Below are 72089 nucleotides of genomic sequence, written 5' to 3' on the forward strand. Positions count from 1 at the left end.
GTGATTTGTCTGTCCTCCCATGTAGGCTAGCCAGGTGCTAACTTATGATAAGCAACCTCCTGGCAATTTTGGCCACTGCCTGCCAACAGCTGGTCACTTGGTGGAATCAGTCCAGCCAAATGGAGAGACTGCGATCACCACCCGCATATGAAGATGTCACTTCTGGTGTGACCCAGAAGCACTGACACTGCACCATGCCAACGCTCTAGCACTAAGTTTTTGGAGGAGTGATAGAGCGTCATGCCGGCACGTCTGGGTCACACTGGAAGTGATGTCATCACAAGGCGGCAACCATCGCACCCCACACGGTAGGGTTGCCAACTGCCAGGTAGTGCTAAATAATTCATTAATCTTCGCGATTGTTTGGAGACTGCCATGCAGCTATAGAAGCGAAGGCTGAAGAAGCCATTATTGGTGAAAGCGTCTATTACCTGGAAGATGTTTCCGTTGTTCGTGCCAGCATGGTCCTCGTTTGAAAATTCCATAGCTGGACTGGTCCTTTGTGGGTCCTGGCAGATCTCTAGCTCAGAAGGATCTAAGACTGGTGATCCTCTCCCTCCCGCGGACAGGAACAGCCTCTGTTCAAGGCAGATGTGAGTTTGTTTTGCCGAGAAAATGAACCTTTTTTCCCCCCTTGCAGAAGAGTCGTTAGCTATGGAGCTGCTAGGACAGCCCAAGAAACTGTGTTAACCCTTTCCCGCCCAGGCCATGGAGAAACGTATTCCCTCAGTACTACAAGAGGGCTGGGGGTGGAAGTGGCGACAATGAAGGGGGTTAAAGGGGGCAGGACCAGAATGCGCACGTGGGGGGGGGGGAGTTCTCAGCCAGTGTGTCCTCATTTCATCTCTGCAGGCGGAGGTAGTGGGAGCTGGCTGTAGAATCCGGCCCCGACCATGCAGAGCAGGAGCAACTCCGGCTGCCTGCTTGGGGCTTGGTCGGCTAATTTTTAAGTTGATAATTTTGTATGACCCGCGAATTATGTTATAAATATACCAATGGCCCTTAGTGGAAAAAAGGTTCCCCACCCCTGTCTTACAAGAACTCTTAGTCATACGGAAAGTCTTTTGGACTCATTGGGAAACTGGGACATAGATTTTTTGTACATAATGTTTTGCTTATTGTTGTTTGTGATTGCTTCCCGGTTAGATGACGGTTCACTTGTAGATATTTTGCACTGTCTTTGCTGTTATTTTGTTCTCTCCTTACAATACATGTCTTCATATATAAGCCTAGTGCTGATTTTTTCCAAACTGCCAGGTAGTGGTAGGAGATCTCCTGCTAATTCAGCTGATCTCCAGCCGATAAGAGAACAGATCACCTGGAGAAAAATGGCCGCTTTGGCAATTGAACTCTATGGCATTGAAGTCCCTCCCCTCCCCAAACCCCGCCCTCCTCAGGCCCCGCCCCCAAAATCTTGCACCGGTGGCGAAGAGGGATCTGGCAACCCTACTGCACAGTGAGTACCTGGCTCCCCCCATCTCCTGTCGGTTGTCAGGCCAGGGCAACCCTCTTGAGTCCTATGGCAGCCGTTTTATGGTGCCACCCCCTACCGTTTCCTCTGAATTCCAGAAATGCCCACAGGCTCATCAGGTCTGGAAAAAACCGTTCCAGTTAATGGTTGCTTCACTTTACATACCGGTGTTTTCACAGGGCGGGAGGTACATTCCAGCTTTTGAGTGTTCCTCTACATAAACATCTCTACTAAACAGAGAAATAGCACAGAAGGAAGAAAAGTTTAACCCCCCCTCATGGTTTTCTTGCTGATTTAGTTTTGTATTTGCAGATAGTTTTGTTAACAAATAGAATATTTCAAAATGTGACCTTCAATTATCCTCCCCCAGCTGTTTGAAGTTGTGTGCCAAGTTCTTCTGCTCTCTTTAAGGTTGTCAACTCTGGGTGGGGAAATTCCTGGAGATTTGTGGTGAAGCCTAAGGAGGGTGAGTTTTAGGGAGGAACCTAAGTGGGGTATAATGCTATAGGGTCCACCCTTCAAAACAACCATCTTCTCTAAGTGAATGGAGCGCTCTAGTCTGGAGATCAATTATCATTCTGGAAGCTCTCCAGGCACCATCTGGAGGTTGGCAACCCCTTTCCTGTATGTATATATGGTTTCCTAATGTGACATCTAGTCCTTCAACAGCTTCCGTAACATCCACAAACACACTAGGTACCCTTCTGAGTAGACAATGCTACACACTTGGTTATGTCTAGAAATGATTTACATCCTGCACTGCATTAAAAGAGCATAGAGCTCAGAGAGGTGGCAATACATTACCTGCACCAGAAAAGAGATAGGAGGTGGTTGTGTGAAAGGGTATGCCAACGTCCCCCAGCATGGGCGGTGACTAAAGAGCCCCACCCAAGAAGTTTTTGTTTGTTTATTGTTTTATGACTGTGGTTAGGGTTGCCATCCTCCAGGTGGAAGCTGGAAATCTCCTGCTATTACAACTGATCTCCAGCCGATAGAGATCAGTTCCCCTGGAGAAAATGGCCATTTTTGCCATTGGACTCTATGGCATTGAAGTCCCTCTCCTCTCCAAACCCCACCCTCCTCAGGCTCCCCCCCCCAAAAAAAAACAATCTCCAGGTATTTCCCAACCCAGAGATGGCAACCCTAACTATGATTGATATCTGAAAGTTACATCCCTGGGAAAGGAAACTGTTCAGAGAAAGACCTTGGCTCGGAATGTACTAAAATGAATAACAGGCCAGCCCATTAGAAACAATGGGAGAGGCCGCACAGCCCATTGAAGATAATGGGAGCCTGGATTGCCAATTGATTTGCATGGGCTCCATTGAAACACATTGCAGCACAAAAAGAGTGGCAAAGAAAATGTGGAGAGGGTTTTCCAGTAAGGAATGACACAGCCCCCCCAGTGGAATGACACAGGCCCCGGGGCTAGCACAAGTGCTCTGGGACTGGATTGGCAGCCCCTGGGGTGGAATGAGAGCCGCGGGGCCAGGGCCCCCCTGGATTTACGTATAAGCTAAACAAGCTATAGCTTAGGGCCCCACTCTCTTGGGGTCCCCCAAAAAATTTAAAGGAAAAAAAACCTGGATGTACATTGTTTCTAAAGGAACGTTTGTTTTTGCCAAATGCCAATGTGTTTGCATTATTAAGTTTGTGATGAATAAAAAACTCTCTAGTTAACTTCTGTGTTCCAGAGTGTAAGAGCCTTGCCATGGTCATGCTTGTTTCTGTTCACGTGTATCCAATGTGTTCGGCATCTCTAAAGTGTTGAAGCGGTCAGGAGCCATGCTGTTCAGACAGGCTCTTGACATGACTTAGGCCCATTCCTGTTCCTCTGTTATTCTTTGGATTTTGATTTCCTCCTTTCCCTCCCCCCGTCCTGACCTTGAGTCTCTAGCAGGCAACTACTGTATTTTGGTTAGCTCACTCCCTGCTTCCTACCAGGCGCTGTTATCTCGTAGTTCCCAGGCCGCTTAGCTGTGCACCTGGGATGACTCCATGCTTAAAGTCATGCTTTGTAGTTGGGCTTGCCATTAGCAGCTTTGAAACTGTGGATTGCTCATGCTGTATCCTGTGGCTCCTGAATAAACGTTTACCTGCTTTTGACCTGCCTGTCTGAGCGAGTGACTTTTTGGGATCGCCGAGGTCGGCTGGAGAACCTCACATGGCAAGGCTCTTACACAGAGGACAGTAGGAATTATTTCCAATTTAGGCCTCTGTTCTTTAATACCGGTTTTCCACCTTTACGGTAGCCAGAGTTAGCGCTTAATAATTATTTCACTATTAATATATTTCTTAATTGTATTTCAGTTGAACAATTACTTTGATAAAATGCGTATTTTGTGACGCGCAAATGGCTTTCGATACCTATTAGGTCCACAAGTGGCCATGTAGCGTCTATTCAACAATTGGTTGCCATATAGTTGCCAATTGGTTGCCACATGGCATATATGCAACAATTGGTTGCCATATAGTTGCCAATTGGTTGCCACATGGCATATATGCAACAAATGGTTGCCATATAGTTGCCAATGTGTTGCCACATGGGATATATGCATCAATTGGTTGCCATATAGTTGCCAATGTGTTGCCACGTGGCATATATGCAACAATTGGTTGCCATATAGTTGCCAATGTGTTGCCACGTGGCATATATGCAACAATTGGTTGCCATATAGTTGCCAATGTGTTGCCACGTGGCATATATGCAACAATTGGTTGCCATATAGTTGCCAATGTGTTGCCACGTGGCATATATGCAACAATTGGTTGCCATATAGTTGCCAATGTGTTGCCACGTGGGATATATGCAACAGTTGGTTGCCATATAGTTGCCAATGTGTTGCCACGTGGGATATATGCATCAATTGGTTGCCATATAGTTGCCAATGTGTTGCCACATGGGTTATATGCATCAATTGGTTGCCATATAGTTGCCAATGTGTTGCCACATGGGTTATATGTATCAATTGGTTGCCATATAGTTGCCAATGTGTTGCCACGTGGCCTATATGCAACAATTGGTTGTCGACACAGGACAGCCGGACCGATCAAAGGCCCCATTGCTTTCAATCGCTTAGGGGCCTCGTGGCCCCTCAACCCGGCCCTGCCCGGGAGGGAGCAGAGGCGGTTTTAGAGGCGGCTTCCAGCAGGCCGGTGGAGGGCGGAGAGGGCCCACCTACCGACCCACCCACCCCCAGGCCAGGCGGGGAGGGCGGCGCTGCGCTGCGCCGGCCGCCCCTGGAGTGGAGCCGGCGCGCCACGACGCGCACGGGGCGGAGCGGCAGGCGGGGCGCGGGGAGGCTTCGGCGGGGCGCGCGGCGGGCCCAGGCCCGGCTGGTTCTGCCGGCCTCCCAGCGGATGGGGCGGCGAGCGGAGCCGGCGACAGTAAGTGGCTTCTATCCGCAGGGGCCCCCTTCGGCGGGCAGCGCGCCCTTGGCCGGCGCGGGATCCGCCCCCCCCCCTCTCTCCTTTGTTGCTGCGCTTTGCTCGCTCGGTTCCGGCTTCCTCCTCCCCTCCCCGATCCGCGGCCATTGATTCAGGGAAGGTTTTGCATTGGGTATGCCACTCTGTGTGTGTGTGTGTTAAGTGCCGTCAAGTCGCTTCCGACTCATGGCGACCCTATGAATGAAAGTCCTCCAAAATGTCCTATCTTGGACAGCCTTGCTCAGGTCTTGCAAATTGAAGGCTGCGGCCTCCTTTATTGAGTCCATCCAGCTCTTGTTGGGTCTTCCTCTTTTCCTGCTGCCCTCAACTTTTCCTAGCATGACTGTCTTTTCCAGTGACTCTTGTCGTCTCATGACCTGACCAAAATACGACAGCCTCAGTTTAGTCATTTTAGCTTCTAGGGTCAGTTGAGGCTTGATTTGATCTAGAACCCACTGATTTGTTTTTTTGGCCGTCCACGGAATCCGTAACCCTCTCCTTCAACACCACATTTCAAAGGAATCTATTTTCTTCCTATCAGCTTTCTTCACTGTCCAGCTTTCACACCCATACGTAGTAATAGGGAATACGATGGCATGAATTAATCTAGTCTTGGTGGCCAGTGACACATCCTTACACTTCAAAATCTTTTCTAGCGCCTTCATGGCTGCCCTTCCCAGTTTCAATCTCCTTCTGATTTCTTGGCTGCAGTCTCCCTTTTGGTTGATGGTGGAGCCAAGGAATAGAAAGTCTTGAACAATTTCAATTTCCACTCTGTGGATGCCCATTTCCCCCATCCGAATTCTCAGACCTCTGCACGGCGGCTTATTGTTGAGTTTTGAGACTATGGATGGGGGGAAAGTGCATCTAAAGGGTGGCCAATCCAATGCAAAACCTTCCATGAATCAATGGTGTAACGCAAAGCGCTAAGAGTAATTCATGGAAGGTTTTGCATTGGATTTGTCACTCTCTAGATGCCCATTTCCCCCATCCGAATTCTCAGAACTCTGCACGGCGGCTTATTGTTGAGTTTTGAGACTATGGATGGGGGGAAAGTGCATCTAAAGAGTGGCAAATCCAATGCACAACCTTCCATGAATAAATGGTGCATTGAGTCTGCTGGAAGCCTTCTTTAAAACCGCTTCTGCTCCCTCCCCGGCAGGGCCGGGTTGAGGTGCGATGAGGCCCCTAAGCGATTGAAAGCAATGGGGCCCTTGATCGGTCCGGCTGTCCTTTGTCAACAACCAATTGTTGAATGTATGCTATATGGCAACAAATTGGCAACAATATGGCAACAAATTGTTGAATACATGCTATGTGGCAACTTATGGGAAGGTTTTGCATTGGGTTTGTCACTCTATGGATGCACATTTTCCCCATCCGAATTCTCAGACCTCTGCAGGGCCGCTTATTGTTGAGTTTTGAGAATATGGATGGGGGGAAAGTGCATCTAAAGAGTGGCAAATCCAATGCAAAACCTTCCATGAATCAATGGCCACACAGTCTCCCTGTTCCATTCTCCAGTCTTGACCCCAATCGTCGAAGCCAAGGTTCGGTCTTAGCCCCAGAGCATGAGCAGAGCGCATGTCCGTGCCGCAGGGCAGCCAATCTCAGCCGGGGCTTCTCTGGGTTAAGGAGCTCAGCGTCGCTGCTTCTCTGGCTGGCTTTTCGGGATATTTATGTCCTGGGTTTGTAGGAGCAGCTCCAGCTTGGGAATTCTTCCTTCCTCGTGCTCCTTTTTTTTTTTTTTTAATGGCCTGCTTTAATTTAGAGAAGTCCAGCTGCCTCCTGAATTGACACGTTCGCAGCTGAAACTATAGGCCATTTATTGATGGAAGGTTTTGCCTTGGAGTTGCCACTCTAGATGCACTTTTTCCCCATTCGTATTCTCAAAACTCAACAAGAAGCCCCCATGCAGAGTTTTGAGAATTCGGATGGGGGAAATGGGCATCTAGAGAGTGGCAAATCCAAGGCAAAACCTTCCATGAATAAATGGCCTATAGTTCCCCGTTCCTGTTGAAAATAAGAGCAGTGTCTGCGCTTCTGACCCGTGGGAGGCCCAAGGAAGGAGTCTTTCGTGCCTTCTCTTTCAAGCAAACATTAGCATAAAGCAAGCGTCCACTTTTCCCCCAAGTGCTTCGGACTTTGATCTTTTTTAAAAAAAAGTTGTATAATTTGAAAAACTTGCACGTCTTTCTGAGCTATCGCTTAGCCCAGTAAAAACTATTTTCTGGTCACTGGATTGGCAGAGGTGTGCTCCTCAACCACCACACAGGAAACAACGTGCAAACTTTGCTTAGGCTGCCCAGATGAGACAGAGAATCTTTCTTCCTCTATTCTACAACTGACTGCTGTGCTGGGTGCCAGGACTTGGAAGCAGCTTAAAAACATAATTGCATTCAGATGTTAGCTTCATATGTGACGTAGCAGCTATGCCATATTTTCTTCATATGAGATGTAGTAGCTACCCCATATTTTCTTGCAATCGGAGCCAGCGTGATGTAATGGTTTGGAGCGGTGGAGTGTGATCTGGAGAGCTGGGTTTGATTCCCCACTCTTCCACAGGAGCGGCAGAGGCTAATCTGGTGAACTGGATTTGTTTCCCCACTCCTACACACGAAGCCAGCCGGGTGACCTTGGGCAAGTCACACTCTCTCAGCCCCACCTACCTCACCTGTTGTGGGGAAGGGAAGGAGATTGTAAGCCAGTTTGATTCTTCCTTTCGTGGTAGAGAAAGTTGGCATATAAAAACCAACTCTTCTTCTTATCTATAGCAAAACATTTCCCCCTGCATTCTTTGGTAAAACAAAAATCAATCAAAATACTGTAAAACAATGGTTCAATCTTCTAACATTATTCCAATAAAACCATGTAAATATTTTTGGATTGTTTACAGAAAAGTCTGTTTAATATTTTTGCAAACCTTTCTGAAAATATGTGCAGGCTTTCTGAGGACTCTGTAGTTAACTTCTGTGTTCCAGAGGACAGTAGGAATTATTTTCAATGTAGGCCTCTGTTCTTTAATACTGGTTTTCCACCTTTACAGTAGCCAAATTTAATACCTTGGCATGTTCAACAAGGAAGCAGCTGGTTAAGTCTTTTTGTTAATTATGTCTGTACTATTGAAATCAGCTTATTATGTAGCTTTGGAATGTTATTATATGTAGATGTGCTAATGATTTTGCCTCTGTGTCTATCGTGGCTGATCTATGATCATAATAAATAAAGACTGATGGTTGAATGATTGATAATACTAGTTTTCGTGGAGTGTTTGATACTATCACCTCATCTTGGAACAACAAATTGATGGGTTAAACTTTTAATAGTAACAATAAGAAGCATACATAGAGCTTAGTATAGTATAGCATATTTTAACTGATAACAAGCACATGATCTAATAATCTTTACATGATTTTAATAATCTTTACAATGGCCTTATAAGGTAGGACAGTATTATCATTTTCATAGTGCAGATGGGGGAAGAGGTGCTAAAGGGTTGTCTGAGGCCTCCAGCAACCAAAGTGAAATTAAAATTTTAAAAAGTCTGGCCCACAGCTCACTCTCTCTTCTCTTAACTGCAAAATTGCACTGAAAAGTTTCAATCCTTACAAGAATTCCAGAGTGATAACTGTGTTAGTCCACTGCAGCAAAAATAAAAGGAGCCTGGAGGAGCCTTAAAGACATAACAGGATTTTATTGTAGTATAAATTTTTGTGGATCAGTCCACAAAAATCAGTCTCTGGCAGTGATTGTGATGGTGTTTCCAGAGTTCTCCAGTAGCAAAGAGTTTGTAAGAGAGTATCCTGAGAACTGCAAAGTACATGGTTCTGAGGTCTGTAGGTTTCACATATGTCTTTTGAATTTCTCCCAAAAGTGTCTGTTGATTCGGAGGATGACGAAAATGACTACCACAAGAGTGTTAATTCCTTATACAAGACAGCAGATACCGCGGTCCAAGAAGAGGATCCACTCCTTGAGGAGCCAGCGCAAAAGAGACCCGCTTTGTACAGGCCTAAAGACCACTTCAATGGCACCTATATTATCTTCTTCCTTCTGGGGACTGGCTCTCTGTTGCCTATGAACTTCATCATGACTGCGAAGCATTACTGGATGTATAAACTTCAAAACTGCTCAGAAGAGCTGTCTCCAGCAGAGCAGAGACCCTCAGATATCCGTGTAAGTGTAACACGTTCATGTTTTGGCATCGCCGTGCGAATAACACTCCCCTTCCCATTAATATGTGGATCTGCTGTTGTATTTATTATAATTAGAGAGGAGCTTGAGCTAAACTTCACATGCAGTGTTGATGCTGAGTATTCGATGTTTACCAAATAGCAATAGTAACACCCATACTTGTCATCGTACACGACTGTAATGTCATTACAGTCACACTATAATCCTGTCTCTGGAGACAGCTCTTCTGAGCAATATAATCCAGAAGGAGATTGAGACAGAAGGGCAGCCATGAAGGAGCTAGAAAAGATTTTGAAGTGTAAGGATGTGTCACTGGCCACCAAGATTAGATTAATTCATGCCATCGTATTCCCTATTACTATGTATGGGTGTGAAAGCTGGACAGTGAAGAAAGCTGATAGGAAGAAAATAGATTCCTTTGAAATGTGGTGTTGGAGGAGAGTGTTACGGATTCCGTGGACGGCCGAAAAAACAAATCAGTGGGTTATAGATCAAATCAAGCCTGAACTGACCCTAGAAGCTAAAATGACTAAACTGAGGCTGTCAAAATTTGGTCACATCATGAGACGACAAGAGTCACTGGAAAAGACAGTCATGCTAGGAAAAGTTGAGGGCAGTAGGAAAAGAGGACGACCCAAGAAGAGATGGATTGGCTCAATAAAGGAAGCTACAGCCCTCAATTTGCAAGACCTGAGCAAGGCTGTCAAAGATAGGACATTTTGGAGGACTTTCATTCATAGGGTCGCCATGAGTCGGAAGCGACTTGACGGCACTTAACGCACACACATAATCCTATGCTTTTTCCTCACTTCCATTTTTCAAATGTTGTCATGTTTTGCCAGGATTTTTCTACAATATGTTTTCAGCCTAAAAGCAGGGGTACACATTTTACTTGCCACGGAAAAACAGTTCTTCTTCCACAGTGTTTGCAAGTACTTAGCAGCATTAGATGCCAACATTGACAGGTAACGTTCACATGAAGCTGCTTTATAATGAGTCAAACCATTGGTCTGTCGAGGTCAGTATTGTCTACTCTGACTGGCAGCAGCTTTCACATCACCTAGTACTTGATCCTTTTAACTGGAGATGCTAGAGATTGAACCTGGGACCTTCTGCATACAAAAGCCATGGCCCCTCTCCCAGTCCTAACCCTTCCTGGGGTGGGGGGGCAGCTTCTTCAGTAATTTTTTCAAGCACATTGCATAAAGAAAAACTCTTGTCAGCTTCCTTTTTCCTTGCTAAAATAGTTACAGAGAAGGATCTTGAGTGCATCAACAAAGTTTACCTTGTACTAGTCCAGAATTTTTCTTAAAGCCTCTGTATCCAGACAACTCAAGCAGACACAAAGTTTGTCTGAACTAGTAGAAGCAGGCAGGAAATACCCTGTGTGTCTGGTTGCTCAAGAATCCTAAAAATATAATGCTGGCATTTGGGAATTTGAAATAAAAAATGTTCAGACCAGTGTCAAGATGCTGCCTTTAAAATGATGCTGTCGTCTAGATGTGTTTATGGTGACCTGCCAAGTTTGGGAATCCTAATTCATACCAGTATAAAGAATAGGAGCCAAAAGTCACATGTATGAAATAAAGAAGGGTCGAGGCAAAAGTGGCTTTGCTGTATGTAATTCACAATGGGTAGCCGTGTTAGTCTGTTTGCAGTAGTCAAAAAGGGCAAGAGTCCAGTAGCACCTTAAAGACTAACAAAAATATTTTCTGGTAGGGTATGAGCTTTCGTGAGCCACAGCATCTGAAGAAGTGAGCTGTGGCTCACGAAAGCTCATACCCTAGCAGAAAATATTTTTGTTAGTCTTTAAGGTGCTACTGGACTCTTGCCCTTTTTGCTGTATGTGTCAGCAGCGAGCACAGAGCTTTTGAAATGGCATTCTGCCTGCTTCTAGTGCTGTTAATCTCAGAGGCATATGGGGGCTACTGTTGCCATGCCATGTCAAATAAAAGCTCCACACCAATCGTGACATTGCAGCTTGAGTCTGGGATATGTCATGAAGAGTATTCAACCAATAGTTGTTACAGACCCTGAACTCAGCTCAGAACCTACAGCTAAGCAGTCACATAGGTCTCCTGTGCCATGTTCTACAAATGTAGAAATTGTCGTTCGTGTATGCAGCCTTGAAGATAAACTTACGATAAGGCTCCCCTCACAGGGCTTGGCCTCTCTCCCCAGCCAGGAGTAGCAGGCAGGGATAGCTGTGGCATCACATGAGCAAGAGAGGGGTGGCGTTTGCTGTGGTCTGTGAGAGGGGGGAATGAATAGTCTGGACTTCAGAACTGTCAGACAGGTTTCTGATTCTAGTGCTGAACCATACTCCCAGCTTCTATTAAAAAACCCCTAAAACCATCAACTTTAACCTGGGAGGGAAAGCTAACTAGCTGCGTTTGGGGGACTCGAGGTACGTTTTCAGTATATTCTTCCAAAATGAACAGGTTGCCTGGCCCCCTGCTTTCTTCCTCCTATCCTGCTTTCTTCCGGTGCTCTCAGAATTTAGTGTTTCTAGCAGTTGCCGCTGGACTGGGCCCGGCAGAATGGGCGCTGCAGCTGTCTAGGAAAACCAATTTTCACAAGTGCTATCAAACTGAAACAGAGGCTTACCAGCCTAGCTATCAGATTGCGAAGCACTATAGGGAGGATTAATACAAAGTTCAGACAGGGTAGACTGTAGGCTGAATAATAATGACTTTGTGTTGGAACACCGTATCCAGAAGGGTAAAAAAACCAAAAAAAAACCTCCGCCTCCAGGAGGGGGGGTCCGCAGAGGAGGTAAATTTAGGTCTTTCATTGCAAAAGGACAAAAGTGTATTTTTTTTTGTTTGCTTTCTGATTTAAGGTCCCATCTGACTTATGTCCCATCACTGAAGGAAGGGTGTCGTCTTATCACGTTCCAGTCTGTGTTTGTTAGAAGTGTGAGTCTCTTGCTGTTTCTTCCTCAGAAACCAGCAGAGAGAGCCGCCTGTTCCTTCCGCCAAATTCTCTGCCTGCTCAGGAGGGGGCCAGTGGCACCCTAAATTGAATTGGCAGCTCTTAATCGAACAGAGTCAAAAATGTGCAAAGCACCAGCGGTTACAAGGCATTTATCTAACCACTTGTAGTTACTCCAAAGATTTACAAAATAGTAGTAATAACAAAGGTTCAGTTAAATTGCAGAACGTGTATTACAGTATGCAAATAATGAGCAAATGCAAAAAGCAAAAGTGTTGATAATATAACATAAAACCACAACAGTGACAGGTTTGCCGGCCAGTATCCCGTTTTGATATCCTTCTTCGGACTGTAACCTTGAAATTCAACAACAAACAGAAGTATAATTAGTACAGATATCACAAAATAATTACACTTAACTTATTTACAACAGGTTACATGGGACTTACTGTAGCTATCATCAGAAATGAAGTAATTATCCTTTATGACACATAAGTCTGTAATGAGTAAAATAAAATACATAACAATTAGTAAAGACAGGCACATAAAGATAAAATGGAAGGATATCGAAACGGGATACTAACCGGCAAATCTGTCACTGTTATGGTTTTATGTTATCAACACTTCTGCTTTTTGCGTTTGCTCATTATTTGTATATTGTAATACATGTTTTGCAATTTAATTGAACCTTTGTTGTTACTACAATTTTGTAAAACTTTGGAGTAGCTACAAGTGATTAGATAAATGCCTTGTAACCTCTAGTGCTTTGCACATTTTTTCCTTTGTCTCCTGTCGCAGGTTTCTCTCTCCGCTTCAGCTCTTCATCTAGGTCAGCATTTGAGGATCTCTGGTGTGCACCTTCTTTGGGGCTCTGTGCCACCCTTTTATAAGGCATGTATGCAAAAGGTGGTTGTGAGAGTGGTACCAGCGCCAATGACCGACCAGCTTTTCCAGGCTTGCACCTGTTTGGAATTCTGCAGACTGTTTATGACACTTTATGGCTTTTTCCAAAGCGCTGGCAGGTGTGAACCGGCTGCCTGCTGCAGCAGTGAGCCTCTGGTCTTGGCAGGCGAGATTAGAAAGTTGTCATGTCTCGATTCATGGGCAAGACTTTCTGATGCAAACACAGCAGTGGAGAAAGCCTGTTCTGGGTCCAGCCTCTTGTTTTCTTATTTCCTTACGGTTTCTCCTCCCTCTTCTTCCCCTGAATTCTTAATATTTTTTCTATAAAAGAGTTGATAACGTCTGGGGGTGAGCATAAACATGTCTGTCATGATGGGCAACTACAAAATTTATTATGTATTTCTCCCCCCTTTTGAGTACATGGTTGGATGCTAATGCTGTTTGAAGTGTTAGCTTCTGAAATTCCAGCATGGGTAAAATTAACATACTTGATTTGCAGCTCCACTGAAAATCCTCACTTTCTCTAGACAGCCTAATGCTTTCATAGCCAACTTGCATATTCCAGAAGAGAGAGAGAGTAGCTTGCAGAAACCTGATCCATTTGATTTTCTGATTGTCCTGCTCAAGACTGAGGTACAGGGGTCAGGACGCTGTGTCACGGATGTTGTTCCCAGGAAGGCTGAGGGTGAACTGAGGGCTTCAGTACTGCTGCATGGAGGTGGGGATGCAGGCCCTACCCCTCCAGGAGCAGGCTTAGGGTTGCCAACCTCCAGGTACTATCAATAACAAAGGCACCTATGCTGAAAATGTAGATACTACCAAAGACAACAGCACGAAGGCTCCTAAATTTACAATTTACTATGAAAAATATGTTAAAAATGCAAATGTTCAAATAGTCCAGAAATGGACTAGTTACCCAGAGGCTTAGGGTTGCCAACCTCCAGGTACTAGCTGGAGATCTGCTATTGCAACTGATCTCCGGCCTATAGAGATCAGCTCACCTGGAGAAAATGCCCGCTTTGGCCTTGGACTCTATGGCATTGAAGTCCCTCCCCTCCCCAAATTGCGCCCTCCTCAGGCTCAGCCCCAAAAACGTCCCGCCGGTAATGAAGAGGGACTTGGCAACCCTTAGCAGGCTACCAGCACTTTAGGCATTACCACAACCTATGGATCTTGCACTAATTACCTTTATAACCTAGCTCTACCATCCTAGGGAAGAGCCTTCATGCTGGCCAGATTAAATGCCTTTCCGTCGGCAGTGATTTATGGCAGGTTTCTTTGTACACCTCACAATGCCCGTTTATGCATCTGTGACGCTGGAGTCCCCGACTCAGTGCAACATATCCTACCGGACTGCTCATTCCACAGCAGTCCTCGCCATTTAATGCTCAGCCATCTGCCAGATCCTGGGTGCATAAGATCAAAAAGGGATCTGACTCGCTTCCTTTTAGCAGATCAGGACAAGAACCTCACTGCTCTAGTAGCCTCTTTTTTAGCTACAGCCTTCACTGAGAGAACCTTCAAAGATCTTCCGGTTCAAGAGAGCTTAAGTACTTCACAAAACTTCAATTTTAATTGATAAACTATCACTACTAATGAATAATAAGAAAGTTCTTAACCTACAGGCAGGACGGTGCTGCTGCAGTCGTCTTGTTTGTGGCTTCCTAGAGGTGCCTGGTTGGCCACTGTGTGAACAGACTGCTGGACTTGATGGGCCTGGGTCTGATCCAGCAGGGCCTTTCTTACGTTCTTATGTTTGTATTTTAGCCAGTTGTTCGGCGTGTTTTATTATTCCAAGATGCCAATAAAGGTTTTGTATTTGTATTTGTTTAAAGGTGCCTCATCCAGTTATGGCAATGAGCAGTGCAACAGGGCTGAGATCATTCAAGGCTTTGAGAGGGTCTGTTGGGGAAAGATCCGTGGTTCAGCAGCAGGCTCTAGGGTGGAGGGTTCATGGTCCAAGTCTGAATTAGAAGGCAGGGCTGCTTCCCAGGGTAAGCAGGCAGACTCAGAGTCTTGGGGCTCCTTCATCACATCAAAAAAAAAAATAGGCTCCTGGATGTGTCTCAATTGCCTCCGTCTGAGGTGGTGGTAGCTGCCAGTTTGCCTCCTCTGAGTCTTCAGCTTCTTTGCGTGACAAAGAGGAGTCTGTATGCTGGTCGATGATGCTAATATGTTGAGCAAAATAATGGCTGGTGGAGTTCTGCTTGCGTGTGCCTGCGAGGTAGAAGGTCTCACCTTGGGAAATTATGCGTCGTTTGTGTCACGTGCTTCATTACATTTTGAGATAGTTCAGGTCAGTTGAATAACCAGTAGCAACAACAGCAGCGACAAAATTGGAACTGAAAACTCCAGTAACGCCAATAATAAAGCTGTCATAAAAGTTCCACATAAATATGAAATAATCAAGATCCTTTAAAAAGATGTGTTCAGATGTCACATCAAAGTGACGCTAAGTCAGAGTGTGTGGGAATTGGTTTGTTGCCAGGCTCACATTCTCTTCATCCTCTTCCCATTTCCTTGCATGCATGGAGCATGTTGAAGCATTCCTAGTTTAAGGCTACCTCCATTTGTCCAAGAAGTATGACGTCAGGATAATGATTCATGTAAAACCAAGTTTGTATCCCCCTTCCATTCTAAAACAGTGTTTAATCCAGGCTCAAGTTCCCCCTCCCAAATCCAGGATCCTAACTCTAGAGAGCCACATGTATGTCATGCATAACCAGATCTAGCTTAACCCCAAATTTCTTCAATGGTGTGTGTGGCTGGGGTGGGAGGGGGGGATGAGACACAGACACAAATCTGGAAACAAACTGGATTTGTGCACATTCAGGATTTGATGTGATGTCTGACTACAGCTATATACTAGTAATTCTTGTAGGAAACCTGAAATGCCAGTATTGGAAAATGCTGTCAAGTCGCAGCCACTTTATGGTGACCCTGTAGGGTTTAAAGGCAAGAGATGAACAGAGGCGGTTTGCCATTACCTGGTTCAGCATAGGAACCCTGGACTTCATTGGTGGTCTCCCATCCAAGCGCTAACCTGGGCTGACCTGAGATCTGATGAAATCAGGTTATCCAGATTAGGACATTCCCCAAAATACAGACAGAGAATTGCCTAAGGCCATCCACGGAGTTCATGCCTCATCTGAGATCTGAATTCTTGGCTTCCTACTCATGATTTCCTCTTATCTGTTACATCACTGTGCCGATTAACATCACTGTGCCGATTAACATGTTACATCAAAAGAAAGAGCTCCTTTTATTTCTGCAGGCTCTACATCTGATTTAATGACTGAATTGGCCCTTAGATTAGAAAAAATTTCTCTACTGGTGAACCTCATGTAAACAATTCAGCGCAATCATTCATAAGAGAGATATGGCTGGTGGTAGTTTTAAACAACTAATCACCAACTATTTCCTGATTTTACTGGTGGAAATGCCTGTAGTTGAGTTTACCACTGGCTTAAATACCCGTTGAAATTGATCCGTCAGTTGCATGAATGCTCTTGCTTTAGTAATTCAGTGCTATAAAGTCCCATATCTTGATTCATTTTTGAGGCAAGAAAAAGCAGCCTTTTTATACTGCTGCTTAGGATGGAACCCCAGCGTACCCTCAACTGAATTTCAGTGCAAAGTGCATCCCAGTAACATTGATTGGGGACTAACTGCGGCAACGCTTCTCGTACAGAGAGGGAAAAATTACTTGGGTGCTGTATCACTATTAGTGCTCCAACACGCACATAGCATCAGCTCATTCAAACGAATAACGCTGCTTATCCTCTCTGGTCACTCCATCAATCTCTGTGCGATGTAACAGCAACTTGGGGATATTTGTCTTTCATCTTGAAGGGTCCCAAAGCACTGCACAGATTTAACAAGCTGATGTGGGAGTATATGCAGGGATTAATGTACTGAGCGATCACATATAATGGCTCCAGCGTAAGCTGTAACATTTTAGGTGAGAAGCATTTGATCACTAACGGACTGTCTGTGAAACGTTTGGGGGGAAAACCGACACTGGAAGGGTCTGTATTGTGTGTTAAACTTCTTTTTCACTTTTTTGAGCCTTTTTCATGCCAGAGGTATATATTCTGCAGCCCCCTCGTGTATTGAAACTGAAGGTGACTCAACAGCAAACCTTCTCCTTAGTCATACGTCTCTCTCCCATTTCTTATAGAGAGGTATCCTGATGTTCAGAGAAGAAAACAGCCACTCTTGGGTGGGGAGGTGTCTGATTGCAAAAGAGCATCTGGGGCAGAGTAAGAAAACTGTGGATTTAACCTTGTAAACATACTTACCGTATAAAAGGTGTGTCCCCATTTTTTTTTAAATAACCTGCCCACATTTCTTGCTCATCAGCTTAAACAAAGAAAAAACGTCTTTCTGTTTTGCTGTATTTTCTTGCTTGGTTACCTATTTCCTATCCTAGGAATGTCTACTGAGAAGTACGTTTCACTGTGGTTAATGGGGCTTACTCCTGGGTAAGCTCGCATATAGTTGCAACCCCAGAGTGCTCCTTATCACAGCCTGTGCACTTAGCATCTCTTTTTTTAAAAAGTCATCTCTATAGTGGGCAGTGATTACAGTTCAGATGCTTGAAAGCACCCTTTAGAACTCTGCAGTCCATCTACATATGGGAATCTTGTGCCCCAGGCTCATCCCTCCTTGGTAATGAAACAATATGTCCTACGTTTGAGGTGGTCCTAATTGACTTATCTGCAGTTAGAGAAGGCCTTTATGTTTTCATGAATCTCACTGTTGCTGTCACCAGAGATGCTTCTTTTTCTGCTTTTGCCATGTGGTTGAAATTGTGGTAACCTCCAATTGAATTTGGGGCTCATTTCATATTCTATAACCCCATAAGAATGTATTAAATTTTGGTGACTATTTTTCAGTAGGAAAAGGCAGATTTTGACAGCTCAAACCCAACCAGCCATTCTCTCTGCCAGATGTTATAACCCCCCCCCCAAAAAAAAACCCCAGAGTTGAGCAGGTATTTAGTAGGCCGAAATATTCCACATCCTTTGTCCACATCCTAAAGTTGCAATGCTGAAATTCACCCAAGCAGTAATGACCAAATGGTGTCCAAAACATTCTCTGAATTAGTGTTGTGTTCAAGGTGTGGTCCTGCTTGAGATGGTTGTGGGCTCTTTTGTCCTCTAAGTTCTTTGCAAACAAGTTACTGTGGGACATTGAGAATTCATGAAGATGGCTTTGTGGGCCAATCTGAAATGGATTCTCCTGTGCCATCAACACAGCCCTGCTAAACTGTGCTTCACAGATATGATGGTGGTGGGGAAAGTATTGTTCACAGTTACTGCTACGAAGGAGCTCAAATCTGGGCTGCATTAATGCTTTGGTCAGGTTTTCCTCTGCCTGCATTCTAGCTGCTGCCCTGGCAGTTTCACTTCCATAAGTTCCCTATAGTACTAAGGAGCCAGTCAGGCCCTACACAGCAACAGTGAGCAATTTGGGAGTAATCGTGTGCACCACTGCAGCCATTTCTTCTTTCCAATGGGTATTCAGACTTCCAGCAGGAGAGCCAGTTATGCTGGAAGGAAAATCCCCGAGGGCCTATTGGAATCCCATCAGCATTCATGGATGGACCTTGAACACATGGGTTCTTCTGAGTCAGACCACTGGTCTGTCAAGATGAGTATCAGGTCTCCAGGGTCTCTGGTGGAGGTCTTTCACATCACCTACTACCTGACCCTTTTAATTAGAGATGCCGTGGCTTGAACCCAGGATCTTCTCTGAGCAAAGCAGATGCTCTGCCTACCTTTGAAATGTACTTCCCTTTCACTCACCAGTACCTCTCCCCAAAATGTCCTCCTTGCCCCACCCCCTGAATTCACATTATCTCAGCAGACATGCATTTGGGAACACAAGGCTCCCTTTGGTGTGTATGATCTTCCAGGCATATATAGATCCAGGCCCATATAAGATCTTGAATAAATTTGTGGCCTTAGCATGGAGCCACAATAAGAACATAAGAAAAGCCATGCTGGATCAGACCAAGGTCCATCAAGTCCAGTAGTCTATTCATACAGTGACCGACCAAGTGCCTCTAGGAAGCCCACAAGCAAGACGACTGCAGCATTATGCTGCCTGTGTTTCGCAACACCCAATATAATAGGCATGCACCTCTCATCCTGGAGAGAATAGGTATGCATCATGACTAGTATCCATTTTTACTAGTAGCCATGAATAGATAGCCTTCTCCTCCATGAACATGTCCACTCCCCTCTTAAAGGCTTCCAAGTTGGCAGCCATCACCACATCCTGGGGCAGGGAGTTCCACAATTTAACTATGCGTTGTGTGAAGAAATACTTCTTTTATCTGTTTTGAATCTCTCCAGCTTCCCTCCAGCTTCAGCAGATGACCCCACATTCTTGTATTATAAGAGAGGGAGAAAAGCTTCTCCCTGTCCACTCTCTATACCAGGCATACTTTTATAGACCTCTAGCTAGTACCTGGAGGTTGGCAACACTATTGGAAGACGGTCCTGGCAAAGAGTGAAGCCAAGGACCAGGATCCCAGAGGCGGCAAGTGGGCACAAGGAAGGGTGTAGAGCATAGGAAATGGGCAGAGAAAGTGCACCCTGAAAGGAATGTGAGTGGGGAATAAAGGAAGATGGCAGGCCTGGGGAGGCTTTAGCTGCTGGCTAGCTGGTTGCCAGCTGCCTGAAAAACAGGACGGAGTCAGAAATGATGACATGAAGTGGAAGAAAGGCAGAGGCAAGGAGAAAGGAGATCTGGGCAAAATGGTGTGGGGGTTTGTGCATGGATGAAGGGGTGGGAGCCAAAGGGGCATTGCAGCACTAAGCTTAGAACCTAAAACCTGACTTGGAAATTCTACCAGTTGGTGTAGTGGTTAAGAGCGGTGGTTTGGAGAGGTGGAGTCTGATCTGGAGAACCGGCTTTGATTCCCTACTCCTCCACATAAGCGGTGGATTCTAATCTGGTGAACTGAGTTGGTTTCCCCACTCCTCCACATGAAGCCTCGCTGGGTGACCTTGGGCTAGTCACAGCTCTCTTAGAGTTCTCTTGGCCCCATCTACCTCACAGGGTGTCTGTTGTGGGGAGGGGAAGGTGATTTCTAAGCCAGTTTGACTCTTCCTTACATGGTCGAGAAAGTCAGCATATAAAAACCAACTCTACTACTACTACTACTGTCAGTATAGCATTGTGACTTGACTGGCCTTAAGGGCAAAGAGAACAGTGGGTGGTATTTGGGGACGGGACGGGGAGGCTGAATTTCAAATATTAATGTGAACTAAATAGCCAGTTTTTGGCTTCAGGCATCTGGTCTTATGATGTTGTGACTTGCAGGAGGACTTGGGCACTTGAAGACTCTCTGGTTTTGGAGATCTCCAATTGAACGTGGAAAATGCAAAATACATAAGATTTGGGCAGCAGTCCTAAATCTGTTTCCTTGTCCCATTGAAATTGGCAGAACTTGCTTCTCAGTAGGCATGGCTAGGATGTGGCTGTTAGGCTATGAAGACTAATCTCTGCTCTTACCAATGCAGAAAAAAAATGTATTTTAGGTTTTAGTACAGGCTCATTAAAAGCCAATTGCCTTCTCGCCTGCAGCAGATAAGAATTTCCTCCAGGCTGACCAGGCAGACCAAACCTCTTCCTCTTTTTCCTTTTGAACCATGACCAACTGGATATAAACCTACATGAGGAGGTGGGCTTGTAATTCTTGTGATCTTGTTTGCAAGGTTAACAGGCACAAAGTACTTATTCTTCCCTCGCCCCGAAACACGTAAGAGGCTGCTGCATGGGCAAAACAACCTGGGAAGGTAGCTCAACTGGGCTGCTGGTTTTCGTAATGTCCCCAAATGCCTTTTTTGCACGTGTGAGTTTGACTTGTTTGTATGTGGGAGGTTATGGTTGTCATATGCAGAAAGGAAATGAGCAGTGTCATGCGGTCGCAGTGTTACTGCTGAAGTATATGTGGGAACCCCTTTCCCCTCCGGTTTACGTAATCCAGCCAGGCTGCAAGATGTTCTAATTTAAACAAGGACATTGAGGGGGCCGAGGTGGGGTGGGAAGGGAGGGTGGAGGCTAAGGAAATCATTACTTGAGTTTTATTGCTTACGGAAAGTGCCGGCTTGCTAGCCCTGAAACATTAAATGGCCCGTCCGCTGAACATGGACAGCAGCGTCAGCAGTTGCACAACCCCTTACTCTCTCCTCCTGCCCTCTGACATTCGGAGGGAGCGGCTGTGGCTGACACCGGGCCGGCGCACTCAGTCAGAAAGCGGCTGGCCCGGGCCACATCTGTGCACCAAAGTGCCTGGAGCACCAGTTGTGTATGTGTTTGCACACTGGCGGCGTCTCTGATCTCGGCAGGAATCATCACAGATTTAACATGTGTACTGGTGGATCACAGCACGCAAGGCCGTGGAGGCTGAACCATGTCACACGAGTGTCAAAATCCATGGAATGTAACACCGGACGCAGCATCGTAAAGCATCGCTTTTCCTTCCCCCCCCCCCCTATTTTTTTAAGGAATCTTACGGTTGTAACTGTAGGCATGAAGTGTGAGTGAGAATCATCTAGGAAAACTACAAAAATAATTACAGCTAGAGCATGGGGCTTCTGTGCCTCTGAATCTTCTTGTGCTAAGTCTATAAAAAGCAAGATAAATCATAACAAAGAAGAAATCTATGCAAATTTGCTTTATTTGCAAAACTTACATGGGTTTCAGGACTTTTCTTTGTGTAGAATGTTACTTTATATAACTCTTAATATTTTTTACCAGGATTCCTTTCCTACTTTGTATGCAAGTGTCTGTTTGGCGACCTGGGACCATTTCCCCAACCATACAAGGCTGCGAGGATAAAATAGGGAGGGGAGAACTCTGGCCATTGTCCTGGCCTTGAGCTACTTGTAGGAAGGGTGCAATTTTTAAAAAAGAAAAAAGAATCTATAGTATATTTACAGTGCGCTTTCCCGACAATAGACGCCTGCCTTTTCTTGACTCCCTACTCAAAGTTTCCCTTCAGCACCCACACAAGTTGCTGTCTTTAGACCAGGAAATATAGTTTGTTCCTTCTAAGAAACGGTAGAAATCAGAGGTTTTAAATATTTTCCAGCACTTAAACCCAGAAGAAGGGTACGGTCCCATAGCTCTGACACGGGAGTTTTAATAATGCCACCGTCATTACCAGATGCACTCAAGTGAAGTGAAATGAAATGCCAGCCAAAGTGGCCTGATGCGCATACCTGTCCAGCTTTCCAAGTTGATTGCACTGCAAGCAGCCTGGCAGCCTGCTGATGAGGCCTGACCTACTATTTCGGGAAGCTCTGACTTGCACTAATGGTCAGGTAAAGTCACAGGAGTGAGTGAGTGTCAGTGTGTGTGTTAGCCCAACAGCCTGGATAGTTTGGTGCCACGAGTAAGCCATTCTTGGTTATTGTGGACTAGAACTAGGGCTTAATTTGTGCCAAGGCTCAGCTCCACCATATTCTCTCAATGCCACCCTGGATATTTTAATAAAGGGCCCCAGAGCAGGTGCAGAGTGCCTTTCGCTCTCCATTGAGTAACCATGGAGGGTACGCACATGTCAGGTATTAGGGAGGATGACTTCCAAATCAGAGGGTGGCATTTCCAGGCAGATCTGAGCCTTGACATCTCCCTTTCCCCCTCTCTCCCACTGAGAGAGGGGGAAGCATGGTGTAGTGGTTAAGAGCGGTGGTTTGGAGCGGTGGAGTCTGATCTGGAGAACCGGGTTTGATTCCCACTCCTACCCACGAAGCCAGCTGGGTGACCTGGGGCAACTCACATTCTCTCAGCTTCACCTACCTCACAGGGTGTCTGTTGTGGGGAGGGGATTGTAAGCCGGGTTGAGTCTCACTTAAGTGGTAGAGAAAGTCGACATATAAAAACCAACTCCTCCTCTTCTTCTGATTGGAACCAGTCCCTGTAATGCAGAGAGCTCCTGCAGTGTGCTGTTTAATAATACTTCCTTCCATCTGGCGGTTTCTTAAGGTGTAGCACAGTCAGAGATTCTTCCTAATAATAAATGACCAGAAAGAAGCGGCATGAAGGCTGCAGTTCTGTAATCAGGCACGGAGATGTTAAGGGTTTGTCCCCTGAATGAGATGGGACTTGGACCTTATCTGGTATTGGCCAGCACTGAACGTTTGGGAACATCTGCATGTGTTAACCTTGGCTTCCGTGGGTGATTCAGTGCACATACTCTTCCCAAACCACATGGCATGCTTGCCCATCAAACCGTTACCCCCCGCCCCCAGCCAGTGTATTGGGCCAGAGGAATGGCTGGTTGTTATGAGTGATGCAGTCAGCATAGGGGGAGGCCCCTAGAGCTATGCTCGACCCCCTCAGATTCTTTTTTGCCCTCCTGATTTGCACGCTCGAGGTTTGAACCTGGACTTTGCAGTGGTGTGCATAGCCTGATGAAGGCAAGGCCTCGGGATTCACCAAGCCTGGCGCAAGAAGACGGGAAGTGCTAAGTTTAGCAGCTTGGTTAGCTTGAGGTCTGTTGGCTAGGAGCAGCCAAGAAAGAAGAAGGAGCAGCAGGCAAGGTTTTTTGACTAATTGTCTGAATCTGTGGGGACAGACAGTCCCCCTGCCCATCATTTACTGAGTGGCAGCCAATGAGATCTTGGTATTGGCGGTGTTGGGTGGAATGTAGTGGTGTGCAGAGGGAAGGTGTGCGCAGGTGGTCTACGGTGGACCATCAGTTGTTCAGGGTAGCACTGTGCATAGGGTTGCCAACCTCCAGGTAATAGCAGAAGATCTGCTATTACAACTGATCTCCAGCAAATAGAAATCAGTTCCCCTGGAGAAAATGGCCGCCTTGGCATTGGACTCTATGGCTTTGAAGCCCCTCCCCTAACCCCACCCTCCTCAGGCTCTGCCCCCAAAATCTCCCACCAATGGCGAAGAGGGACCTGGCAACCCTAACTGTGCACCTGATGTGGATGCAGGAAGGGAGTGGGGATTGCTGCACATACACTTGTCCCTCTTGCCTGACTTAAATTCCATGTTATGTATACCCTACAAGTCCAAGCAAGCATAGAAAAGTATGTAATATGCGCTGGGTGAAAAATTAAGCTGAGGATCTTGCTTTCATTCTTTTTTTAAAAAAATAAAAAGAGCAAGTTTCTAGTCCACCGTCATCACAAAGTTTGGCTAGGAACACAAAGTGTGTGTTACTTGAGTGAAATCTTGAAAAGTTTTCCAGGATTCAGGGCAGGGCTAATTGGGTCAGCATCTTCTGCCTTTCTCCATCCCTAGCAGAAAAGCAGCTTACGCAAAACAAGCAACAGTTGGGCCGGGCACAGAATTTAGGTTACCAATCTGGATTTTTTTTAGGATAAAAGACTGTAAATGAACCTGCCTATGACCGTAATCACTTCCTTGAAAGCACTAACAGTAAGAAAATTCCAGTTCTGAATTTGTTGGGGCCAAAGAACAACTCTTAAGAAGCCGGTGTTTTCACCGCTGTCGACATCGCCGGTCTCCCATCTTGCTTTTGGGTCCGGTTCCTGCTGGAGTCCACAGGGGGAGCAGAAGTGTCCGCGGGGCCAGCACAGACACAGCCTAGAAGTGGGGCTCGGCTATCTGAAGATGAGCTCACACTTGCAAACTATTCTCGGCTCCAACCTGCTTGCTGCTGCTAATTTCATGCCCTGTGATCCAGGTAACGCTCCGATGCCTCGCTCCGTCACCCAGGGCCTGAACTGCTTTTTTAGCCCAGCAGGAGCCCAGCTGCTTCTGCTGCCGAGCTTCAGCTGAATAAAAAGCTACTTTGCAAAAGCATCTTGGCAGCATCGGACAGGGTTTCTGGCTGAAGCTGATGGGTAATTTTTGCCGTTGGGAAGAAGAAAAAAGAAATATGAAGTGTCCGCTGATGTTACCCCTATATACAGAGATGGCTGTATCATACTAGAGAAGGTGTAGCTCATATGGGGTCATCCCCTCCGTTGTAAACCTGTCATTAATGACTTAGAAGGCTGGTCATGAATGGCTTATTGGTCTGATGCACTAGAAAAAAGGAACGGCCTTTCTTTGGTAAATGTGATTCAGCTCAATTAGCTTGGCACCCTTGGAATTTCCCAGAACCAATTCTGAACATGGAAGCTTACCTCGGTATGACAAGCTGTCTGCCCTCCTATGAGAAACCATGGATGAAATTCTGCACTTCAGTATTCCTGTGCACAAAAAAAAGTTGGGGGGCTTTAAAGAATTGTGGAAGAGGGGGAACTATTTGGAAATCCCCCTCCCTCTCCCTCAAATCTCTTCCTCCTGTACTCTGCAAGTCCCTAGGGATTAGAGCGGATGGACTTCCCCTCCCCTGTTCCCCACCGAGGGTTGCCAGTTCTGGATTGGGAAATTCCTGGAGATTTGGGGATGGAGCCTGGGAAAGGGAAGGGAAGGGACCCTATTAGGGTATAAATGCAGTACAGTCGATTCTTCAAATGCAGTACAGTCTAGTCTTCAAAGCAACAAATTGTTGTCTGGAGATCAGTTGTAATTCCAGATGATCTCCAGGCCCCACCTGGAGGCTGACCAGCCGACCCACACCCCTTTTAACTTTTTCTGGACATTTTATGCCCCAAGAGCATTAGAAACTAATTAATGAGTGTATTCAGTCCTCAGGAGGGTCTTCTGGGGTTAGGATTGAGCCTTCTTTTTTGGTTAATTTGCAGGCAGATTTTTATGCTTACTTGGGTGTCCCTAAGGATGCAGAGACAAATCCCCCCTTGTCTGTGAGTGGCCTATTTTTTGTTACCCAACAAGAGCTGGCCAGTTTACTATTAGATATAGATACATAGGGAAGTTTGAGAAGGTTAGGCAACAGCAAACAGAAGACTGGCACGATTTGCAGGGCTGTAGCATTTCCTGTGAAAAAAACCATGAAAGTCTCTACTGGCTTTCCTGTAGATGTCCATGTAATTAATTTGTGCACACTAAAGCCTGAAAAGGGAAGAGAACAACTCTTTCCTAATTTATTTTTCTGCCCTGGTTGCATCCATGTAACTAAATGAGAGAATCTCTAGGTGTGCCACTCATGTGTATGCAAATAGAATACAAATAGAATAGTAAACATTTTTATTGGTTGGTTTATTTTTTATATGCCAACTTTCTCTACCAGTTAAGGGAGAATCAAAGCGGCTTACAATTACCTTCCCTTCCCCGCCCCACAACAGACACCCTATGAGGTAGGTGGGGCTGAAAGAACTCTAAGAGAGCTGTGACTAACCCAAGGTCATCCAGCTGGCTACCTGTGTAGAAGTGGGGAAACAAATCCAGGTCACCAGATTAGCATCCGCCGCTCATGTGGAGGAGTGGGGAATCAAACCCGGTTCTCCAGATCAGAGTCCACCACTCCAAACCACCGCTCTTAACCACTACACCACGCTGGCTCTCCAACAAAAAAAAAACAACCAACATTTTTATGTGATGTCAGGAGGTATTGCCTACCATTTCAAGCACATTCAGATAAGAAACTTGCTTTTAAAAAATGAAAGCGAGATTCTCAGGAAAGTGACCTCCCCTTAATTCTTCATGTAATTCTGGTATACATACAGCCCAGAGTATAGTATGTCACTATGCAACTGTGGGACTGAGATCTTGCAACAGATAAGTGCCAATTTACAGTACTGCTCTAGAATTTGGAGAATATTTCTGCCCCTTCTGGAATCAGGTACAGTAGTTTCAAGGTTCTGGGGTTCACACTGTTGTGTCTTGGCAATTTGTAAGAATGAAGGGAATTTTTAAAAATCTATCCCTTTTCCTCTTCCTCTCATGTTTTTATTATGTTTGATCCGAACTGAGAAAAGGGCCTTCATGCAATGCACATCCCAGAGGGCTGGGAAGACTAAGGAGGTCTCGAAGCTTATGAAAACAGACACGCTCCTCAACTAACTAAGTGGAGTTCCATGGGTTTAATCACTGTGCAAAGATTCAGTCCTGGAAACTTCAGCGTGCCGTGACACCATGGCTTTCAGCCACTTTGTCTTGGTGTCTCTGATTTGTGAAAGGGAGACTCAGGATAGGGCAGGTGATGTTTTTGCAGCTGATATTTTTTTTCCAAACCATCTTTGACTCTGAGTTTTTTCCCACCTAGGACTTCTTTGAAAGCTACATTTCCGTGGCTTCCACTGTGCCTTCAGTGCTCTGCTTGATTGGGAACTTCCTGCTGGTCAACAAGTAAGTGTAGTTGCATTAGTCACCTCCGTTTTTCCCTTCTTTCTGTGGCTCTGGACATGCCACTTCTCTTCCCCAGGATGCAGTGTTAGCTCAGCGGTGAGCTAGATGTCATGTTAAAAAAACTCTTGATGAGCAAACGGATTTAGCTCGAAAACCCTTTAGAGCACAACTTCTTAAAGTGATTGGGTTCTACTGTCACTTATTGTTTCTCTTAGCTCAAGACAGTATCTGAAATCATTCAGATGATATCTTTTATTGGGACAACTGCATTGGCAGGGGAGAATAGCAAGATTTCAGGCTGCAAAGAACTCTTCCTCTGGCAGGAAGTTTGGGCAGCCCAAATATACCCACAGTCTTGGTGTAGTGCAGGGGTGGGGAACCTTTTTTCCGCCAAGGGCTATTTGGATATTTGTAACATTATTCGCGGGCCATTCGCCACTTCCGCCCCCAGCCCTCTTGTAGTACAGAGGGAATACGTTTCTCCATGGCCCGGGTGGGAAAAAGTTAACACAGATTCTTGGGCGGCCCTAGCAGCTCCATAGCTAACAACTCTTCTGCAAGGGGGGGAAAGGTTCCTTTTCTTGCCAAAACAAACTCACATCTGTCTTGAATAGAGGCTATTCCTGTCTGCGGGAGGGGGCGGATCACCAGCCTTAAATCCTTCTGAGCTAGAGATCTGCCAGGACCCATGAAGGGCCAGACCAAATGACTTCGCGGGCTTTATATGGCCCCCGGGCCTGATGTTCCCCACCCCTGGTGTAGTGGCCAACGGTGCCTTCTGTCAGCTGCATCTCACCTTTCTGAGACCCAGCTCCCCTGGCCAGGCTGATCTGTGCTTTGGAAACCTCGCAGTTGGAGTTGCTGTCGTGTGCTCTATGTTGCAGAGCCCCAAAAGGGGGGAAAATATTGGAAACTGCAGGTGGGTCAGCAGCCCTATTATTGTCAGAGGCACAACGCCAATGGGAACATATCTCACCTAGGCCCTGGCACTTTTAAAGCCCTTCACGGCCTAGGACCCACATATGCAAAGGACCATCTATTCCCGTATACATCCATGCACGAGGTGTGGTCTTCAGGTTCCCAGCTGTTCAACCACTCAAGATGGCATTGACCAAAGCCCACGCTTTTTCATTGTGGCTTCTGCCCTGTGGAACAGTTTCTGGAGGGGCGGAGGGGGGCGCTATCTCTAGAAGTAATTAGGAGGCACTGCAAGGCCATTTTGTTCACTGAGGCTTTTAATGGGATTTAGGCTGCAAGCATTTATTTTGAGGGGAGGGGAGTTACTTGCGGGTTTTATAGTATATTTTCAATTTGAGTTACTAAGTCACCTTGAACCATGGGGAAAGGCAGATACACACATTTCAACAAATAAACTACATAAAATGCAGGAGATCTATAATCTGAGCGCTTAACTTTTAAAAAGAGTTTCAGAGTGGCCACTCTAGAAGGGGGCAGGACTTGCGCTGGGGCCTTTGAAGCCTTAAAAAGAGTGGAAAAGGCCCAGCCAAGGATATACAATTTAAGAAGTTGACTGATGGCCTTCAGGGGCAAAGGTCACAGTGAGTGTATGCCAGAGATCTGTGTATTGAGTGTGAATATCTTAAAACGTGCCTGTATGAATAAAATTGTCCTGTCCGGAGTGCTGTTTTTTTTTTAAAAAAAAAATTTTTAATTAATTTTTGTAACAAAAAACAAAACAAACAAATACAATAATAATAATACAAAAAATTTAAAAAGAAAATATAAAAGAGCATCTATATATACTTATTGGTACATTCATGATTACAAAATTATAAGATCCAAAAAGATACCCCTTCAACCCTCCACCCACCTTAAAAAAGTGACCCATCACCCGACTTCCGAAGAAGTGCCTTAACAGTTTTAAAAATATCTATTAACAGTAAAATATAAGAATATTAAAACTAGTTTCTATGACTCACTAATTAAAGTAGTAAAATCCATTTTTGCCAGTTTATCCCAATATGTGACGGCCTTTGCCCAAGTTTTTTTAAATTCTTCCATATCTTTTCCATGTAGGAATTCCGTTAATTTGGCCATCCTCATGTACATCCATAATTTCTCTCTCCAGTCACGAATTGAAGGTTTATTCGCTTGCTTCCAAACTTTAGCTATTACAATTCTTGCAGCAGCAAAACTATATTGACAAAGTGCTGTTTTTAATGCCCTGATTTTTTTTTTTACTTGTGGCATCCGGGGAAGAGGTATTGAGCGATAATGGTGCATCATTGGTAAGAGTGGTGGGTTAACAGTCAAGAACAGCAGTCTTCAAATCTTTGCCAGGTTGTGCTTTAGGAGCATTGTAGGGTGTGCTGGGTTGGTGTTTTTGAGGGTGCCTCAGACAAAGAGCTCAGCCTCCCAAGGGGGCCAGGAAAACTAGTCAGAGGAAGGCAGTCTAGGCCTCGGTGTGCTTCCTCACGCCCCACTTGGGGCATTTCTGCTTGAAGTGGACAGTTCAGTGCCCCCAAAAAAGAGAGAGCCGTCTCAACAGATTATTTTTCCACCCATTCTGCCGCAGTTTCTTACTGCTGCCCTCTCCCCCCCACACACACACTGATGTGTGGTAAACACCGTCCTTACTATTCGACAGGGTGATACGGGTTAGCTCACCACAGGACTGTTTGAATTCTGGATGAGTCAAAAAACTTTTTTTTAATAATTTTTTTTATTGTTTTCTTTCATTTAATACATCCATGTAAAAATCAACATTTAACGCTAAAAGTTAATAAAAGTAATAAGTAATTTGTAATAAACATATAGTGACTTCCCCCTCACTCTCTTCCATCTACAAATAAAGTGTATATACTTTTGCTGATTGAGCTAATCCCCATATTAATTAATGAATATATATTTATCTTAACTTACCTTATCTAATGTTATTCATTCAATACCTTAATATATAATCGTGATAGAGAGTATATATGAGAGATTAAATCAAAGAATATCCTTTAAATGGTCCCATCAAAAATTGATTCTCCACTCCTCCCATTCCCCCCAAAATTGTACATTATCATTCTGATTTATCAAAGCCGTACGTTTCGCCATCTCCGTCAATTCCAGCATCTTATTTATCCAGTCTTTATGATGAGTCAAAAACTTGTGGGCAGACACATACATTTGAAAAATCCCTCTGCTTATAGCTGGAGGACAGAGAAGTTACAATTATGTGCTTCAGGTACATTGTTGGCACAAGAGGTTTAACCAGAGTGTTAAGGTAGGGTGTAAACTTAAGAGCTGCCATTCCCTTGTCGTGCAGCCTTTGAGCTCCCAAAGGTTTGGCTTCCATAGACCCCTTCTCCATACATGTGGCCTGGCTCTCAGCAGGCAGCCATGTTTTATGTTTTGGGGAGCCAGCATGGTGTGGTGGTTAAGAGCGGTGGTTTGGAGCAGCGGATTCTGATCTGGAGAACCGGGTCTGATCCCCCGCTCCTCCACATGAGCAGCGGAGGCTAATCTGGTGAACCGGATTGGTTTCTCCGCTCCTCCGCACGAAGCCAGCTGGGAGACCTTGGGCTAGTCACTTTCTCTCAGCCCCACCCACCTCACAGGGTGTCTGTTGTGGGGAGGGGAAGGTGATTGTAAGCCGGTTTGAGTCTCCCTTAAGTGGTAGAGAAAGTCGGCATATAAAAACCAACTCTTCTTCTTCTTCTTAACCACAGCCAGGATTTTGTCTGGTTACAGAGGGAAGGGTCACCTTATATTTGTCCTTTTCCTGCCAGGAGAACTGGAGAAAGCAGCCCAGGAGAACTGCCTCCCACCCACTGGGTGAAAATCTCTGCAAAAGGACTCCAGGGATGCTGCTCCTTGACTCCCCACCGAGCGGGAATGATAGTTTCTGAGAATCTGTGCCTGTGGCCTTCCGGGGCTGCTGATGCCTCCCATCTTATATCTGTGCGCATTCTAGCAAGCGGACCTGTGGGCAGCCATCTGATAAATCCCATGGCCATAGTGGGAGCTGAAGTGTGGGCACCCTTTACTTGCTGTGGAGGAAGATTTGCTCCTCAGAACGTCCCAGCGGTGGAGGCCCTTATTTCTTGAAATGGCGCTTTCAGTCACTGCTTTGATGGGCTCCATCACCCAGGTTGTTATCACTGAAGAATTCCTAGAACAGATAATGGTTTTTGTTTTCAATTAACCATGAAAAGGGGGAAAGGCACACGAGGCAAAAGGTTGGAAATCCATTTCACAAAACCTATTACGTGCTTAATGCATTACATTTTAAACTTGGCATTCATTTATCTTGGGCACATTGTTGATTCTGCTGAGTGGCACATCCATAATCAATAAGTGTTTTATTATGCTAAGTTTTCAGTGTCATAAATACACATGAGGCCGGCTTGCATTTATGGAAACTCTTGCGCAAATCGGTTCCCCATGGCTTGCTTGCCGCCAGAGGGTAACTTATGGCTACTCTGTGCTCCACCCTTGTTGAAGGCATCCGTGATGGCTAAAATATTACAATACTTCTGGAATGGATTTCATGTTTGCACGGGTGAAGGTGACATTTTTAAGAAGAGTGTGAAGAAGAAATTGGGCAGCACTAGTGTGCTAAGTGTGCAAAAATGGAAAGTGTTACTAGGATTCCTGTTTGCCCAGAAAATTAATAGTTTGCCTGTTGTGTACCTTTAAAAGTATTCTGTTGAGGTTGCATTTGTCAGGAGTCCCTGAGTCAGGCAGGTAACATTTCTAACTTGCACAGTTAACGCGGCACGAAGTATATCACATCTGGGGTCTGTTAGAGGAGGACATACATCACAAAGGGATGTTTAAACCAGGGTCTTATGCCTGAAGGAGAAATAGAGCATCCTTTTCACTACTAGTTCTTGGTCATTTTCTTCCTTCCCTGCCCTCTGTGCTTAAGGGGAGCTGATCAAGTCTTCAGTGTCTATAATAAGCAGCTCTCCTGTTCAGGCAGCTAATTATCTTGTGAAGATAAGCATGCAATTGCTTTTCCCCAGCCCACAGTATTCCCCAAACAGACTTATGGCCGTGTGTTGCTGTTGTGATTTCTTTTAGAAATGGGGATTTCCAGCTTGGTTGGGTTTATAGAGAGATTGGATCAAGGCAGCACTGATTGAATCTGTACACATGATATCTTTTCTTTTTTTAAAGAAAAGGCTTTTCCCCCAGGCCCCCCACCCAGATTTCTCTTGTGTCTTTTCCAAGTGGTTCTTCGCTCCCTAAAGCATTGGTTCATAGCAGCTTGTGTACTAACTGCCTGGCTTCCTTTCGGTTCCCGGAGAATACTCCAGGGGTGCCACATCCGTAGCCTGTGTTAGGAAGAACAGGCATCACTAGGTTGCTCACGGACAATGAAGTAGCAAGAACATAAGAAAAGCCATGCTGGATCACACCAAGGCCCATCAAGTCCAGCAGTCTGTTCACACAGGAGCCAACTGGGTGCCTCTAGGAAGCCCCCAAACAAGATGACTGCAGCAGCACCATCCTGCCTGTGTTCCACAGCACCTAAGATAATAGGCATGCTCCTCTGATCCTGGAGAGAATAGGTATGCATCATGACTAGTATCCATTTTGACTAGTAGCCATGAATAGCCCTTTCCTCCATGAACATGTTCCCCTCTTGAAGCCTTCCAAGTTGGCAGCCATCACCACATCCTGGGGCAGGGAGTTCCACAATTTAACTATTTAACTAGGTTTATTTTACAATTTAACAAGGCTTTTTTTTGCAGGGGAGGGGTAAGTGTTGCATTTTCTTTCTTTTTTGCAATTACAGCAGATAGAAGCTAATGGAGTCAGCCAAAGTAAATCACTCTTTTCAGCTCAGGGAAACCACGTGAAAGCAAGAGAATTTTGACTCATTGTTAAAATGTTGAATTTCCTGCTCACACAATGGTTCATGCATTTTAATCAAATGTTTCTTAGTTAAATTAAGCAAAGAGCCGGAGTCTGTCCCAGCAGTTGAGAGCCCCTTGCCCATCTGCCCACGCTTGGCCCCAGCGCTGCTCAATTGGCTGTGGGGGTGCGGCTGCTTGTACGTTCCTTGTCCTCATGGCTGAGATCTGGAGAGTTATAAGAGGCTCAATGAATGAGTGGGGGAACATAGCAGCTTGCCAGCTTTACAGGACGCTTCAGGCAGGAATAAAGCTGTTTTCATTTGGTGAAGCTGAAGCATGGCCCTTTCTTAGTGACTTCACACATTACATTTTTAGGAGTACACTTCAGACTTGTACCTGCAAACTGTAGCGTGGGTGTGACAAACATCTGCTTGCAAACACCTGCATCACACAAGAGGAGGCTACAGCTCCTTCAAGGTAGCGTCAGACCTGGTTTGGCTTCTGTATAATGTATGAATGGCCCCGTTAAAGCAAAACAGGGGGCCAGTGGCAGTCTCTCTAATGGTGCAAAGATGATGAATTCCTTTTAAACTTTCAGTTGATAAGGCACTATCTAGGTTTAGTGTAAAGTGCTTCATACAGGGGACAAAGGTTGGGTCTGGTGTCCCCACCCTGCAACCTGAGTGTTACAGTCACACATGACTTGATCAATTCCAGTGCCCACTTAGAACTGGGACTCTGGTGCACGCATTCAGCATATCCCCACACACCAATTTTCTGATCTGGAATGATCCTGGGTTGGTGGGAGAGGGGAAGTATTTGGCCTGTTGGGGAAACCCACAAATGTACATGTGGGTTTCTCTGGTAGGCCAAACAGCGTACCTCAGGGATCTAGGGTTGCTAGGTCCCCCTGCACAATCAGCGAGAGATTTTTGGGACGGAGCCTGAGGAGGGTGGGGTTTGGGGAGGGGAGGGACTTCAATGCCATAGAGTCCAATTGCTAAAGCGGCCATTTTCTCCAGGGGGGAACTGATCTCTGTCAGCTGGAGATCAGTTGTAATAGCAGGAGATCTCCAGCCACCACCTAGAGGTTGGCAACCCTACAGGGGCCACTACAGGGCTGAAAAATTGTGCAGATTGCACCATTTTCTTGTTAAATTTTGGATACAAGGGGACTCCTCTGCCCCCCAATGCTTTGTGAGGTCAGCCTTTCTTTTAAATGTGTTTTACTGCCTGTTACATTTGTGGCTTAGATTGCCGTATAAGAATTCATCCACTTAGGTTGAGTACCTGGCTGAAGAAGAAGTAATGCAGTTTGCATTTGATTGTGTGTTGGCAGGAATGAGACTCTGACTGTTACTACACTAGGTATTCCCAGCGATGTATCAAGAGTTTGAAAATGTTATAAAAGATACTGTTCGTACTTTGTTTGGCCCCTTTAGCTGTGAAGACGTCTTCCAACCATTTTTTAGCCTTGGCATCGGGGTTACCGCACTTTGTATTTCCAGCGATGTATTAAGAGTTTGAAAATGTTATTAAAAACATCGCTTTAAAAGGGTTTTTGGAGACCACGGCTTATAAATGGTTGGAAGACGTCTTCACAGCTAAAGGGGCCAAACAAAGTGCAAACAGAATTCTTTATGTTTTCAAACTCTTAATACATCGCTGGGAATACATAGAAAGTGCGAACAGTATTTTTATAACATTTTCAAACTTTTAATACATCGCTGGGAATACAAGTGCGGTAACAGCCATCCGAAAACCCTTTTAAAGCGATGTTTTTTATAACATTTCCAAACTCTTGATACATCACTGGGAATACCTAGTGCGGTAACAGTGTCTGTTTCTCTGTTCTGTGCCGTTTGCAATGCTGTACAAACTCCCTTCTTGTCCTTCTGTTCCCCCTCCCTGCACCTACTCACTCTCTGTCTGCGTACTTTTGTGTAGTAGGACTCCCCCTGCCAAAAACCAGTAGCACACCATCACAGTCAAGTTACAAGGAGTTGGAAAAGAGCAGGAGACTCTTGTTCAAAAGCTGCCTGCCCACCACTTAGGGTTGCCAGGTCCCTCTTCACAACCAGCGGGAGGTTTTTGGGGCAAAGCTTGAGGAGGGCAGGGTTTAGGGAGGGGAGGGACTTCAAGGCCATCGAGACCAATTGCCAAAGGCGGCCCTTTTCTTCAGGTGAACTGATCTCTATTGGCTGGAGATTAGTTGTAATAGCAGGAGATCTCCTGCTATTACCTGGAGGTTGACCACCCTACCACCACTGCTTTTCCTCTCCAGGGTCTCCGTTCATGTGCGCATTCTGTCCTCCTTGGTTGTCACGCTGGCTGTCTTCATGGTGATCACAGTGCTGGTGAAAGTGGACACCTCTTCTTGGACGCGTGCATTTTTCATAGTCACCTTGACCTGCGTCGCCATCATCAGCAGTGCCACCACAGTCTTCAACAGCAGTGTCTTTGGCCTCACGGGGTGTTTCCCCATGCGGAATTCCCAAGCAGTGATTTCAGGTAAGCTCTCCCGATGATGTCTGCTCAGGAAAGGGGGCTTTGCCAATTGCTGACTCCTGTAACTGGATTTGTGGACACAAACACACATGCTGTCTTTGGACTTCTGAGTAGCTGCAGCCAAAACCTCGTGACAATTAATTCCCTTGGAATGAAGTGCACTGCAAGCTGACTTTAAAAAATAAAAAAAAGAACCAAAGAGTGCTCTCAAAGGGAAGTTCTGAAGGAAACTCAGAAGCTTATGTGAGCTGATTTTGCAATTTCAGTAGATTTCCCCTTTTCTTGGTTTTTATTTCATGTTCTGATCTCCCAGAAGTTTAGTCCTGTGGTTCCTCTACTGAAGATCCAGCATTAACTTTTTTTCAATATTAAAAGGAAAACATCTGCATTCAGCTCCATGTTTATTTATATCTTAGGAAAAAAATGAAACTTTGCATTGTCTCATTTTATATTCAGCATTAACATTAATTTCCATAACTGATGAGTTCCAAGTTTGCAGTTATGAATGATGAGGCCCCTCGAGGTTTTGGAGACGTTGATAACACTGGAAATATACTTTAAGCGAGAAGGAAGGAGGGGGAGGAATAGACGTGAAAATCAATACAAACATTTCAAAGATTCTTTTCTGCGATTGCAGTTAGGCCCATTCTGGTGACTGTTCAGCCAATGGATGAGGGCGGTATATAAAAATACACAAAGCACAGGCAATCCAGAATCAGATCTGAGAGACAACTGAAACTGTGAATGACTAAAATGTTTTAATTTCCCCCCCAGCCCCTGTTAGAAGCACTTGCAGAATGCTGGATCATAGCTTTATTTATTTTTAGTGTGGAGTCAGAGTTCATATATTTGGAAACCCTTGCATATGACAGCCATGAAAGGGTTCTGTGGAAACAGTGACTGGGAAAGAAAAGCAGAAGCCATTACTCACAGGACAGCTGCAGAGCCCATTTCCCAGGGCTGTGCATTTTGTACCATTCTCCACAGTAGCTGTTAAGTTTAAGCTGATTGCAATCCAGAGCCCTGTGGCGCAGAGTGGTAAGCTGCAGTACTGCAGTCCAAGCTCTGCTCACGACCTGAGTTCGATCCTGACGGAAGTTGGTTTCAGGTAGCCCGCTCAAGGTTGACTCAGCCTTCTATCCTTCCGAGGTTGGTAAAATGAGTACCCAGCTTGCTGGGGGTAAAGGGAAGATGACTGGGGAAGGCACTGGCAAACCACCCCGCAAACAAAGTCTGCCTTGGAAACGTCAAGATGTGACGTCACCCCATGGGTCAGGAATGACCTGGTGCTTGCACAGGAGACCTTTACCTTTAACCCAGGGTACTTCTTAGTGTGGTAAATGAAAGTCTCTTGACAACATTTCTGTTTGTTTGTTTTTTTAAATCATGTGAAGTCCTCATTATTGAAACATGTAAACTGTTGGTATTCTCAAGATTCTGACAGTCTGAAGGCTGCACAAAACCCCTGCAGAGACCACGTACTGCCACAAGAGAGATGTATGTTGGTTTTTCAAAAGGCAGCTTGTATAACTGCCTTCATATTATTTTGGGAATCATAGGAAATTAAAAGCTACCTAGCAAGGCTGCCCACAGACAAGGCAAGACCTCTGCATACTCATGGGACTCCCAAGGTATGCAGAAGACACAGAAAATCAACTAAAAGAAAATCACCCCCAGCATTCTCCAAACAACCAGCCCGATGAGGACATTCATGCATTGCGGTGCATGAATGTGGAGAGTAATACAAAATCACAGCAGCAATGGCCACAAAAAATACATGTTAAAAAATGAAGCATATACCGGTATTTCCCAAAATAATAACCAAAGAAGGGGGTACAAGATTACAGTATAACCTATGGACGTATAGTGTGTAGACCACATCAAAACGTATACAAAGTCTGTAACACCCAATATAGCCACCAAATAAAGTCCTCCAAGTAGTAACCATCCTGAAATGCCCAAAGAGCCTCACTGGAGTGGTCATATCCACATCCATGTAAATGATACCAAAGAATCAGTGGAATAATTTGAAGAGCCACTGAAATTATTTAACAGGGATCCGGTAGTCTTCTTGTGCCTTCTTCAGAAATCTCAATAAGCAGTGTATGCCCACAAATCTATATGAACCGCATTCTCGCAGGGTTCTAGTTACAAAAATGAACTCATACGTTTGTGTCGAATGTGGAGAGTGGCAGAGGAGAGATTAGCATGCTGAAGCCCCGAAGAGAATTTGAGGGGTGGGAAGGGGGTTTCCAAACTGTCCCTTCCCGTTGAATCCCCCCACCTTGCCCCTCTGAATTTCAAAACCAGCTTGCCATGTTGCAGTGGAGGCCCTCCCCAGTAGTAATAAGCTCCAAATGAATGGTGACACCCATGCCCAAGGGATTCGGTTCTCTTCTCCACCCCATCCTATCCCACTGATCATGCATGATATAGCCATACACCGAAAACATGCTTTGGCAAGGCAGGAGGATTGTGCTCACTTGCTCTACCTACAGGCAGACGACTTCATCCTAATGTTGGCCCAACATTCTACTTTTCAAGGGTTCCATACACAAGAGCAGTTTGCCAAGTGGCTGAGCATCCCCTCTCTAGAAGGAATAAGCTCCAAACTAAGAGTAACATCCATGCCCAGGGGAACCTCTCTGTCCATTTGATTCTCTACATCACCCCATCTCACCCCACTTTACAGCCGTATATAGAAAACATGCCATGTCGTGCCTGGAAGAAGACGCTGGTAAATGAGGGTTCTGTAATATGGGTTTACTGTTAGAAATGATGTATGGGTTTTTGGGGGGAATTTCGTGGTTTTTTTAATGTAATAATAAATTCTTAATTAAAAAAAGAAAAGAAAACATGCTTCAGCGGGGGAGCAGGATTGTGCCCTCTACCTGCTTCATTCCTAACATTGGGATAGCATTCTGCTTTTCGAGGGTCCCACACTCAGGAGCCCTGGTAAAAGCAGTGTTCCTGACTGCATAGGCGAATGTATATGCATGTAGGCCACTTTAAGGGTAGATCCCATGCTGTGTAATGAATATGCATGTAGGCCACTTTAAGGGTAGATCCCATGCTGAAGGCATCAGTTGCATCTGCTTGTCAGAGCTCTATGGATAATTTCAGTTTGGCCTCGCTGAGGGATGCTAACAGGGCTTGGGGTTTGAAGGCCTCCTCCTGTAAATCAGACCTTGGCTGATCACAGCTAGTTAAATCGTGCCATGAAAAGACAAGGCCAAGACTGTTAATATGTCCCTGCTTCAAAGGATACTTCCTTAACAGCTTAAGAAGTCATCTTTGGATAAGGGGAATGTAGGAAATTACAGGCCGGCATCCAAGGTTGTGTTTTTTTTTAATAAGCTGCTTGATCAGGTGGTAGCAGAACAACTGCAGGCAGATCTGAATCTGCCCTTGATCTGCTTCAGCCTTCAGACCTGGCGTGCTAACAAAAGTCCTTTGCTTTTTGCATATAGATAAGGGCTAAACAACTTTATTAATCTTGTTAGAGCTGATTAGCAGCTTTTGACACAGTCCATCATGATATTCCCTTGGATCTGCTGGAGTCTGTACTAAGTGCGAGAAGAACAGCTCTTTTCTGGTTTCTAGGAGCCAGCGTAACGTAGAGGTTAAGAGTGGAGGTTTGGAGCAGTGAAGTCATCTGGAGAATCGGGTTTGCTTCCCCACTCCTCCACATGAGCGGCGTAGGCTAATCTGGTGAACTGGATTTCTTTCCCCACTCCTAAACACAAAACAGCTGGGTGACCTTGGGCTAGTCACACTCTCTCAGCCCCACCTACCTCACAGGGTGTCTGTTGCGGGGAGGGGAAGAGAAGGAGATTGTAAGCTAGTTTAATTCTCCCTTAAGTGGTAGAGAAAGCCGGCATATAAAAACCAACTTCTCCTCCTCCTTCTTTCATTATTTCCTGAGTAATAGGATGCAATGCGTTTCTGCTGGGCAGGTAACAGCAGCTGATTTGCTGGGGCCAATAAGGACCGATTCTAGCCCATTTGCTCTTTAAAACGTTTGTAACCAGGGCACAGAACTGAGACATTGTAATCCATAATGGATCTCAACAGGAGCTAACTGTGCAGCCTCATGACTGCTCCACCTTGCAACAGTGCCTGGCTACATTATGGCCCACGTAACTATAGGGGGGACAGGGTCAGAAAACCTCTGGCCGGAGAGGTGGCAATCTGACTCCAGCCCAGGAAATTTCTCCAGAGGTGGAAGGAAAACATCTCCCCGTTGTGTCCTGGGGGCTTGCAACGGAGAGATTTACTCCTTACAAACCACCTGGGGGAAATCTGGCGCGTCCCAGGGGCTTGCAATGGGGAACGCTCGGGTGGGGTTTCAGGATGTAAGCTTCGTCTCTCAGCTGAGAAATGGCCTTCTATAACCGGCCTCCCACCTGGGAAATTAGTGCTGCTCAGAACATACAGTGCCTGTGCCTCATCATCTCCTATGATTACCTCCTATTTGCTTCCAGGCCCACTTTCAGGTGCTGTTTTGGCCTTTAAAGCCCTTCATGGCTAGGGAGTCTCAAGTCTGTTGGACTGCATCTTCCTGATATGCTGCTGTGCGCCACTTGCACTTCCCAGGTGATCTCCTTTCTGGACCCTCCCTCAAATAATCTTGGCTCATCTTTGCAGGGCCCGTGTGGTGGAAGGGTTTTCCTAAAGAGGTGTGGAGGGCAGTCTCACTCCGTGCTTTTTGCAGGCAACGTAAAGGTGTTTCATTTCCTAGAGCCTTTTGTAGGGGTAATAAAGTAGTTGGAGTTTTTTCCTTTGGTTTGTTTCTTATGATGGTATAGTCGTTGGCCTATTTTATTTTTATTGCAATTTGGTGTTGCCATGTGTAAGCCATCTAGGAGAAAGGTAGCATCCAAATGTTTTAAATCAACACCTGGAGGCAAGAGTGCGTGATGCTGCTCCCCATTCGACACATGTTGCCTTAAGGGTCATGTCACTGGGTACAGGGCTGCTCTCTTGCTCATAAATACTACTTATATAAATGGTTCAATTACAGAAAATCTGCACATTTCTGATTTGGGATGGAGTAGCAGTGTTGATAAGAACAACTAACCCTGCCTGCCCCCAAACATAACTACGGGTTGTCAAAGGATGCCATATGAGCATACACAGGGGAAAGAAAAAAGAAGAGTTGGTTTTTTATATGCCGACTTTCTCTACAACTTAAGGAAGAATCAAACCGGCTTACAATCACCTTCCCTTCCCCTCCCCACAACAGATACCCTGTGAGGTGGGTGGGGCTGAGAGAGTGTGACTAGCCCAAGGTAACCCAGCTGGCTTCATGTGTAGGAATGGGGAAACAAATCCAGTTCTCCAGATTATAAACCACCGCTCTTAACCACTACACCACATATTTGTTTTCCCTTGAAGCAATTAGACATAGGAGAGAGTTTTCACTGGTCAGATGCTCAGCTTTGCTTGTGTGGCACTGGGCAAGTTGATACTATGGAACACATTCTATTATTTTGCTCTCATTATGAAAATGTTTGTGATGAAATGATCTCCCCGTTGCTGGCAAAATATCCTGGCCGGGATTCAGTGGATAGAGTTAGGAAACTGTTCAGCTGTGAGAATCCTCAGGTCACAATCAAGGTTGCCAAATATTGTGCTGTTATTATGAAGCTTCGTAAATATCTGCTTAAATGATGTTATCTGCACCTATTGTGCCCTTTTCTCATTCCACCTAGTTTTTTATGTAAAGAGTTCTTAAAATGTATATATATGTGTCCCATATTTTTAAAGTCGCTTTCATATTGTTTCTGCTGAGATTTATTGCTGTAAAAAAAAATTTTACTGGTCTGATTTGACTGTATTAATAAATATTAAGAACCACTACGCCACGCTGGCTCTCAGGAGAGAGGTAAGGTAATGAGCAGGGCAAGAGAAAGTAACACAAAATTGGTTCTTGTAGGTTATCCGGGCTGTGTGACCGTGGTCTTGGTATTTTCTTTCCTGACGTTTCGCCAGCAGCTGTGGCAGGCATCTTCAGAGGAGTCACACTGAAGGACAGTGTCTCTCAGTGTCAAGTGTGTAGGAAGAGTAATATATAGTCAGAAAGGGGTTGGGTTTGAGCTGAATCATTCTCCTGCAGAAAGTATCAAAGGTAATGTGCTAATCATTGTCCTTAAGTATCAAGATAATGTGCTAATGAGGGTGTGGTATGTTAATATGGAACCATTGTATCCTGAAGTGATCTGTTAACGTGTGAAATCCAAAGCTAATCTGCATGGCTATTGTGGACTGCACTCTTTGTTAGTCTGGAGGTTTTCAGGACAGGAAGCCAAGCCTTATTCATTCTTAAACTCTCTCCTTTTCTGTTAAAGTTGTGCTGATGTTTATGAATTTCAATGGCTTCTCTGTGCAATCTGACAACATAGTTGGTAGAATTGTCCAGTCTTTCAGTGTCTTGGAATAAGACCCTGTGTCCTGTTTGTGTCAATCCATGTTCATCCATTGCTGATTTCTCAGGTTGGCCAAGTCTGCAGTATCTTTCATGTTCTTTTATCCTTGTTTGTATGCTGCGTTTTGTGGTCCCGATGTAATCTTGTCCACAACTGCAAGGTATACAATATACTCCTGTAGAGGTGAGGGGGTCTCTTTTGTCTTTTGCTGATCGTAGCATCTGTTGTATTTTCTTGGTGGGTTTAAACACTGTTTGTAGGTTATGTTTTTTCAAAAGTTTCTCCATCCTATCAGTGACTCCTTTAATAAATGGCAAGAATACCTTTCCTATGGGAGACTGTTTTTCCTGAGTTTTCTGATTTTTGTTTGGTTTAATGGCCCTTCTGATTTCATTTCTGGAATAGCCGTTTGCTAGCAGTGTGTGATTTAGATGATTAATTTCTTCCTTGAGAAACTGTGGTTTACAGATCCGTCTTGCATGGTCCATTAATGTTTTGATTATTCCTCTTTTCTGTCGGGGTAAAACAAACTTTCAGTTAGGTCACAAGGTCTACCAGAAACCAACTCACACAGATCGCTACTTACGCAAAAACTCCAACCACCACCCCCGACAGAAAAGAGGAATAATTAACATATTAACATACCACACCCTCATTAGCACATTATCTTGATACTTACAGGACAATGATTAGCACATTACCTTTGATACTTTTTGCAGGACAATGATTCAGCTCAAACCCAACCCCTTTCTGACTATATATTACTCTTCCTACACACTTGACACTGAGATACACTGTCCTTCAGTGTTACTCCTCTGAAGATGCCTGCCACAGCTGCTGGCGAAACGTCAGGAAAGAAAATACCAAGACCACGGTCACACAGCCCGGATAACCTACAAGAACCAATGAACTCTGACCGTGAAAGCCTTCGACAATATTTTTAACACAAAATTAATCGGCTATGAGAAGAACCAGCCCGGAACCTCTCAGTGCAGCCACAGCTGAAAGGTCAGCCTGAGATCTCAGTCTGCTCTTTTTCTCCCCACCCCCCTTTTTATGGTTCTGGCTGTTTCAATTCCAGCTTGCCTGGCTTGGTTTTAAAGCAGCCACTTCCACAAAATGTGTGCATTGGTAGACGCGCGGTAGGCTGGGGGTTCTTCCACAGCTCTCTTGACCTGCTCCTCACCCCCCCTTTCTTTTCATTCTCATGTAGGTCAGGCCATGGGAGGAACGGTGAGTGCCGTGGCATCCGTGGTGGATCTGGCGTCAGCGTCTGATGTTACAGACAGTGCTCTGGCCTACTTCTTGATGGTGGATGTCTTCATTGTTCTGTGTATTGGGATGTACCTAATCCTGCCCAAGTTAGAATATTCCAGGTAAATCCCACTGGACCACCAGGTCAAGTCTCAGCGTGGGTCTTGACAATTTAGCGATCCAAATTTAGCCTCGCTTGCTACAGATGCCGATAGCCTGCGTTTCCAAGGAAGAACTCTCCTGCTATACTGAGAAGATGTTTCACAGTGCAGCCCATATTCTGCTGTTAACTGACTCTTCTAGGCCAAACGTTTTGATTTGAGCAAAGCCCCAGGTGGAAACTGTTAGGTATACAGTGGCTTTCACTGATTTTCTACCACCCCCCTCTGAAAAGCCAGAGCCAGTGTGGTGTAGTGGTTAAGAGCGGTGATTTGGAGCAGTGGACTCTGATCTGGAGAACCAGGTTTGAGTCCTCTGTCCTCCACATAAGCAGCGGACACTAATCTGGTGAATTGGATTTGTTCCCCCCCCTCCTACACATGAAGCCAGCTGGGTAGCCTTGGGCTAGTCACACTCTCTCAGCCCCACCTACCTCACAGGGTGTTTGTTGTGGTAAGGGAAGATGATTGTAAGCCGGTTTGATTCTCCCTTAAGTGGTAGAAAAAGTTGCCATATAAAAACCTCCTCCTCCTCCTCTTCTTCTCCTCCTTCTTCTCCTCCTCCTTCTTCTTGTTTTATTGCAGCTTTGTCTTTAGGCCGACATGCCTCATAGCTCTTGCTTAAGTGACTTCCCAGCTGTAGGTCAAATTGAAAATAATGAGCTTCTGACCTGCTATCTAAGGATTTCTGGATAGCAACGGCGAAGGTCATTGTTCTTGGCGAGACAGTCTTGTACAGCACAAGCTGGTTACAGTGAGGGCTGGTTTGAGCCTCGTTTGGTCTCCTCAGGACTGCTCTTGCCTGTTTCTTGCTCTGAGCCTCTGCCAGTTGGTACAAAGGCAAGACCGAATGTTCAGCTGCCTCACAGTGTAGCTGCTGAAGAGGATGAGCTGGGAAGTCCCCGATTCAAATCCCTCATCAACCATGAACCCACCAGACAGCCTTGGTGAGCTGGTCAGCCCTCCCACGCCCCAAATCTCCAATATGGGGATGCTGCTGCTGACCTACTTCATAGCATTTTGCAAGGATGACTGAGATAATGCAGGTGAAGCGCTTGAAGCACTCAGCAGTGTGGTATGAATGCTAATAGGGAATAACCATTTATGCACCATCATCTGGTACATTGCTGGAAAAGACGTGCGCGTGTGAAAGCTCAGACCACACTGAGCAATGTGCTTCAAGCGCTGTTGACTGCTGCAGACAAACAAGGCAGCTATTTTGGTCTGTTCTGGTGCATCAAAATATTAATCTGACAGCTGGCTTTTTCTGGTGCAACAATGAATCCAGCCAGCGACAAGTAGTGTCAAAATATTGCCACATAAATCATATTGCTATTTGCAAAGAATTGTTGAAAACAAATAATAGTATGCTTTGAAAGCATAACCCTGTCCTACTTTAAACTCTTTTAAAAACTTCATCGATCCACTGAAATGTAGGAAATATAAAAGTGCATAACTTCAGCTGGTAGGGAGGCAGCTTTTAAAGTAATCATTCACACAATACAGTGTTCTTATGTGGAGATCAATTTAGGGAAGTTGCATTGTGCAGACCATCCCTACAAGACATCTATGAAATTGAGATGATCAAATAAACTATCTAAATACAATCTGGCCCTGTACTATAGAAAATCTGTCTCTGTGTGTAAGCATTTTTGTCATATGATATGAAGTTCAGCTGCTTCCTCTGTTCAGGAAGTTGATTAAAAGTTATTAGCTATTTTAATTTAATATGAGAGCTTGGCACATGACAAATTCCTGAATATTAGATTATATACAAAGCATTTAACAGTCTGTTTTTAAAGTAATAGAGTAACATTAGGAGTTATGATTTTTGTTGCCCTTTTCTGAACATCTTACATTTTTACAAGATTGGGCTTTGTTTCAACATATCAAATTATCCACTTTATTAGTGTTGAAAGTTGCGTGCTTTGAATATATTTACCTGTCAAACTGACATCAGTATTTTCAGATAAATACTTTGATTTTTAAAAGAATATGACACAGCAAGTAGGCTCAGCACCTGGCTTAAATGCTTTCTGGGCTGCCACTTCAAGTGGTGAGGTCAAGGAGCAGGTAAGCAGTGGGTACTCCATGCAGAGGCCCAGACTGTGCAACTCTTCTCTCCTCCATAAAGGGGGGCAGATAGTGAAACGGTCCATCCCCAAGCCTCCATGAGGAGGGGGCTCACATTATTTTAGGAGCATGGCAGAGGGGACGGGAGCACATCCGCTGGCTGCCCCTCCAGGTAACTTATGCCAGCCTTTGTAAGTGTCCGAAGCAGGTGTCTGAATGCAGCATCCTGTCATTTAAATTAGGAGATGCAACTATATGGATTATGGATGAGTAAAATGAGTTTATGACTTGATTGACTAGATTAAACAGGTGGAATCCATAGCTGAAGTAAGAAGAGCATTCTTAGAGCACGAGCAAAGTACACAGATGAACACACGTGAAGCTGCCTTATACTGAATCAGACCCTTGGTCCATCAAAGTCAGTAGTGTCTACTCAGACCTGCAGTGGCTCTCCAGGGTCTCAGGAGGAGCATCAGCTACTTGCCTAGCCCCTTTAAATGGAGATACCAGGGGTTGAACCTGGGACCTTCTGCATGCCAAGCAGATGCTCTACCACTGAGCCACAGCCCCACCTGAAGTATAATCCCTTCTTTAAAAACACAGTTATTTGCTTTTCAGAACTTGCTTTTCTGTGTCTATTGTGTGTCATCAAGTCACTTCAGACTTATGCAACTCTATGAATTAATGATCTCCAAAACTTCGTATCAGCCTTGCTCAGGTCCTGTGAACCAAAGGCCGTGGCTTCCTTTACTGAGTCAGACACTTGGTGGGTCTTCCCCTTTCCTTACTGCCTTCAGTTTTTCCTAGCATTATTGTCTTTTCCAGTGAGTCTTGTCAATGTATTATTTCCATCTCTTTCCATCTTTAAGCATCTCTTTCTGGTTTCTCAGAAATAAAGTTTTCATTTGCTTCTGTTGATGGTTCCCCCAATGCAGGAAGCTACTTGCTAACTTGAGCCAGGTTCACCCGTCACACTTGCCTTTCTCACAAGGCCACTCTGTTACGTTGCAGTATACGTAGGTTTTCCCTGTCACCTTTTCCTGTAGTCAAGGATCAACTTGTGTATTTGAACACTGTGGGAAGGAATTCAGGTAAGTATACTTGTGCCCACTCCTTCCCTCCGAAAGCCACTTTTCTCCTCCAAAATATCTCAGAGATGATTTTTTTATTTCTATGAATGGGCTGTTTGTGCTTTCCTAATGTACATTTCTGAAGCATGATGCATAGATAGATTACATATAAAGTTGCTGTATTTGGAGTTAGACCATTAGTCTCTCTAGCCCAGATTCCTATGATTACTAGTGTTCTACTTGGGTCCTATTGACTGTCCTATGGCTACTACTCAGAGAATCTTTTAACTGGTGGCTGGATTGAACTTGGGGGTGATATGTATGTAAACTATATGTTTTACCACTGAGCCAGGGACTGTTGCTAGCTGTTGACTTCTAATGAGACAACATTGTGGAGCCAACTGGTTTTAATTTCAATCCTAGCAATTATAGAGGTGGACTCCGATCTGGAGAACTGGGTTTGATTGCCCACTCCTCCACATGAGTGGTGGACACTAATCTGGTGAACCGGGTTGGTTTCCCCACTCCTACACATGAAGTCTTGGGCTAGTCCCAGTTCTCTTAGAGCTCTCTCAGTCCCACCTACCTCACAGGGTGTCTGTTGTGGGGAAGGGAAGGTGATTGTAAGCCAGTTTGATTCTTCCTTAAGTGGTAGAGAAAGTCGGCATATGAGAACCAACTCTTCTTCTTTCTTAAGTTTTGCTCGTTGGACCTCCTCATCATCTATGTATGTGTTTTTCTTTTGTCCTGCCTTCTTTCAGGTTTTATATAAAATGCCACAAAGACAGCACACAGACTGGTGATAGTTTGAAGGAAGATGATTCAACACCTGGTAACACCAGAAGAATGACACCAAGGACAAACGGTGCAGGAAGCATGCCACCCTTGTGGGCCATCCTACAAAAGACTGGCATGCTGGGCTTCTGTGTCTTCTATGTCTATTTCATCTCTATCATCATTTTCCCTGCTGTCTCCTCCGGCATAGAGTCTGTCGCTGAGGACTCGGGCAGCTTGTGGACAGATAAGTACTTCACACCCCTAACTAGCTTTCTTCTGTACAACTTTGCTGACTGGTGCGGGAGACAAATCACGGCCTGGATCCAAGTCCCTGGACCCAAGAGCAAGCTGCTGCCCACAATGGTTTTGCTGAGAACTTTTTTGGTGCCAGTCTTCATGCTTTGCAACTATCAGCCTCGGATGTACATCACAAAGGTGCTCTTTGCCCAGGATGTCTACCCAGTGGTCTTCACGGTATTCCTGGGATTCAGCAATGGCTACTTGAGTACATTGTCCATCATCTACGGCCCCAAGGTCACACCTAAAGAACTGTCAGAGTCAGCAGGGGTGCTGATGATGGTGTTCATGCAGTTGGGGCTGGCTATGGGCGCCGCCTTCTCCGTTCTCGTGGTCCATTTCATCTAGAAGAGACGAGTGCAAGTCTATTCTCTGAGCTCAGCCAGTAATAGGATATTTTCAAAAAGGGGAGCTCACCTGCGCAGAAAGCAGATGTTTTCACTGTATACAGTTCTGTTCACCCCATCTCAAAAAGAATTGTAGAACTGCAAAAGGGTCAGAAATTGGTGACCAAGTGATCAAGGGGGAGCAGCATCTTCCCTGTGAAGAAAGGCTGAAGAGCTTGAGGCTTTTCATTTTGGGGAAAAGGTGAGAAATGGCAGGCCAGGATAGAAATTTAAAAAATTATGTGTGAGATAAAGGATGAAAGGACGGTTTTCTCCCTCTCACAATTTAGGGGCACACAATGAAGTTGATGGGCAGGAAATTCAGGACAGATAGAAGAAAGTACTTCTTCACATGGCATGTACTTAATTTGTAGAACTTATATCCACGGGATGTGGTGATGACCACTAGGCTAGATGGCTTTAAAGGGGAATTAGACAAATTCATGGATGATAAGGCTGTCAATGACCATTAGCCATGATAACTAAATGGGACCTCCACATTCCGAAGCAGTGTACCTCTGCATAGGGAGGGGGCGACTATGCCCCTGCTGGACACCTTTCAGGGCATCTGGTTGGCTACTGTGGGAACAGGATGCTGGTCCAGATGGACCATTGGCCTGACCCAAGGGTGGCTCTTGAATTCTTAAAGTTATGAGAAAAAGCTTTAAATATAGGCGGTCCACTTTGACAACTTTGTGATGCGTTGGTGAGCTCTCTCTCCTTTTAAGCAGTAGCCTTTCCCCACTGTCTAATGAGGTTTATGGCTGTAGTGTACAGACTGACTTTGTTTCAGAATATGTCACCTTTCTCTTTATTGCATTTATGGTAAAGGAAACCAGTAGCATCTTATTATGGGACACTAACTATCATTAAGGATTCTAAATGTTCCTCGTAATTAATCTTTCAGTTGTAAATTAATCTTTGAGTTGTAATTAATCTTTGAATTGTAAATTGTGGAACTCCTTGCCCCAGGATGTGGGGATGGCTGCCAGCTTGGAAGGCTTTAACAGGGGAGTGGGCATGTTCATGGAGGAGAGGGCTATCCATGGCTACTAGTCAAAATGGATTTTAGTCATGATGCATACCTATTCTCTCCAGGATCAGAGGAGCATGCCTATTATATTAGGTGCTGTGGAACACAGGCAGGATGCTTCTGCAGTCGTCTTGTTTGTGGGCTTCCTAGAGCCACCTGGTTGGCCACCGTGTGAACAGACTGCTGGACTCAATGGGCCTTGGTGTGATCCAGCATGGCTTTTCTTATGTTCTTGTTAATTCTGTTCTTCCTACACCTTTGGAACTGTGGACTTGGGGTGGTGTTTGCAAATGGTGCTCGCTCGCTCTCTCCCTCTCCCATTTTCCAATCTTTTCATGGGGTGATTAACAATAAATTAATGATAAACCATGAACTTTATTTAACTAACAGCACTATGTAAGATAAAAGTAAAGGACTTCCTGAAATCCATGTTTCTGGGAGAAATGAAATTTGTGCTCAAAAGAGGGCATTATGGAATAATATTGACTCATGACTGAATGCTTCATGCTTATAGTTAGGAGCAATCCTAAGCAGGTCAACTTGGAAGTAAATCCCACGTTATTTAGTGGAGCTTATTCCCAAGAGAATGTTCTCAGGATTGCAGCCTCAACCATGGTGCAAAAATAATTATAGGTCTGTAGTTTTGCTTTCTTCCTACCAGTGAGTTTATTTTGTTGTTTTGTGTTTTAAGGGGGGTGTCTGAGAGAATTAGAATATGATTTTGAACAAAAATATTTCTAGGTCTATATTTTGAACTATTTTATGCTTTGATACTGTTGCAAGATAATTCCTTTGCAATTGAAGGATATCTCCAAAATTTCTTTTGTACCTGGTGCAAGTTAACGGTAAAGATGTTCCCTGTGCAAGCACCGGGTCATAACTGACCCATAGGTTGATGTCACATCACGACGCTTACTAGGCAGACTGTGTTTACGGGGTGGTTTGCCATTGTCTTCCCCAATCGTCTACACTTCACCCCCAGCAAGTTACAGGCACAGAAACCATTTCTTTGGGGTTTCACTGCTCTATAGTTGCTTCACACTGTGCTCAAGATTAAAAAACGGCACAGTGTTGAATGCATAAGTATCTATTTTGGTGTATTTACAGTGTGTATACCCAGATGTAGTCCACTCAGCCCAGCCTGATGTTTACACAGCTGGGTCTGAAATGCCTTGAAGCCACCAGAAACCTGCTGCATGTACCCCAGTGTTCCGTTCTCAGATGTTTAAAATCCTCAGACAGCTGAGAAGAGGTGAACAAGGATCCACGTGGGCTCTAGGAATGGAGTGAAGCAGTTAGCCTCTGAGGGAACAAAGGTCTTAAAACACTTACCCTCTCACTCACTTGGAGGTGAGCTGAGGATAGGGCAGCCCTCTCTCGTCCTAATCACATGTACAGCTCTGTGTGCACCATGTACATGTAAACCCTGCATGTACACTTGTACATCTGTAAGAAAAAGCCGACATGTGTTCACTTTAAGTATTTCGGCTATTTCTGTGCTGCTTTTTCAGAGTCCTTTGCAAACAAAACCAGGGACCGGTACCTAGATAAATGTGGGGATTAAATCACACATTGAGCTGTAGAAGAGATCTTTTAAAATCCAGGTCTGTGAACGTTTTGCCTACTGGCATTTTTTATTACTGGATCTAAGGAAGAGCAAGAAGCTAGGTAATAGACTGACGTGATTGACAGCAATAACTGAAAATGGGCAACCCAAAGTGAACCCTTGTTGTTTAGCTTGGGATCATCACTAATGCATATCAGTTATAGCTTTATGGGTAATTTAGAAATAAATATGAAAGTAAAACGTGGGTGGGAAATTTGCAGTGCTCATGATGGGAAGGAAGCAGCTCCATGTTTTGAGATCTGCCAGTTTATATACTCTGGAAGTCACAGATGGATACTTGTTCCATTAAGGAAATCCGTCAGTCCCAGCTGCCTGGATTCAAAACATCGGCCAACTGGGTTCAATTCATCTCACACTTCCTATTTACTTTTCCATTTGGGAAAAGGCACAGGTAAAAGGGTTTAGAAACACCCTGTGCTCATCTGTTTTGGAAGAAGAAGAAGAGTTGGTTTTTATATGCCCACTTTCTCAACCACTTAAGGGAGACTCAAACCAGCTTACAATCACCTTCCCTTCCCCTCCCCACAACAGACACCCTGTGAGGTAGGTGGGGCTGAGAGAGCTCTAACAGAGCTGTAACTTGCCCAAGGTCACCCAGCTGGCTTCGTGTGTAGGAGTGGGTAAACCAACCCAGTTCACCAGATTAGAGTCTGCTGCTCATACGTAGGAATGGGGAATCAAACCTGGTTCTCCAGATCAGACTCCACGCAGCATCTATTTCAGCCTATATGGTCAGTAATTCCACCCACCCCTTCCTTTTCTGGTGTTGCTGCAATAGAGTTCTGTTCCATCCCTTCACCTCTGGAATGCTGCACAGCACAGCTCAGATCTCATTCATCCCATGGAAGTGGCATCTTGGCAAGTTCAGCCAGTGCTGAAGAGCCAGTATTTTCAGCAGTGTTTTGAGGAGAGACTCGGCCCTTCTCTTAGAGATGGAGGGAGCTCACTCTGTTAACCAGTCTTGCAAATAAATCCAGAGAGTTTTTGTTTTTTTTTTGGTTTCTTAGCCCTCATGCCGTTCCTACTGAAGTTAGTCATTTGGGACCTTGAAAAACTATGGAAGAATTGATTTTGATAACATTCACCTCCATGGTCACCGGGAGGCAGTAATTATTCATCACAGGTGACCAGACGAGCAGATATTTGCAGTCCTGCCCATTATGGTACTTGAATCCACTATACTAAGACAAAAATCATTGGTCCCTCAAATAGTTAGAGGTGAAACCTGTGAATGAGGAAGATGCCTGTAGTGATCATTGGTGTCTGAACGTAATGTCACTTTGAAAAGTGAATTTTGCTGGCTTTCCTTGGTCATTCTGTTTCCTTGATGAAACAACAACAAAATATCAGGAAAATGCTACTAACCATCTTTACTGGCAGATGAGGAGAGGTGAATGGTTGGCTGATGGGAAGTTCTGCTAGGCAATGCACAAACAAAGCTCATTTGAACTTGGGGGAAAGGAAGATTTGCTAAGGTGCTAAGCACAGTGCCCATTGGCTGACATCTGTAAGTCACAAACCCCCCTCCCCACCCTAATCCAGAGCACTTTCCAACTTTTAAAAAATTGATAGTTTTTTTTTTTAAGTAACACACAAACAGATAAATGTTTAATTGAATAACCATACATATGGCACTTTAAAAAGGCCTGAAACGGGGTATAACTGTTGAGTGTGTTGCGAAGATAAAAAGGCAAGCCTGGCTTACCCTCTAGGGAAAAATCTGCTGTGACTCCTCTTTTGATGTTTTGTTTCTATACAACCTAAAATGTGTGTCTATTTTAAAATCTTCCAGTGGTTTTCATTTTCCTAAGAGCCACAGATTTTTTGCATGTGGCAGGCACGCTGGGTGTACTCTCCTGGCACCTGCAAGCCAGAAAGGGGCAGTGCCCAGCTCTGTTCTAGCCCAATATGCTTAACAGGAACTGGGATCTATGATGCACCCCCTTTTACCCTCTTTAGTACCCACTCTCTCAGCCCAACTGTATATGCTGAGGGAAAGCGTTAGCCTGAGTGTATTGTGAGATTATTTTTCTCCTCCAGTCTCCCACCAGTGTTTACCTCAGAGAGAAGTTTGACACAAGAGGCTTCTTAACTTTAACAAACAGAACAGGGAAATTTATTGAACAGAATTCACAGGATGAATTTTTGATGAAAAGGCAGAATTGGAGGGAAACACCACAACCCTTATCTATGTACACAAGATTCCTTCCGAGAGATCGCTTAGTTCAGATGTTACTCAAGTTGTCTTTAGCTTAGATGTTTTCACAAGTTAAGTTCCTTCCGTTCTTAGTTTTCAAGCTTAGTTCTGTTCCTCAGATCTCTCACAGATTCTGTTCCACAGATGCTGTTCCCAGCCTAGCTAACAGGAATGAAGAGACTTTGAATCTCTTATTCCTCAGAGAACTTCCAGAAGAATGGGGAAATACCCTAAATCCCTCTTCCAGTTCTCAGTAGTAATCAGTAGTGGTAGATACCCAGTGTAATTGGTATCCTGGCTAAAACAGGGATTAAAGGAGAATAAAGCAACCATGTGTATTCGCCCAGTACTGACTACCATGTTTCCCCGAAAATAAGACACTGTCTTATATTTATTTTTCCTCAAGAAGACATACTATGGCTTATTTTCAGGGGATGTCTTATTTTTATTAAGTATGGTACTGGGGGAGAGAGCTTGTAAGCGGCCCCACCTGGGCTCGTGCTCCGCCCTGTCCCGGGGTAGTCGTTGGGAGAGAGGGCCTCAGACCATTCCAAGGGGGAATCGGAACTGTCCTCCCTCTTGGCTCCCGTTCTCCCCTTACCACCCCCTTCCGGTCCCACCCCCAGAGTCCATATAAGGGTGGGAAAGGCTTGCAGCAGTCTTCTCCCCCTCCTTCTGGACACGTGGGTCCCGTCTTCCCCGCCCCAGCCCCGGGCGTGCTGGTTGCCGGGCCTTTGAAGCAGCTGCGGGAGACTGCCTCTGCTCAGCTGGGCTCCTCCCTGCCCCAGCCCCAGGCGCGCTGGTTGCCGGGCCTTTGAAGCAGCCGCGGGAGACCGCTTCTACTGAGCTGGGCTCCTCCAGGTCTTCCCCAGCCCCAGGCACGCTGGTTGCTGGGCCTTTGAAGCGGCCGCGGGAGACTGCCTCTGCTCAGCTGGGCTCCTCCCTGCCCCAGCCCCAGGCGCGCTGGTTGCCGGGCCTTTGAAGCAGCCGCGGGAGACCGCCTCTACTGAGCTGGGCTCCTCCAGGTCTTCCCCAGCCCCGGGTACGCTGGTTGCCGGGCCTTTGAAGCGGCCGCGGGAGACCGCCTCTGCTCAGCTGGGCTCCTCCCGGTCTTCACGCTGCCCCGTCAGGACCATGTCTTATTTTTGGGGTATGGCTTATATTGCGCAAATGCTTTGAAATGCTGCTACGGCTTATTTTATGGGTATGTCTTATTTTCGGGGAAACACGGTACCCCACACCGTGGCAGTAATCCTCCATACCACCCTGCAACTGGAATAGCTCCCCTTTGTGACCTGAGAAAGGGCCCTTTTCCGAATTAGACTATCTCCGCTTTAGTTGGGGGAATTAGCGTGGAGACACAGCCTTGTGAGAAGTTGGGTAACCAGGACATTTGCAGCCTTTGTATACATGGATAAGCCCTTATGGAAAACTCCCAATAAAGAAGCAGTTTTGTTCCAAATAAAATGGAGTTTTATTACAAAATTATTTCAGGTACACAGAATAGCACACACGCAAAATTCATACAAGAGCTCAGAAGTAAAAGGGTGGAGGGGTGGGGTTCTAGAGTTAGAGTTTGGGTGATAATTACCGATCTTGAAGAGCGATGTCCGAGTGAAAGCAGCTCTGTAGGGGAGGAAACGAACCAGCGACTCCAGAAAGCAAAGCGAGAGACCTTACATGCAAGTATGGGTGAGTGTTCAGATCCAAAGACACACACAGTATGAATGCCACGACGGCTAATATTTATACTCAGAAATGGGTTCTGGGGTAACACAAGGTAGCTGGCAATGAAAACATTACCAGGGACAAATAAAGTGATTGCTCCTCCGGAGTCCAAACAAAGAAAAGCGTAGAAGATGTGTGTCATTCAAGTGAAGGTCTGAGAGATTGCTCTGATTAATTGCTGGTGATTGCTCTGTGTATAGATATTAGAATGTGGGGAAATTTCTTAGGGTTTTTCTCAGAACAGGTGTGAGTCAGACAGGAGGTTTGCTTAAGCTCTCCTTAAAAAAAAAAAAGATTCCGTTCACATGCAGGCTGCAGTCGAGAAGAGAGAGAGAAGCCTAATCTAAAGAATACTATCTTTATCACAAGTGGCCAGATAATCCGGCATCTGTGTATGGAAGTATGAGGCATTGTTTCTACAGGAGAGACCTGTAGAGATGTGTGACTCTATGAAGAGCCATGTGGAGAATGGGATATAGAACAAAGGACACAGAGAAAAAACAGGGCAGCTCCTGGGAAAGATACCTTTAGAATGCAAGAAGAGTTTTCCCCGCAGCATTAGAATAGGAATCCTGGAGCTGTCAAAAGTAAGCACGATTCTTTGCACCTGATTCAAGTTACCTAGTGGTTCCACTGTATTCATGGTGTAGTGGACAGTCAAGTAGCAGACAGCTTGAGCTAAATTATATGCTGCAAAAGAGGCAGGTGTTTGGACTGTATAGCTCTTGCAACAGCAGGGAGGTAATATGCCTGTATATAGAACTGGTGAGCCAAGGTTGATGCTGGCCAGGAATAAGAGAAACTAGATGAAAGTCTGCAGTGATTTTAATCTTCGTTAAATTACAGGAAGGTAGTGCTTTAAGCAAAGCTATGAGCTCCCTTTTGGAGTTGACTGTGCTGATGCTAGGTACATGTTTTAGTTTAAGCTTTGTATGTTTAAAGTGCCATCAAGTCACAACTGACTGGGCGACCCCAGCTTTCAAGGCAAGTGAGAATCAGAGGTGGTTTGCCATTGCCTTCCTCTGCAGCATCTTGGTGGTCTCCCTTACAAGTACCGACCCTTCTCAGCTTCCAAGGCCTGATGAGATCAGGCTATACCATGCTGCCTTCCCTCCCAATCTAAGCTTTATACCTGTTTAATATCACTTTTGAGAATACTTCCACCTAATGAGACAACTGAAAGATGTGACCGTGGCTGAGTGGTAGAGTATCTGTTTTGCACACAGAAAGTCCTAGGCTCAATCCCCAGCCTCTCCAGTTAAAAGGATCAGGCACTAAGTGGTGTGGACGGTCTCTGCTTGGGACCATAGAGAGTTGCTGCCAGTCAGAACAGAAAACACAGACCTCAAAACACCAATAGTCTCTCTCAGTATAAGGGGGTGTCATGCATTCAAGTGAGATGCAGATGTGAATATTCAAGACCTTTTGTTTCTATCCATCCTACATGTTCTTAGTCGAGAGGGATCTAAATGTTTAAATAAAAGTAAACAAATTTGTTAGTCCCATGCAAACTGCATATGCTCAGAGACCACTAGATACTCAGTTTGTAGCAGATATTTAGGAACTACGGGTTGTTAAGTTAGAAACACAAAAATATGCCATTCTGGACCCAAAGGTGCACATTGCAGATAACAATAAAATAACAGAAGAGAGTGAAGGTAACCAGATGCAAAGGATGGCAGGGTACCAGCACCTTTTTGTAGTGAGGAAAGTTTGGCAGGTACAGCTTTTCTTGCCTGTAGATAACAAATGTGCACCTGCTGAAATTCCCTGAAATGTGGGCCCTGTCATCCTCTTAAGTGTCTTAGAGAAAGCGTTCAGAGAAGAGGTCCTAATAACAGGAAAGGTTAACAACGGCCTTCCTTTTGCCCACAGGCTATTAAGGCAAGAAAGTTACCAAGAGGAAATGAGCACAAACATTTGATTTACTTGAGATATGCATTTATTTATGGCTTTCAAAATATCAAGGTAAAAAGTTCAAGATGGCTTCAAACCTGCTAACCCTTTTTATCATTCAACTATCATTCCCCTGCATTGAGATGAGCGAGAAAATTAAATATTCTCCTTTTTATTTTAGCATCCCTCTTTCAGACAGCACAGATGATGCTAGAATCCAGAAACAGGGTCATAAATTTTTGTGTCACCCTCCCTCCGTTCTCTGCATGCTGCCAACCACGGTGAACCACCCCACACCCAACAGATATTATTCTAACTTGGATTAGCTATTCCAAACTAAATTTGGACCTACCATTTGGAAAGTGTGTAAAAATGGGGGTTTTGTCAGGCTTTTAGGCAGTTAGGAGGCCATGGTATACTACAAATGCTTCTTAATCGTTTATCTCACAAAGGGGAAACTAACGATGCCCCGTCAGTTTTAGATAGTTGGTTTTTAAAAAATTAGATCAGGAGATAACCACTGTTGATATTGATCTCCCAATGTCTTCACTTTTTAAAACAAAATGGGCAAAATTGAGTACTTCTAAATCCTGCTGATTGCAGGCAGAGGTTTATGTATGTACTGAGTGTGCTCACTAATGTTAATGGATTTTTTTAAAAATTCAACTTAAACTGTGTGTATAAAGTGCCGCATCAAGTCACAGCCGACTTCTGGCGTCCCCAGCAAGGGGCTTTCAAGGCGAGTGAGAAACACAGGTGGTTTGCCATTGCTTTCCTCTGCAGAGTCTTCCTTGGTGGTCTCCCTTCCAAGTGCTGATGCTGATTAGCTTCCGAGATCTGACAAGATCAGGCTGTACCATGCTGCTGGCCTGCCCTCAACTTAAACTAGATCACAGTGATCCATTTTCTTACAACTCTCTTCATTTGACTTGTGCTTCCTAAACCCTGGGTCTTCTGCACTGGTACAGTACCTGTGATGCGTATGTGGCAGAAACTTGCCTATGTGGTGTGGCGGTTAGATGAAGATCTGGGAAACCCAGGTTCAAATGCCCACTCCACCATGGACACTCGCCGGGTGACCTTCGGCCGATCACTCTTCTCTCAGTCTAACCTACCTTGCAGAGGAAAAAGGAAAAGAGAAAAACAACACTGTAAAGTGCTTTGGGTCCCCACTGATGAGAAAAGAATAAGAAGAGTTGATTGTTATATGCCGCCTTTCTCTACCACTTAAGGAAGAATCAAACTGGCTTACAATCACCTTCCCTCCCCCTCCCCTGTGAGGAAGGTGGGGCTGAGAGAGCTCTAAGAGAGCTGTGACTAGCCCAAGGTCACCCAGCAGGCTTCATGCGTAGGAGTGGGGAAACCAACCCAGTTCACCAGATCAGCCTCCGCCGCTCATGGGGAGGAGTGGGGAATCAAACCCGGTTCTCCAGATCAGAGTCCACTGCTCCAAACCACTACTTTTAACCACTACACCACGCTGGCTCTCTCACACTGGGATGTAAATATCTAAATAAATAAGACACCTCTTAAAAAACAACAACCCTTCCACCTGGAAGCAACCTCAATTGCATGATGATATGCTACCAAGTCTATGTGGCCCTGTTTGAGAAGCCAATTCCTGCCTCAGGCTCTGATCCTTCCAGCATTCACTTAATAATTACCATCATTTTTTTTAAAATGTCATTATGCCCATCATGGTTTGTCTGCAGCTATTTAATTAGCACTCCCCCCGGCAGTGTCAAATAGCCCCACCGTGGGTCTTTCATTGCAGCAATTGGACTTTTCATACCTCACCCACTTTATTATTTAAAAAAATATTTCCAGCACTGGTAGTAGAGAGAGAGGAATACTCGGGAATGTTTACCAAGCCGCCAACCACCACAAAAAGTTCCTTGCAGGGAGTTTAACACATTTGATTCTTGCAAGAGTACTTTCTGTGGCCTAATGTGCTTGTATATTAGCAAAAAAAACCCAAAAGAGCAGCATCGCATGAAAGCCTGCATGAGTTGTGGTCCAAGCTACAAGCAGCACTTGTATGAGTGATGTGGCTCACTCAGATGCCACCTTATATGACTGATGTGGCTCCATTCAGTTGGTGGGATCACAAGCCATGCAGGCCTGATGTAAACAGAACTAATAGTAAAGTTGTGAACAGCCTGGAGAGAGAGAAGAAAAAGTCTTGCTGCTTTAACTAGGGTTGCCAGGTCCCTCTTCGCCACCGGCGGGAGGTTTTGGGGGCGGAGCCTGAGGAGGGTGGGGTTTGGGGAGAGGAGGGACTTCAATGCCATAGAGTCCCATTGCCAAAGTGGCCATTTTCTCCAGGTGAACTGATCTCTATCAGCTGGAGATTTATCGTAATAGCAGGAGATCTCCAGCTAGTACCTGGAGGTTGGCAACCCTAGCTTTAACAGAAGCTTAATTTGTGGCCCTGACCCGCAGGACCCAGCCTAGTCTGATCTCATCAGATGAGAGACCTCCAAGGAATACCAGGTTCTTGATGAGGAGGCAGGCAATGGCAAACCACTTCTGAATGCCTCTTCCCTTGAAAACTCCACCAGGGGTCTCCTTCAATCAGTTGAAGGCACTTTCCTCCACCACCAATTTGTGGCAATGGATGGGCAGCTGCAGCTTTTCGTGGCATAACATCCCCTGGAATCTCAGTTAAGGAAACAGGGCATTTTTTTTATCCAAACTGTTGGCAACTGCAGTTAACATTTTGTGTATTTTGTTGCTTCATTTAGACCAGGGGTGGGGAACCTGTTTTCCGCCAAGGGCCATTTGGGTGTTTATAACATCATTCACGGGCCATACAAAATTGTCAATTTAAAAATTAGCCAACCAAGCCCCAAACAGGCAGCTGCCCAAGATGACCCCCCCCCCATAGGGTTGCCAACTGCCATGTAGTAGCAGGAGATCTCCTGCTAATTCAATTGATCTCCAGCCGATAGAGATCAGATCACCTGGAGAAAAATGGCCACTTTGGCAATTGAATTCTATGGCATTGAAGTCCCTCCCCTCCCCAAACCCTGCTCTCTTCAGGCTCCGCCCCCAAAATCTCCCGCCGGTTGAAAAGAGGAACCTGGCAACCCTACTCCCCCAGCATGGGCAAGCAGGCAGGCATCCTACCGGTGGCACGCTTGGTGGGGGGGAAAGGTTCCTTTTCTTGGCAAAACAAACTCACTTCCGCCTTGAATAGAGGCTATTCCTGTCCCCGAGAGGGGGCAGATCACCAGTCTTAGATCCGTCTGAGCTAGAGATCTAAGGACCCACAAAGGGCCAGACCAAATGATTCCGCCGGCCTTAAATGGCCCCCTGGGCCTGACATTCCCCACCCCTGATTTAGACCCTGCCTTTCTCCCCAATGGGAACTCAAAGCAGCTTACATCATTCACCTCTGCTCCATTTTACCCTTACAACAGCCCTGTGAGGTAGATTAGGGGAAGAGTGTGCGACTGACTCAGAGTCACCCAGCAAGCTTCCATGGCATTGTGGGGATTTGAACCTGGGTCTCCCAGATCCTAGTCCTACACTCTAACCACTACACCACACTAGCTTTTACTGTTCAATGTATCAACTTGTATGACCACGGGATAGGTCATTACTACCGGTGGCTGCGGAAAGTCTGCAATGGCTTACATTGGCTCCAAGGACACTTGCTCCCTGTGGCATCAGCCTCTCTGCGGCTGGGGCGGCTCGCTTGGGGATGTAACCAGCCCAGCTGCAGATTCACCTTCTGTCTTCCTGGTTCCGTTTGCCTTTTGTCTGCTTGGTGGGCTGATTTGCAGCACATTTGCATGATGCTGATGAACGCTTTTGAAAAGGAAACTGAAGAAAATGCATCCGAATGGATGGTTTCAAAGCAGCCCTGTTTATCATTCAAAAAGAAAAAAGATTGGAAAGTAGGAGACGGAGAGGGAAAAAATCGCCATCCTAGGGACATTCTGCTAGTCAGAGTTGGGTACTTTTCTCTTGATTTGTGTCTGTAATGCGAGGAGGAGAAGCCGCAGATGCATGCTGAATTCTGCAGGGAACATATGCATGCATTTAAATCATTTACAGCTTTTTATGGGTGCAATTGTAAAGTACGTTTCTTTTTTGCATTTGTAATTAGGTTTCAAACAGATGGTGAAGGAGTGTAGCACCCGATTAGGCAAGCTTTCTCTCTGCTGGGCTGGACTTGAAGAAAGTAAGCAAGTTTTGGAAGTTGCCTGATCTGTCCCACCATTTGGGGACAGAACAACATCACTCTGTTGAGTAAGAGCTGCCCAAGTAAGCCTCCCAGCATGCATGGATCTCATCTACCCAAACATGAAGCATCCCACGTATTAACCCCCCAAAGTCTCCTTATTAATGCAGACTCCATCATCTCAAATTGGGAGAAGACCACATTTATTAATTACAAACCTTGTTGAGCCTTTTCCCCTCTTCTCTGAAGAAACAACATATTGACTTTATCCAGAAAACCTGTCTCTTAGGCACCATTGAGAGCAGGGATCTGCAACTCTTTTATAATTAAAGAAGCAAACTATGCCAACATTCAGAGCAAGAGATCAGCAATGATCCTCTATAAAAAAAGCCTGCTGGCATAGCTGAAAATATACAATGTAATATTATTGTTGATCTACCTGTTTATTGGTAATCATAAAAGTTTCTGCACCCCAAACACAGGTTGTTGTGAGTACTAAAAAGGGGTGCGCGTGAAGTCTTTTAAGGAAATACCAGGAGCACCCTGCATGACAGTTTCAGTGCCTGGGTACAAATGTGTGTGTGGTTTGCTCTTAGACTACTAGAATCTTCAAAAAGCCCTTTTTTTGGCCATCAAGTCACGTCTGACTTATGGCGACCCCATCAGGTTTCCAAGGCAAGAGATGTTCAGAGGTGGTTTCCCATTGCCTGTCTACACACAAATCCTGATACATTCAAGAACTAGGAAAATAAAGGTATGTGGGGGTGGACACAAGGATAAGAGGTTCCCAGGGGGAAATTATATTTACCTGATCCAGGGAGTGAGGTCCAGAGAGGCAGCTGCAAGAAGGGAAAGAGAAAAGGAACTGCACACGCAAGTGCGGGGTTTGCGTTTTGGATCCAAGGAAAACACTCACAATTTGCTACGGCAAACGAGGAGATATTTATAACCCACAGAGGAGTTGGAGGTATGGTTTCACTGGGCCTGGCAATGTCTGGTAATAGCCTGTCATTGCCAGTGGACAAAAGGTTGAATTGCTCTTGATGAGATTAGGAGTAGGAAGGAGAAAAGAACAGGAAGTGAGGTAGATCAGAAACAATGCCTAGGTTACTTGGGCTAAGTACTCCTGAGCATTGGCTATACAGTTGAAGATGAAGGCGAGGTCTGAGAAACTATCTGCCAGGGTGAGTCAGAGGGTTTTAGCTAGCAACTTTATGAGTTTATTTGTGTCTATCCTGATTCTCTGAATGGAGTTCTGTCTCTGATGAGATTACGGAGGTGTGCCTTATCTGCTGCAGGAGAGAGCTAAACAAATGATGAAGTCTGTCTGTTGTCCTTTTGTTTCCACGTTACACCAGATGTCCTCCCAAGTAGAAACTGGTAAACAAGCCTGAACTTGCCCAGGCGGCTCTGTAGCTTGGCACACAAGATGGATGCCAGGAGACGCCTTTTCTCTCTGGCTATACAGCAGTGCTCCATCTCTACACACTTGCTCCAGTCATGAACACCTTTCCTGATGTACCAGGGTAGCTTAGGGCTGCCAGGATACCACAACAAGGTCATCCAGCAAACCTGGGCCAAAGGTCACCCAACAAGCTTCCATGGCCGAGTGGGGATTTGAACCTAGTCCTATCCCAACACCTTAACCACTACACCACACTGGCTCTAAGAAGGTTTTTAGCCCCATAAAAATTTTGGCCTGCCATTCTCTTCAAATTATAGTATCCCACTTTCCCCTGCGCTATAACTTAGCTTTTGTATGTCATTTTCTTTTTTTAAAAAGAGCCATGAGTTGCTGATGGCTGCTTTTGACATTAGGCTAAGCACTATAGGAGGTATTCTTCTGTGCTTTCATCCCAAAGCGCTGACCTGTTCTTCAAAGAACTGCAAGCATGTGCAGAGAGCTCATCTGTGTGGCTTTTATGTACTAGATTACTAGGGTTGCCAGGTCCCTCTTCGCCATCAGTGGGAGGTTTTTGGGGCGGAGCCTGAGGAGGGCAGGGTTTGGGGAGGGGAGGGACTTCAAGGCCATAGAGTCCAATGGCCAAAGTGGCCATTTTCTCCAGGGGAACTGATCTCTATCGGCTGGAGATCAGTTGTAATAGCAGGAGATCTCCAGCTGGTACCTGGGGGTTGGCAACCCTATAGATTACAGCTGAGGAAGATCAGGATAAATTGCTGCAGCAACATGCTCCATGGTTGCTGCAGGTCTGAAGGGCTAAGCTGTGCCTCAAAGACTGGGGATTGGAGGTAAGAAGAGGCCTCAAGCAGAATGGGCTGCAGGTGGTGGGTTAGGGTGGCTAAAGAAGGAGCCACCTGCAGAGAGACAGAGGGATGAGAGCAGGTGGAATAGGAAAAACTCATCCCTGAATGGTGACTTTCTTGTTCCTCTTTTTGTAAAAAGTTTAGTATTTGCAAATTTCTCTTTCTTTCCCTTGAGGTTTTCTTTTCAAATTGAAAGCCATTTGGGGCAGAGCAGGAATGAAAATCTTGACTAATCCACAAAAGGAGAAAAGGCCTGTGACAGGTGTCCCTAAGGGACTGTACCATCCAGTTTACAAAGTGAGCAGCCACAGTTTTGATTGCTCCAGAGACCAGGTCAAATTCTTGTGCATAGGCAGTATCCATGCCAAATTAACCTGCTGTTTCAACATTCAACAAGTAAACACATGATGCACTTAACATAATGGTTAATCTAGCTGTGGTAAGGATCAGGTGCTTTAATCTGTTTCTGTTATGCAAGAATGTCTGTTTAATGCAAAGCCAAAGACATTGAACTAAATTTCCACCATAAGTGCAGACGTGCATAAGAACAGCAGACACCTTTCATGGTGGTTCACTCTGTTTTTTCAGTGTATTTTTGCTGCTCGTATATATTTGCCGTTTCTGCTGCCTGCTCATGCTGTAGCAAATAAACTTTCATTCTCTATCAAGGACACATTTGAGGGTGTCATCTTGGAAAATTAGTTTCAATCAAGGCACATAAATGAAAATTGATGCGCAATGAAGCAAAAAAAAAAAAGTCCGAACTTATGCACTGACGGGGTCTAAACCAGCACTGACCAATCAGGAACAGGAGCTTAGGGTCGTGTTCAGCAGCTTGGTGAAAATGTCAACTCACTATCTAGCAGCTGTAAAAAAGAAAGAAAGAAGCAATTCCTGTGCTAAAGATGATTAGGAACGAGAGTGGTACAAAATTAGCCAGTATCTTAATGCCTTTGCACAGATGTGTTGTACCACTGCATTTGGAATACAGTGTAGTGATCAAAGAGTTGGAGCGCCTTCCTTTTGAGAGAAGTCTAAGGAGTTTTTATTTTTGGGTTTAGAGAAAAGACAACTAAAGGGTACATGACTGAAGTGTTTAAAGTTACATAAGGTATGAAGAAGAAATCGGACAGGAGTTTTTACATCTCTGATAGTGCTAGAATTTGTGCTTGCCTAATGAATTTTGTTGGGCAGTGGATTCAGGACAGACAAAAGGAAATACTCCTTCCCACAAAGCATCTTTATTGTACCCAGTATACTTGCCACAAGGTTTAGTGTAGGCCAGTATAGCCTTAGATGGTTTTTAAAGAGGATTGCACAAATGAAGGGAAGGATATAGGTTTATCAATGGCTGTTGGCAATGACAGCTAAATGAAAACTCAGTTTTCAGAGATGCTGCACTTCTGGTCATCAGTTTTGGGGGTAGGGTTGCCAACCTTCAGGTGGGGTCTGGAGTTTCCTGGAATTACAACTGATCTCCATACCAGTGTTTCCCTAACCTATGGGTTGGGACGCAAGAAGTAGGTCATGGCCAGCCCTGCCTAATGGCTGCTCCTGCCCTCTCCATTGCTGTCTTTTGTATTTTGGAAAACTGGAAACAGTGTCTTCCAGGGCATACATTAGTTGGTATTGTTTCTTCACTGCATATACATGTTGATCAAACAAAACGTGTCCTGATGGTTATTAGAGTGAGTTTCTTAGACTCTGATGGGGAGTCAGAGGGAGTGATGGAGAAGGAGAGGGTGGTCAGAGGGTGGAACTTAACCTCCATATGCAAAGGCTGCACATGTCAGAATGCCACTTGTTTGGGGATTACAATGGGGGCAGCTGTGCCCTTTGCATGATGTTTGTTGGTTTCTTTGGTTGGCCATAGTGGAAAACGGAATGCTGAACTCTATGGGTGCCAAGGTCATAGCTCACCTAGGGTGCACAAAAACCTCGGGCCAATCCTGTATGGATCACCTTGCCAAGTATATTTGGACTTGTGGATCATCATACCAAAAAGGTTGGTAACTGCTGCTCCAGATTACAGAGATCAGTTTCCCTGGAGTAAATGTCACTTTGGAGGATGGACCCTGTGGAATTACATCCCTATTGAGCGCCTTCCTTCCTCAGACTCTGCTCTCCCCAGGCATCATTCCCATATCTCCAGCAATTTTCCAAGCGGGAGTAGACAACATTCACAAGAGGGGAGAAGCAACAGCAGGACCAGAGGTAGCATTAGATAGACCTCTTGGTCTAATGAAGTTGGGCTCTTCTTCTGGACTGGTAGTCTTCTATTACAAGCAGAATCCACTGCAGCTAAAGCTTGCACTGTAGAAGAAACTTTCTGCCTCTCCTCCAGTGCTGCTGCAATCTCTTTCTCGTCCTTTCCTTCAAAGCTACTGCAGAAGCTTCTCTTCTCTCTCGCTTTTGTGTGAAGGAAAAGGAAGCACACACTCACCTTTGCTCCTGATTCTGTGGCTCAGTGGTAGAGCCTCTGCTTGGCGTGCAGGTCCCAGGTTCAATCCCCGGCATCTCCAGTTAAAGGGACTGGGCAAGTAGGTGATGTGAAAACCTGAGACCCTGGAGAGCCGCTGCTGGTCTGAGTAGACAATACTGACTTTGATGGGCCAAGGGTCTGATTCAGTAGAAGGCAGCTTCATGTGTTGATGTGTGACAGCACCAGCACCCTTTCCCATCTACCTCTCCTCCACATGTGCACACAGGTACACTTGCTCTGGATGGGAAAGGAGTGCGCCACTGACTCCTTTTGCCTGCATCAAAACTTCTATTTCCATTGAAAACATAGAGGAGGAGGAGGAGTTGGTTTTTATATGCCAACTTTCTCTAACACTTAAGGAAGAATCAAACCTGCTTACAATCATCTTCCTTTCCCCTCCCCACAACAGACACCCTGTGAGGTAGGTGGGGCTGAGAGTGTGTGACTAGCCCAAGGTCACCCAGCTGGCTTCGTGTGCAGGAGTGGAGAAACAAGTCCAGTTCACCAGATTAGCCTCCACCGCTCATGTGGAGGAGTGTGGGGAATCAAACCCGGCTCTCCAGAGTCCATCTCTGAGAGTTCTTTCAAGAGTTCATCTCTCCAAACCACTGCTCTTAACCACTGCACCATACTGGCTCTCAGGTAACTGACTCCTGCATCAAAACTTCTATTTCCATTGAAAACATAGAGGTAACTATATTTCCCCAAAGGGCAAGTTACAGTTCAGGGAGGTAGGGTTGCTGTGAAAAATGTTCCTCAGCAGAGGGAATGTTTCCTCGCCCAAGCACTATAGACCTGCTCTGAAATGCTGTGATTTTTCTACAAGCTTTTTGTGAGTGACTCCACCCACCAAGCATCCATTCTGTGACTGGTTGCGTCCTCAAAAAAATGGTAGCCCCTAGAAAAAATAAAGTTTGCTCTGTCCTGATACTATGGTGGGTGCCATGCATCAGAGAGCCACAAGTAAGGCAGTCCCAATAATCCACGTTTCCATCAGTTACTGAAACAATGGATGAAAGATTTTTGAAAGGTCAGAGAAAAAAAAGTCAAGTAGCACTTCACTGAGGAAAGAACTAAGAAAATGCATATGCTGTAAGAAAGCTCATTTACCTTTTTTTAAACTAATATTGAAATGGCTGAGAGTCACTCGGAGGCAATTACTGTTGTACTGTTAATCTGTGATATATTTTGCCACTCATAATCAATATTTCAAAAAGTTGTTGCTGTGGCATAGGCACTCTCCAGAATTCCAATGTATTAAAATAAATCAACGACAAACAAAGCTGCAAAAAAGTTACCAAAGAAAAAATTAATAAAATTGAATTATGCCACTTCGGGGAAGCTAGAATACTAAAAAGGCTGTAGTTTCTGAAGTCAGCCTCAAGGTGGCGCTTTGAACTGTGCCTGTTCTTCTCCTTTGCTCTTTTATGTAGCATTGCTCACTATATTCGTTCAATGGGCACATTTCCTGAGACAGCAATTTGTCCAACCTAGGAACGAACCCCTTTGAAATCAATTGGGCTTTCTTCTGAGAAAACATAGAATTGCAACCTAACGTACCCTTGCGGCTTTGGGAGCTGTTTCTGCGTAAACATGCATAGGGTTTTGCTGGGAAGGAACTGATCTGAAAAACATAGTATCAATCCATTTCTCACCTCCTTGGCCAGCCCAAAAAATAAAGCTTTTTTTTTTAAAAAAAATCTCCTTTGAGAACGAGCGCAGATAAGTTAAGCCTAATAGCCACCATCCAGTGTAGAGTTCAGAGTGCTTAGTGAAATAGAATCATTTCATAGGTCAAAAATGTTTCTGCGCTCTTAATAGTTACAGGGAGACGACTAATTTCTATGTAGACTTTGTAGTCAAAATGAGGCTATATATTCAAAATACCAAAATGCACAGCTCTGTGCAACCTTTGTTTAAAAAGGTACATGAGGTCAGTTTCGTTTGCCCTCTTTGAATGGCATAGCCAGATGGGAAGAAGACCTTTTGGGAAATGGAATGAAGCCCCTAACAGACACAGGTATTGCACAGGTGTATAAATGTCTGCACCCCTAAGTGACCTCTGTCCATGGTAATGCTAGCCCTGGCCACATCTTCTCATTTTGAATCTCTGAATGAGTACATGCAGCAGAAACTGAATGATCACAGTGCCCACACAAGGTGGGAGGGGGCATTTCCAAGCAGCTCACAAGCAGCTGAGCACCTGACTTTAAAAACCAGTGGCTGGAGCAAAGTTGGCTTGTTGTAACTCTTTCTTGTATTTCTCAGCACACTTATGAATTGGCCAGGGTACCAGCGAGTGGGTTAATGGCAGGCACCAAATGGATTCAGAACTCTCTAATTTATAGGGTTGCCAACCGCCAGATACTAGCTGGAGATCTCCTGCTATTACAACTGATCTCCAGCCGATCGAGATCAGTTCACCTGGAGAAAATGGCCACTTTGGCAATTGGACTCTATGGCATTGAAGTCCCTCCCCTCCCCAAACCCCACCCTCCTCAGGCTCCACCCCAAAAATCTCCTGCCGGTGGCGAAGAACAACCTGGCAACCTACTAATTTAGACAATCCCTTGCTGAAACCTAGAAAATAGTTCTTTTTGTTCTTTTTGTTTTCATGTTGTATTTAATAATACTTTTCTCCAGCATCACGGCCTGGGACCTTCGTATCTTCGGGACCGCCTCTCCTGGTACACCCCCTGAAGATCTCTAAGGTCATCTGACAACAACTTACTGGTGGTCCCTGTCCTCGACGAGAGCCAGGGCCTTTTTGGCCTTGGCACCGGCCTGGTGGAATGCTCTGTCTGGTGACATCAGGGCCCTGCGGGACCTTAAAGAATTCTACAGGGCCTGCAAGACAGAGCTATTCCCCCAGGCCTATGGTTGAGGACAGCCGCAAATATCATCTGGTGGCCTCCCTATTCTCCCCCTTCATGTTATGTTACTCTTGTCAACTGAGGGTTGACCTGCTGTGTACATTCGGCAACTTGAGTCGTGTTTAGGCCCCATCTGTAGTTCTGTAGTTTTAAAGTTTTGTTAAAGTTTTAAATTGGGATTTTATTGTTTTAAATTTAGATTCTGTGGTTAATTTTATTATTGATGTATTAATGTATCTTGTATGATGTTACTCACCCTGAGCCAGCTTCGGCCAGGGAGGCCGAGCTATAAATCACTAAACAAATAAATGGCCCTTGAAAAATGAACACATTGTTTTAGCGTGCAGAACCACAGGCCCATGTTATTAAAATATGGATTCCTCCTGCCCTTATGTGGCTGAAATGGAAGGCCTCCCACCCTTCTTATTGGGTTGCAGTCCTTTCCGATTTGCCATACACAGAGCACAATCCCAGCACTGGTCTTCAAATGTTGCGTGTAATAGACCTAGAAATTAATTTCACATGGGGCGAAAGCATCACTGTCAGCCATAGCATTCTGATATTTTTTCACGCATGAACCAATCAAAACCAGCCCCATGCAAATTAATTTATCGCATTGGGCTCGGCGATAGCAAAAGGTGCCATTCTCCCAGATGGGAGAGACTGCAATTGGGGCAGGAGAAGGACACTCATGGCTGAGCACTCAACATCCCCTCTGGAACACTTTTGCATGAAGAATAATGTTAGCTCTGGCAATTATGAGGATTCGAATGCAACAGAGAGATACAAGGCAAGAAGATGGGGCCACTGCACTGTACACGACAATATCCAGCAGCCTTTGCCCCTCCAGTTTTATGGTCCCTAAAGGGAGTGTGCCCTGGGTAGCGGAGGCTAGCCTGATCTTGTCAGATCTCAGAGGCTAAGCTGGGTCAGTAGTTGGATGGGAGACCACCAAGGAATACCATGGTTGCTATGCAGAAGCAAGCAATGGCAAACCACCTCTGAACAGCTCTTGCCTTGGGGGAGGGGGAATCTATGGGGTCACCATACATAGGGCTGCCAACCTCCAGGTGTTTAATCAAAAACTGGCTCCAAGTACACAAGGAAGGCAAGGAATCAAAATAATGCACTTGTATAGCTAACAATAAAAGCTCAGACTCAAACTGAAATGCAATTAGGTCTATTCAAAGGAACAACCTTAATTATAAGAATAAATACGTGCTCAAAGAGCAAAAGACAAAAATCAAACAAAATTCACAGTTATAGTATCCCAAAGGTAAGTATAAGTATACAATTTCTCTAAAAGGTAAGTCAAGGTATAATAGGCCAAAAGTCCAAACATCCAACTTTATCAAAGCTGTCCATAAATAATTGCAAGCTAACAAGCTTGTTTTCCCATAAGGGTCATTGGCACACGGAAATATTTGAAGCTTGAAAAAAGAATATGAAATGGGGACTTTACCGGAAGCCCATTGCGGTTTATAACTACTCCGTTGCCCGTGCATACTTACCAGTTGGATGTTTGGACTTTTGGCCTATTATACCTCGACTTACCTTTTAGAGAAATTGTATACTTATACTTACCTTTGGGATACTGTAACTGTGAATTTTGTTTGATTTTTGTCTTTTGCTCTTTGAGCACGTATTTATTCTTATAATTAAGGTTGTTCCTTTGAATAGACCTAATTGCATTTCAGTTTGAGTCTGAGCTTTTATTGTTAGCTATACAAGTGCATTATTTTGATTCCTAACCTCCAGGTGTTAGCTGGAGATCTCCTGGGATTACAACTGATCTCCAGGTGACAGAGATCAGTTCACCTGGAGAAAAAGGTCACTTTGCAAGGTGGACTCTATGGCATTATACCCCACTGACGTCCCTCCCCTCCCCTGACATCCCCTCCTTAGCTGCGACTTGACGGCAAAAAGGGGGGGAGGGGAGTGTGAGCAAAACTGTGCTGTTTTTAGTCTAAATTAATTTATATTGAATAGATACCAGCCATGCTCTGCCCATGATCTTAAAACCCGTAACATAGTTGGCATTCCCACTGCATGCTTGCTGCATAATGTCCGTAAAGCTACTTAGGCAGGGCATGATTCAAGATAAGCTCTTTAAAAATCTCATTGATGTTACTGGGAGAGATTGAAGGATGTGCTTTGTTGAAACCAGTGAGCCAGAAGTGCTTGATAGGATAATGCCTTTAGTGGTTAACATAAAAATTCAATATTTTGCATTTCATAAAGACCGGGGGGTGGAGGGAGTTATCTCAAACAAACGGAATTTCCTGAAGTATTTCATTAGCAGCCTCTCCCAAACAACCAGTGCTCTTTGTGTGTGGCTCAGAGAGGTGCTTGCAGATGCAAGACACGACCTTCATATGGCAACTTCCCTGTAGGTCTTGGCCCTCTGACCTGTGTCCCAGGCTAGGCCTCACTCCTGTGGCTGTGGCTCAACTGAAGAGACTCAGCTTGGCATGCAGAAAGTCCCAGGTTTTATCCCCAGCATCTCCACTTAAAAGGACCAGGCAGCAGGTGACATGAAAGACACCTCCCTGAGAGCTTGGAGAGTTTCTGCCTGTCTGAGTAGGCGATACTGACCTTGGTGGACTGATGGTCTGATGCAGTATAAGGCAGTTTCATGTGTGATTCACAGAGCAATTGATAGCGGCTGCTTTCCACACACATTGGATAATGCACAGTTAATGCACTTTTGCAGTTGTTTGCAAGTGGATTTTCCTGTTTTGCACAGAAATATCTAGTTTCCATCAATTGGAAGTGCATTACCCAATGTGTGTGGAAAGCAACCTCAGTTTTTCCTGTGGAGGCAGTCATTTATAATCCTGCAGTCATTTATGATCTGATAAGAGCTGGGAGCCCCGTGGCACAGAGTGGTAAGCTGCAGTACTGCAGTCCAAGCTCTCCTCATGACCTGAGTTCGATCCCAACGGAAGTCGGTTTCAGGTAGCGGGCTCAAGGCTGACTCAGCCTTCCATCCTTCCGAGGTTGATAAAATGAGTACCCAGCTTGCTGGGGGCAAAGGGAAGATGACTGGGGAAGTCACTGCCAAACCACCCCGTAAACAAAGTCTGCCTAGGAAACGTCAGGATGTGACATCACCCCATGGGTCAGGAATGAGCCGGTGCATGGACAGGGGACTACCTTTACCTGGGATCAGACTGAGCTTCCACTCACTGGTGTGGAATTTGCTGGAAAAAGGGAGCTGCAGCTTTCCTTGATCTTCCTGCTGCTGACGAGGTCTAGGATGTCTTTGCTCTCGCTTCTTCTATTCCCCATGTATTTATCTTTTGTTTCATGTATTTAAAGTGAGTGAATAATTTGGGGGACTATGTAAAACCTCATCCAATCCAAGTAGAACTGAAGCCTGTTTATTACATTTTAAGTTTTGTGTTTTAAAACTCAGAAGTCTGGCACAAACAGGAGTGCATTAGATCTGTTGGCCTGATGATTATTGTTGGCAATTTAAATGGATATTTCCTCATTGGTTTTCTGTCTCCTGCCCCTGTTTTCTTTACTTAAAAGCGGCTCCTAAAATACACACACCAGTTAGCTGCATAGAGATTAATGTGGGGAAAGAGGCAGGGGGGTTGGGATGGATAAGCCATGGAGTAATTTCAAACCTTATCATTCTTTCTCTTGTGTGTAATGAAGAGCTCTCTTGTTGCAGACAGCTGCTCTTGAGGAGGATGTTTTATAGCATCACTTCCATAATTCAAGGTCTAATAAGCTTTGTAACAGAGAAGCTTAGGTAGACTAAAATTTCCACTTAAACATTAAACAAACCAAAAAGAGACCAAACTGTAGGCTTGACTTCATTTGCATTCTTCTTTTTTTGCAAACTGGGATGTTTATCAGATAGATGTCTTGAGCCTTCTAGTTCTGTAGAGTTTGGGATA

At 45.0% G+C, this 72089-nt stretch overlaps 1 protein-coding gene across 1 annotated transcript; it reads left to right on the plus strand.

Annotated features, from left to right (window-relative positions):
- The first annotated feature begins 240 nt into the window (after positions 1–240).
- On the plus strand, positions 241–47861 carry SLC29A3 (solute carrier family 29 member 3). Its single transcript, XM_056850510.1, has 7 exons — positions 241–308; positions 4552–4913; positions 8772–9073; positions 27042–27124; positions 35222–35448; positions 43087–43249; positions 47190–47861. The coding sequence occupies exons 1-7, from the start codon at positions 241–243 to the stop codon at positions 47848–47850; spliced, it is 1866 nt and encodes a 621-aa protein (XP_056706488.1). The 3' UTR covers positions 47851–47861.
- The last annotated feature ends 24228 nt before the right edge of the window (positions 47862–72089 follow it).

This window comes from Euleptes europaea, chromosome 5, assembly GCF_029931775.1.
Source record: "Euleptes europaea isolate rEulEur1 chromosome 5, rEulEur1.hap1, whole genome shotgun sequence".
Classification (NCBI taxonomy): domain Eukaryota; kingdom Metazoa; phylum Chordata; class Lepidosauria; order Squamata; family Sphaerodactylidae; genus Euleptes; species Euleptes europaea.

Excerpts from the sequence above, each read along its gene's own strand:
- SLC29A3 (XM_056850510.1), top strand. The coding sequence starts at position 241 with ATGCCGGCACGTCTGGGTCACACTGGAAGTGATGTCATCACAAGGCGG. Across the intron at positions 4,914-8,771 it reads GGGCAGCGCGCCCTTGGCCG|TGTCTGTTGATTCGGAGGAT; the intron begins GCGCGGGATCCG and ends TTCTCCCAAAAG. Across the intron at positions 9,074-27,041 it reads AGAGACCCTCAGATATCCGT|GACTTCTTTGAAAGCTACAT; the intron begins GTAAGTGTAACA and ends TTTCCCACCTAG.